Genomic DNA, 72,089 nt, shown 5'->3' on the forward strand with positions numbered 1-72,089 from the left:
ACGATGAGGAGTAACACTCTTCAGTTCTATGTTTTCCCTAAATCGTTCAATCCCCAAATACGACAAAAAAACATAAAAATACATCATGTACCGGAAGCTCCGAGAGATTGCAGAACGATATGAGTTTAAAAATGTTTCCAATGTCGTCTCCAAGAAGCAGACCCCCGGGAGCCAGGGCCTGGAGAACACTAGCGGGGGCTCCACAAAGGCAGCCAAAACCACCGACAATATATAGGCATCGCATGGCTGTCCATTTATAGCGCAGTATCATTACTGTCAGGTGCCATTATATAGGCAGTGTGACGGCGCACTCAGGTAGGCATATACCGGTATACTGCATATATAGTAGAAAAAACAAAAAAGCCAGCACTAGATGTGCACTTCAGCACTAAAAATTCCAACTGGACTTATTATAAATTTGAGATTTTTGGCAAAAAATTGCAATTTTTCGAGCTACCCCGCCACGGCACGGCAAATCTCTTTGGGGCAGTCCTACGCTAAAATATTCTCAAATTTATAATATGTACAGTTGGAATTTTTAGTGCTGCAGTGCACATTTAGTGCTGGCTTTTTTGTTTTTTGTATATATAGTAGGTTATATATACATTATATATATATATATATATATATATATATATATATATATATATATATATATATATATATATATATATATTAGTAGGATATATACTTAGGCTTTGCGTTTATACATTTCTGTATTTTTGCATGGACAGGACATCTCGGGCAGTCGGAGGTTCCTGTCATTATTGCATTTAATGTCTCGGGTAATATTATAATTCAGCCGTCATATCCGTTGCACATGAAGAGCCGCTATTTCTGGCCATTATGTGCTTTGTATTGTGCATTTTTCTGCTCGGGTCTTTCCTCCGCAGGCGCTGTCTGTAATGTTCAGTTGTCTCTGAGCTGCTGGGTGCAGACGAGCTGCTGAGATGCTTCTTCTCTCCAGCTCCAGGGCTTCTTGTAGTATAGGACATTATTCAGCAGCACTGAGCAGTGCAGATGTGAATCCATTAGGCTAGTTTCACACTTGCGTTGGACGGGATCCATAGCATTGCGTTGTGTAACGGATGCAACGGATGCTACAGATCGTACAAAATAACGCAATCCGCTATAGGTTTTTTTTCCTTGACTTTACACATCGGAGCATGCGCAGTTGTGTAAAGACTGTTGCGTTAACGGAATCCGTCAAATGATGGATTCTAACGGAATCCGCCACCATAGACATCCATTATAAAAACAACGGACGCCAACGGATTCCTGCAAGTTGCGTTTTTTTGACACTCCGCCAAGTGCAGAAAAACGCTACATGCAGCGTTCCATCCGCCCGACGGTCACTCGCGGTCAGCGTCAAAACAACTGATGCGCCACGGGACGGATGCAATGCAAGACCATACGTTGCTATCCGTAGCTAATAGAAGTCTATGAGGAATATAACAGATTCCTGCAACGGTTACCGTAATTTCTCAGGGCTGCGGATAGCAACGGAAGCCGTCCAACGCAAGTGTGAACATAGCCTTATTAGGACGAGATAAAACACTTACTAGAAGCAGCAGCATGGGGGGCGGCATTACACAGAGGTAATGGGCTGTTTGACTGTGAATCTAGGCTAAAGATTAACACTTACTGGAAAGCAGCAACAACAGCATGGAGAAAATGATGCAGCACGGCTGTGATTCCAGCAAAGGATAAACACTTACTAGAAGCAGCAGCAGCACCTCTACCACTTCTTCCCTTCTCCATAAGCTTTCATAGGCAGCAGCGATCTGATCCTGCAGTCAGCCGGAGTCTACCTTCATCTGAGTGGAATGGTTTAGCGCTAATGATGAATTCTGGAGGCAGGAGAGGAAAAGAAGTGGTTAATAAGTGGAGAAAAAAGTAGCTTTCTCCCACATACATACATACACACATCACACACATACATTGCTCAGTGCTCAAAGCCCCCAATACAAGATTGTGTTGGCAATAACTGCATCATATGATGCAGCAGCCCCTATAGACCATCGGATCGTCAGGATATATAGGTGACCACCTGCTTCATATCATCCAATCAGATTGAATATTCAGACTCATCCTCCATCATAATCGTCCTCAGAACCACAGACTCTGAACCACAGATTTCAATGGAATCCCGAGACCCTCGTCAGCCCCAGAGAAGCCCCCGCACATCAGCGCCATTATTTGTCCGCTTTGTGTTTCTCCCACGTCCTGCCCCTTGTTTTCACTACATCATCAATCACTCCCAGTGCTCTCAGTTTCCTCTATTATTTAGTATATTAGGGGGTCTCTTGCCCGGCGCTCGGCACTGGGACTTCTGAGGACCGCGCTCCCTATGGACGATCTCAGTTACTGCAGATTCTGGTGCTTTTCCCGTGTGGGATCTGGGGCTCATATTCTGCCGACATCTGGGGTTAACCCTCTCAGCCCCACATTTTATTTCTGCCGTATTTTATTAGTATGAGTGAAGGCAGTCGGGACGTTTCGGATCCTTGACATGAAGGAGGTTCTTCCAGGACGGGCTCCATCTTCACCCCATAGAACAAGTCTGAGACATCACAAAGCTTCGGTCCGGTCTCTGGTGTGACTCGTCCGGGTCACGGACCGGCTTCTTGTCAGTTTATAGATGAGACACATAAATTGAGACTTCCACCCATGAAACTGATTCCCTAGACAATATATTACTAACCTACCCCTCATCCTGGTCCTGTCACTGGGAGATTTGCACAAAACTCACTTATTATCATGGCGGCATCAGACGCTGTTCACATTGCAGATCCTGACACTCCACACTGATTCCTCAGGTGCATCTGTGCTACACAGGCAGGCTCGGGCGTCAACCAGCTGTGGGCTCATTCATGATCAGGCTAGCAGGAGTTATCCTCTGCTAACCTGCTGGTTACCTCTGGGATCACATGTTCTTGGAAACCTATCACATTGGCTCCCTTCCTGTTTAAGATGGTGGAATCTGTCCTCCTATGCCGTTTATAGTTTATTGCTGTGTTGATCTGTGTGCTATTATTGTGTCCCAGGCCTGCTGCTGATTGTATTGCTTTTGTGAACGAAGTTGCAGTGAAGTTCTCTCGTTGTCCTATTGTTTCCTCCCTGCTCTTATTTTCCTCCATATCTCTTATTGTCTTTCAAGGCTGCTTTACATGTTACAATTAATCGCGCGATCGCACCTGCCCCCATCGTTTGTGCGGCACGGGCAATTTGTTGCCCGTGTTGCACAATGCTGGAACCCCCCCTCACATGTACTTACCGTCCAAACGACCTCGCTGTGGGCGGCGAACATCCACTTCCTGAAGGAAAAGGGACGTTCGGCGTTACAGCGACGTCCCACAGCGGCCAGCCAATAGAAGAGGAGGGGCGGAGCTGAGCGGGACGTAACATCCCACCCACCTCCTTCCTTCCGCATTGCCTGCGGGACACAGGTAAGCTGTGTTCATCGTTCCCGGGGTGTCACACGGAGTGATGTTTGCTGCCGCAGGAACGATGAACAACAGGACGTGCGATTTTTAGAAAATGAGCGACATGTCAACGATGAACGAGAAGGTGAGTATTTCTGCTCGTTCATAGCTGTCACACGCTACGATATCTCTAACGAGGCCGGATGTGCGTCACTTATGACGTGACCCCGCTGACATCTTGTTAGATATATCGTAGTGTGTAAAGGCCGCTTTATACCTCTGTGTGTGTGGCAAGAGATAGAGTTTTGGTTTCTGCTTTTCTATTTCTGTTGGCTTTATCACTAATAAAGCAGGGCTCAGACATCCTCACATTCAGAGGTAACACTGATATCCGGGGTAGCTCGGGTCCCCTAATCTGAGGGTCAGTCTAGGAGCCCCTGTCCCCTGCTCTCCTGATCATCATGACCGGTTCCTTGCCTTTCATATTATTCTCAAAAGTCTTCTCCAACTCCACGGTTCACAGGTTCACACTCTCCTGTCCCTCTTACTGTAAGGCCGGGGCCACACGGGGCACTAGTGCGATGCTCGCATGAGACTCGGCTCGCGCTGGCAGCACAGCAGAGCCGAGTGTCATGCTAGTATCCCTGCGACTGAGGTCCGACTGTGCGAGCGGACCTCCGCTGCGGGGGGGGGGGTTTCTCTCCCTCTCTCCTCCGTAGCCGGCTATTGCCATTGTCTCTCTGCACTCGCGGTAAACCGGTGTACTGCGAGTGCAGTGCGATCTTTCTCTCGCCCCATTCACTTGAATGGGTGCTAGAGAAAGTCTCACATTCCCCCCGCAGCATGCTGCCATTGTTTTCTCGGTCCAATTAGGGCTTAGAAAATAATGGCTCATGTGCGCGGTCACACAGGCGAATATTGGTCCAAGGGGAATGTGATGTTTTATCGCACTGATTTTCTCGCCGTGTGGCTTAGGCCTAACACTATAACCGGGATGTATCGATCTCTTCTAGGAGTTCATTGCTCTAAAGAAGAGAAACAAAGTAACAATCTAGCAGATGTTATATCTGGAGGAGCGGTCACCGGTCACAAGTGCACGGATTTTACTCTAGTTTCATGACCACTGCTCTGATGAATATAGATATATTTTGTATCCATCATACAGTTCCAGATATCAGGGCCTTTTTATTTAGTGCTGATTTTTACGGTCTTTACCAAGAGGGTGTGACTCCTAATTACCCTTACCATTATATTCATTACTAGAAGGTGGCCGGATTCTACGCATCGGGTATTCTACAATTTACGTATTGTGTAGTTCATGTATGATTTTTGTTATATATATATATATATAGATGTTGTTGTGTGTAGTTACCAAGTGTTTGTGTAGGGGCTGTACATGTTCTGGGTGTTGTCTGGGTGTGACGGGGGGTGAGAGCGGTGTTGTATGTGTGTTGCGTTGTGTGTGGAGCGCTGTGTGTCTGTAGCGTTGTGTGTGTCTGTAGCGTTGTGTGTGTGTTGCGCGGTTTGTGTGTGTGTGTGTGTTTTGGGGGGAGGTATGTTTTGTGCAATGTGTGTGTGTTGCGTGGTATGTGCGTATATTTATGTATGCCGCGGTGTTTGTGTGTTGGGTGTTGTGTGTGTGCAGCGTTGTCTGTGTGTGTGGGTGTCTGTGTAGGGCGGTGTTTGTGATTCCCAGTGTGTGTGTGGTGTGTTGTGTGTGTGTGTGTTGGGGGGAGGTGTGCACCTTCCATCGTGCTCCATCCGCCATGCTGCGCACTCCCAAACGTGCTCCATCCGCCATGCTGCGCACTCCCAAACGTGCTCCATCCGCCATGCTGCGCACTCCCAAACGTGGTCCATCCGCCATGCTGCGCACTCCCAAACGTGCTCCATCCGCCATGCTGCGCACTCCCAAACGTGCTCCATCCGCCATGCTGCGCACTCCCAAACGTGCTCCACCCACCATGCTGCGCACTCCCAAACGTGCTCCATCCGCCATGCTGCGCACTCCCAAACGTGGTCCATCCGCCATGCTGCGCAGTCCCAAACGTGCTCCATCCGCCATGCTGCGCACTCCCAAAGGTGCTCCATCCCCCATGCTGCGCACTCCCCATCGTGCTCCATCCCCCATGCTGCACCAGCATCAGCCTCTCTCCTCCCAGCATCAGCCTCTCTCCTCCCAGCATCAGCCTCTCTCCTCCCAGCATCAGCCTCTCTGTCCCCAGCATCAGCCTCTCTCCTCCCAGCCTCCCCCCTCCCAGCCTCCCTCCTCCCAGCCTCAGCCTCTCTCCTCCCAGCCTCCCCCTCCCAGCCTCCCCCAGCATCAGCCTCCCCCAGCATCAGCCTCTCTCCTTCCAGCCTCCCCCAGCATCAGCCTCCCCCAGCATCAGCCTCCCCCAGCATCAGCCTCTCTCCTCCCAGCCTCCCTCCTCCCAGCCTTCCCCAGGATCAGCCTCTCTCCTCCCAGCCTCCCTCTTCCTAGCCTCCCCCAGCATCAGCCTCTCTCCTTCCAGCCTCCTCCAGCATCAGCCTCCGCCTTCCAGCCTCCCCCAGCATCAGCCTCCGCCTCCCCCAGCATCAGCCTCTCTCCTCCCAGCCTCCCCCAGCATCAGCCTCTCTCCTCCCAGCCTCCTCCAGCATCAGCCTCCCCCTCCCAGCCTCCCCCTCCCAGCCTCCCCCAGCATCAGCCTCTCTCCTTCCAGCCTCCCCCAGCATCAGCCTCCCCCAGCATCAGCCTCTCTCATCCCAGACACCCCCAGCATCAGCCTCCCCCAGCATCAGCCTCTCTCCTCCCAGCCTCCCCCAGCATCAGCCTACACCCTCCCAGCCTCCCCCAACATCAGCCTCCCCCAGCATCAGCCTCTCTCCTTCCAGCCTCCCCCAGCATCAGCCTCCCCCAGCATCAGCCTCCCCCAGCATCAGCCTCTCTCCTCCCAGCCTCCCCCAACATCAGCCTTCCCCAGGATCAGCCTCTCTCCTCCCAGCCTCCTCCAGCACGCCATGCTCCTCTGCCGACACTCATAGATCCGATCGCATACACTCACACACCCACCCGATCGCATACGCTCACACCCACCCGATCGCATACGCTCACACCCACCCGATCGTATACGCTCACACCCACCCGATCGCATACGCTCACACCCACCCGATCGCATACGCTCACACCCACCCGATCGCATACGCTCACACCCACCCGATCGCATACGCTCACACCCACCCGATCGCATACGCTCACACCCACCCGATCGCATACGCTCACACACACCCGATCGCATACGCTCACACACACCCGATCGCATACGCTCACACACACCCGATCGCATACGCTCACACACACCCGATCGCATACGCTCACACCCACCCGATCGCATACGCTCACACCCACCCGATCGCATACGCTCACACCCACCCGATCGCATACGCTCACACCCACCCGATCGCATACACTCACACCCGATCGCATACACTCACACACACACGATCGCATACACTCACACACACACGATCGCATACACTCACACACACACACATTGACGATATTGCACATACGCGCTCACTCACAACATCCGTAGATACCACATGCTTCTGGCCATGTGATCCTCCGGCAGGTCCTGGAAGCTCACAGCACAGTATCGCGGCCGAGAAGCAAGCGATATCTCCGGATGCTGTGAGTGTGTGGATGCGATCTGGTGTGTGTGTGTGAGGTGTGTGTGTGAGGTGTGTGTGATCTGATGTGTGTGTGTCTGTTGTTATGTGTGTATGTTCCGTGTGTGCGTGTGTGTATGTTCCGCCGCTGCAGGACCTTGATGCGCTGGTAACTATGCTACCATGGTTACCAGCGCATCCCGTCCCCCACTCGCACGGGAGCCTACACCAGCATACGGCGGCAAACCCCAGCAATGCGAGGGTTTGTGTCGGCTGGGTTGGCGGCGTATGCTAGTGTGGGCTCCCGGGGGTACAGTACTCAACTGGGAGTCGTGTCTCCGTGTCAGTTCGGGGAATGCGTGCGGGGGGCGGAGCCAGAGCGAGCGTGCATTGCGTGAGGGGGGCGGAGCCTGTGCGAGCGGCCGGCCAATCCGTGTGGGGGGGGAGCCAGGGCAAGCGACCAATCCGTGCGGGGGGGCGGGGCCATGGCGAGGCCAGCGGCCAATCCACTTTGTGTCACCGTAAGGACACAATTTTGGAGCAAGACAGACAGACAGAATAAGGCAATTATATATATATAGATTATCACTGACTGACATTGCTGACACTGATTACAGACATCACGATCTCCAGCAGCGGCCGTCACCACCTGGATTCCTGAATGTTTGGTTATAAGAAATGCCGGCGCTCAGATCCACCGCTCCGGATGTAACGGAAGCTACAAAATCAACCTCCCGACCCGAAACTGCGGACACCTGAACCAGCAAAGTATTAACATCAGTGGAAACCGTCACCATGTCCGCACAATCCTGCGCGTTAGTATGGAGGATACGCATTCCGAGGAGAGATGGATTTTCCATCCCAGTCTGGTGCGTGTCCTCCCAGGTGAGGCATGTGATGGAGAGGATATATATACTCTATATATACACACGTCAGGAATGTGACACCTGCCGCTGCTTCCTGACCGCTGGAAATTACACATTTCTGATATCCCAAAGGAAAACGTCTGCTCCTCCTGATAAAATCTCACTAAAAGAAGAGAAAAATGGCATGTTCTAAAACTTTCCCCATCAAAGAACAGAAATCAGCATTTATTCTTCTTATCAATACAGATTTACAATTGAGGGGAAGAGTGCTACATAAAACCTCTCTGACCTCCACCATATGTGACTGTAGGCGCTGTGATCTTTACTTTGTAGCCACATTCTGTTTTCGGTAAACAGTAGAATGATGCTGTTTACCATAAAGCTCTATCTTGGTCTCATCTGTCCACAAGACACTTTCCCAGAAGGATTTTGGTTACTCACGTACAGTTTGGCTTTTTTCTGTCTGTGTGTCAGCAGTGGGGTCCTCCGGGGTCTCCTCCATAGCGTTTATTTCTGGACGGATAGTTTGCGCTGACACTGATGCCCCTTGATCTGCATCTTGGATTACTCTGGACCTTAATTGGGACTTATCCATCATCTGGACTATCCTGCATTACAACCTATTAGCAGTTTTCCTCTGCCATCTACGTCCAGGGCGATTAACTACAGTGCCATGGGCTGCTACATCAGATGATCTTAGCTCTGCTACATCAGAAGAGCCCAGTTGTGCTGTGGCAGATGAGCTAAGCTCTGCTACATCAGGTGAGCTTAGCTCTGCTACATCAGAAGAGCCCAGCTGTGCTGCATCAGATGAGCTAAGCTCTACTACATAAGATGAGCTCAACTCTGCTACATCAGAAGAACCAAGCTCTGCTACATCAGATGGGTTCAGATCTCCTACATCAGAAGAGCTCAGCTGTGCTGCATCAGATGAGCTAAGCTCTACTACATAAGATGAGCTCAACTCTGCTACATCAGAAGAACCAAGCTCTGCTACATCAGATGGGTTCAGATCTCCTACATCAGAAGAGCTCAGCTCTGCTACATCACAAGAGCTCAGCTCTGCTACATCAGAAGAGCTCAGCTATGCTACATCAGGTGAGCTCAGCTCTCCTACATAAGATGAGCTCAGCTATGCTACATCAGAAGAACCAAGCTCTGCTACATCAGATGGGTTCAGCTCTGCTACATCAGAAGAGCTCAGCTCTCCTACATCAGAAGAGCTCAGCTCTGCTACATCAGAAGAGCTCAGCTCTGCTACATCAGAAGAGCTCAGCTCTGCTACATCAGAAGAGCTCAGCTCTGCTACATCAGAAGAGCTCAGCTCTGCTACATCAGAAGAGCTCAGCTCGGTGTCACATTAGCGCGGCCGCCCGTGTTTGCGTTTTCTTAGTGTTTGTTTTCTGTCGGCCGCTTTCTCTAATTGCATTTCTCCACTTTGTGAATCTGGATCATTTTTCTCTGCTCTGTTCACAGCTGCACAAGTGACATTAATCAGCGGCGGGCGACGAGCGATTCATCTTCCTAATTCTGTTGTGTCCATTCAAAGCAAATTGTGGTGAATAATAAACACCTGGATTGTGGGGGGCAGCGACCGCCATCATCTGGGAGACCCCGCACTCAGGCGTATATTCCCCATATTATACACCAATACTTGTATGATTTGCTCCGTGCACTATCACAGATAATAATAATAAATCTTTTTGTATAGCGCCACTTGGTCCAGTTATATAACTGCTACATCTGCTGCTGTCTCTTAAAGGGACAGTAATTGTGCCCATCTTATCAAAGAAATCTGCTTCTTTCTTAATTTATGAGCCTCTTCTCTCCCCACATCATGGACATCCCATCATTCACTCTGAATTGCTATATAATATCCTGCTCAAACCAAGATGGACTTCCAGTTCCCCAAGGATCAGAATATGGCTGCTTATTGGCGTTTATAGTGGACAGCAGGAGGGGGCGATGGGGCAGAGGAGACGATGGGGCAGGGGGGACGATGGGGCAGAGGGGGCGATGGGGCAGAGGGGGCGATGGGGCAGGGGGGACGATGGGGCAGAGGAGACGATGGGGCAGGGGGGACGATGGGGCAGGGGGGACGATGGGGCAGGGGGGACGATGGACCAGAGAGGACGATGGGGCAGGGGGGACGATGGAGGGGGGATGATGGACCAGAGGGGACGATGGGGCAGAGGGGACGATGGAGCAGGAGGGGACGATGGGGCAGGAGGGGACGATGGGGCAGAGGGGACGATGGACCAGAGGGGACGATGGACCAGAGGGGACGATGGGGCAGAGGGGACGATGGGGCAGGGGGGACGAGGGAGCAGGGGGGACGATGGACCAGAGGGGACGATGGACCAGAGGGGACGATGGGGCAGAGGAGACTATGGACCAGAGGGGACGATGGAGCAGAGGGGACGATGGGGCAGAGGAGACTATGGACCAGAGGGGACGATGGAGCAGAGGGGACGATTGACCAGGGGGGACGATGGGGCAGGGGGGACGATGGGGCAGAGGGGACGAGGCGCAGACTAATCCGCGGCTGCTTCTAGTGTTTTATCTCATTGAAGTGCAGGATTCACAGCTGCACTGCTCAGTTCTGCTGTGTAATGTCCTCCATGCGGCTGCTGAATATGCGCTAGAGGGAGGAAAGCCGGGATCCCGCATGTCTGTGTGTCCAGTATACAGGAGACATCATAGGCCTAAATGCACCAGCTCAGAGACAACTGAACAATAAGTGCAGAGCCTGGTGAGAACGCAGGACACAAGGCATATAATGGCCGGAAATGGTGTATTCCTCATTTACACACAACCGCTTATGCTGAAAAGTCGCCTGAAATGTCAACTGCGCAACAAGGTTTATTACGTCTTCAAACGTTTGGTGGAAAATACATGAGGATCAATGACTGAGAGCAGAGGCGCTAAACCTAATGCCTAAACTCTGCAGCTCCAGCGCACGGCCCAGTGACTACAGGGTTAAACCCCATCACTGTCAGTGATGTGTAAGGACACAATGTATCTAATCCTGAGAGCAGGACATGGGGGGATGAGAGGACCCCGAGGAGCCAGCGCTGATGTCATCTGGAAATGTATCTAATCCTGGGGGGAGGGGACATGAGAGGACCCCGAGGAACCTGCACTGATATGGATAGGATTAGATATAGCTCAGCCTGACAGTATCACACAGGATAGGATGAGATACACGGCTCAGCAGACAGTATCACACAGGAGAGGATTAGATACACGGCTCAGCAGACAGTATCACACAGGAGAGGACTAGATACATGGCTCAGCAGACAGTATCACACAGGAGAGGACTAGATACACGGCTCAGCAGACAGTATCACACAGGAGAGGATTAGATACACAGCTCAGCAGACAGTATCACACAGGAGAGGACTAGATACACGGCTCAGCAGACAGTATCACACAGGAGAGGACTAGATACACGGCTCAGCAGACAGTATCACACAGGAGAGGATTAGATACACGGCTCAGCAGACAGTATCACACAGGAGAGGATTAGATACATGGCTCAGCAGACAGTATCACACAGGATAGGACTAGATACAAGGCTCAGCAGACAGTATCACACAGGAGAGGATTAGATACATGGCTCAGCAGACAGTGTCACACAGGAGAGGATTAGATACAAGGCTCAGCAGACAGTATCACACAGGAGAGGACTAGATACATGGCTCAGCAGACAGTATCACACAGGAGAGGACTAGATACATGGCTCAGCAGACAGTATCACACAGGAGAGGATTAGATACACAGCTCAGCAGACAGTATCACACAGGATAGGACTAGATACACGGCTCAGCAGACAGTATCACACAGGATAGGATTAGATACACGGCTCAGCAGACAGTATCACACAGAAGAGGACTAGATACATGGCTCAGCAGACAGTATCGCACAGGATAGGATTAGATACACAGCATCACACAGGAGAGGATTAGATACACAGCTAAGCAGACAGTATCACACAGGACAGGACTAGATACATGGCTCAGCAGACAGTATCACACAGGAGAGGATTAGATACACGGCTCAGCAGACAGTATCACACAGGAGAGGACTAGATACATGGCTCAGCAGACAGTATCACACAGGAGAGGATTAGATACACGGCTGAGCAGACAGTATCACACAGGAGAGGATTAGATACACAGCATCACACAGGAGAGGATTAGATACACAGCTAAGCAGACAGTATCACACAGGACAGGACTAGATACATGGCTCAGCAGACAGTATCACACAGGAGAGGATTAGATACACGGCTCAGCAGACAGTATCACACAGGAGAGGACTAGATACATGGCTCAGCAGACAGTATCACACAGGAGAGGACTAGATACACGGCTGAGCAGACAGTATCACACAGGAGAGGATTAGATACACAGCTCAGCAGACAGTATCACACAGGAGAGGACTAGATACACGGCTCAGCAGACAGTATCACACAGGAGAGGACTAGATACACGGCTGAGCAGACAGTATCACACAGGAGAGGATTAGATACACAGCTCAGCAGACAGTATCACACAGGAGAGGACTAGATACACGGCTCAGCAGACAGTATCACACAGGAGAGGACTAGATACACGGCTCAGCAGACAGTATCACACAGGAGAGGATTAGATACACGGCTCAGCAGACAGTATCACACAGGAGAGGATTAGATACATGGCTCAGCAGACAGTATCACACAGGAGAGGATTAGATACATGGCTCAGCAGACAGTATCACACAGGATAGGACTAGATACAAGGCTCAGCAGACAGTATCACACAGGAGAGGATTAGATACATGGCTCAGCAGACAGTGTCACACAGGAGAGGATTAGATACAAGGCTCAGCAGACAGTATCACACAGGAGAGGACTAGATACATGGCTCAGCAGACAGTATCACACAGGAGAGGACTAGATACATGGCTCAGCAGACAGTATCACACAGGAGAGGATTAGATACACAGCTCAGCAGACAGTATCACACAGGATAGGACTAGATACACGGCTCAGCAGACAGTATCACACAGGATAGGATTAGATACACGGCTCAGCAGACAGTATCACACAGAAGAGGACTAGATACATGGCTCAGCAGACAGTATCGCACAGGATAGGATTAGATACACAGCTCAGCAGACAGTCTCACACAGGAGAGGATTAGATACACGGCTCAGCAGGCAGTATCACACAGGAGAGGATTAGATACACGGCTCAGCAGACAGTATCACACAGGAGGATTAGATACACGGCTCAGCAGACAGTATCACACAGGAGAGGATTAGATACACAGCTCAGCAGAGTATCACACAGGACAGGATTAGATACTCAGCTCAGCAGACTGTATCACACAGGACAGGATTAGATACACCACTCAGCAGAGAGTATCACACAGGATAGGATTAGATACACGGCTCAGCAGACAGTATCACACAGGACAGGATTAGATACACAGCTCAGCAGACAGTATCACACAGGACAGGATTAAATACACAGCTCAGCAGACAGTATCACACAGGATAGGCTTAGATACACAGCTCAGCAGACAGTATCACACAGGAGAGGATTAGATACATGGCTCAGCAGACAGTATCACACAGGATAGGCTTAGATACACAGCTGTGTGATATCCGCCAGTGAGTGCAGATACTATTTGCACCGTGTATGTATTCTCGCTTTGTGGAGACCTCACATTGTACATTGCTGTAGATTGTGCCTCTGATAGGAGCAGAATATGCGTATATTGAGGGGCCGGCGCGGAGGACCCTCATGTCATGCAGACTCCTCAGCACTGGGCTCAGCTGATAAGTGAAGGAATGTGTAGACTTGATCGGATATACAAGTTATCGTCCCCCGGATCTGTGCAGTCGGCAGAAGAGGCCGCCACCGCCCGCCACCTGTATATACCACCATCAGGTATCTCCGGGATGGAGGCTTCACCAGGAGGTCTGCGGAGGCCAAAAATCATCTGAGAACAGGGATACAGCGTATCTACACTCACAGGATACTACATAAAGTGTCCAAAACCATGGAAATCCCTGAATGAGCGAGGACCTGACGATCCCCGGGGACCCCCCAGATGAGGATCCAGTGACGTCACCGTCTGCACCTCATCAATAGATTTGTCTTTTCCAGTTTCATTAGTTCTTTGTGACTTCATTAAAGCAGAAAAGGAAACAAGTTCTAAATCTGGAATCCACATTTCCTGAGTCTCGCGGGTCCAGGAGGAAGAATTTCTACGATTCCGCCATCTGTGAGAATAAAGACCCCGGACCCCACAACTTCTATAGGGTCCGACGACCCCCAGACTCTGAGGAAGAGAGTGAATCCTGAAGGCCTAAAACATGCGGCGAGGAAAATCGGACGAGTGCAATGCAATAAAAAAAAAATCGCACCCCACTAGGACCAATGTTACTACACGGGGCTGTTCCGATCTGCGATGTTTTCTCATCCCTAATCGGACCAAGAACACAATTGCAGCATGCTGGGGCTGTCAATGATTCTCCGATCACTCACACTCATACAAGTCTATGGGTGCAAGTGCAACACTGGACTGCACTCAGATGACATCCCAGTGCAGTGCAATAATCACATCAGCTGATAATGGAAGAGATGGGGAGATTAATCCCTCCCTCTCCTCCACAGCTGTGATCTGATCACAGGATCATTACAGGATCAGTAATGTATGTACACAGTGACTGCACCAGCAGAATAGTGAGTGCAGCTCTGGAGTATAATACAGGAGGTAACTCAGGATCAGTAATGTGATGTATGTACACAGTGGCTGCAGCAGCAGAATAGTGAGTGCAGCTCTGGAGTATAATACAGGGGGTAACTCAGGATCAGTAATGTAATGTATGTACACAGTGACTGCACCAGCAGAATAGTGAGTGCAGCTCTGGAGTATAATACAGGAGGTAACTCAGGATCAGTAATGTGATGTATGTACACAGTGACTGCACCAGCAGAATAGTGAGTGCCACTCTGGAGTATAATACAGGATATAACTCAGGATCAGTAATGTATGTACACAGTGACTGCACCAGCAGAATAATGAGCGCAGCTCTGGAGTATAATACAGGAGGTGACTCAGGATCAGTAATGTAATGTATGTACACAGTGACTGCAGCAGCAGAATAGTGAGCGCAGCTCTAGGGTATAATACAGGAGGTAACTCAGGATCAGCAATGTATGTACACAGTGACTGCACAAGCAGAATAGTGAGTGCAGCTCTGGAGTATAATACAGGAGGTAACTCAGGATCAGTAATGTATGTAGACAGTGACTGCACCAGCAGAATAGTGAGTGCAGCTCTGAAGTATAATACAGGAGGTAACTCAGGATCAGCAATGTATGTACACAGTGACTGCACAAGCAGAATAGTGAGTGCAGCTCTGGAGTATAATACAGGAGGTAACTCAGGATCAGTAATGTATGTACACAGTGACTGCACCAGCAGAATAGTGAGTGCAGCTCTGAAGTATAATACAGGAGGTAACTCAGGATCAGTAATGTATGTACACAGTGACTGCACCAGCAGAATAGTGAGTGCAGCTCTGGAGTATAATACAGGAGGTAACTCAGGATCAGTACAGGATAAATAGTTTGATAATAAAAGAATAATGTGTTTACCTTTTGATGTAGTTCTTTAAGAAATGACTCTACCTTTGTTTGGGCTGATTTATTGGGGTTATATTCTGGATACTTGCATTGTATGTCCCTGTGTTGTTTTGTTGGTCCCTTGTTGTCCTCATCACTGAGTTAGAATTGGACGTTTCTCGGTAGTTTCCGTCATATCACAATTTCACATCATTCTGCTGAGATCTTTGCAGTCAGAAGGAGCTTTCTTTACAATAAACAGGCCTCACATAATTACTGTATAGACAGACACACGGCAGATTTACAAATAATTTTGGAAGTTTTCTAAATAACTTTTAGTTTCTCACATTAATTTTTACTAAAAACACCTGTAGGTAATTTAGAAGATTTTGCACAATCAGTGGCAGATGCTCAGTAATAGCCGTTCCTGTCACATATGACAGGTTATTGGACAAAGATTTCATCCACAAAATAAATATCCATCACAAATGCAAGTTAATTGCAGCAATCTCTGCTCATAAATCATTGACATTAAATTTATATTTTTTCTTCACAATCAAACTTAGAGAAAACAATATATCATAGGAAACCATAAAATGGACAATTAGCCCGACTGGCCTGAATGTGGATTTATTGACAATTCAAAGATGCCATAGAAAAATAAACATTTTATTATCATCTAAAACAAGTAATGTGGTCATATTAAATTGGCACCGCAATGGGTACGGCACCAATGCCACTTTAAGCTATAATCATCCCATCTTAGTTCTCGCTTCTATTGGTGACTACAATTCTATAACTGTCTCCACCCATTGGAAGAAAGCCATGAGAACACAAAGACACAAATCTTCTGCAGTAATTGTGTACAACTGTCATGGTTCGCCTCCCTGTCCACATGGCTAGGGGGCGGAGCCTTCTCTCGAGCCTCACTTCCAGACCCTGGATGCCTTAAAAGCTGGCATTTCCAGTGAACCAGTGCCGGCTATAAGCTTAGCACTGCTTTGCCTGTGATTGCTGGTCCTGTGAGTGATATCCTGATCTGTCTGTTCCTGTGCCCCCGTGCCCTTGTCTGTGTTCTGTCCCCTGGTTGTCCCTCCTGTCCTCTGTCCCCTCTCCTATTCCCCACTCGGTTGCTTCCTCCGGTACTGACCTTGGCCTGACTTTGACTCTGCTTTTGCTCGTCCCTCCGGTCGTGCTTCTGCCCGTATGGTGTTTGACCCAGCCTGTCTGACTATTCCTTGCATGCTCTGCAGCTCTGCTTCTCAGCTGTGCTTTGAGGTAATGCATGAGAACGCCGTGAATTCACTTCCTGGTTCTCATTGCTCTGTGTAGTGTATTATGCTACAGAGCTCTGGCTCCCCCTGGTGGCAGCATTACAGTATAGCCGGCCTCTATAGGCTTTATCTCCCATAGGGGAAAAAAAAAAAAAAGAAGACATTTATTTCTTGCTAGTGGGATCCAACTTTACAGCATAAAAAACTGTAATGGATCCACTCAGCACCTTGTGCGAGCAAGTAGCCAACCTTACGCAGCTGGTGCAGGATTTGGCTGCAGAGCATCGCACCCTGGTAGCTTCACACAATATGCTGCAGAGTGAGGTCTCCGCTTCTGCGAGGGCCACCTCAGTGGCAGCTACCTCACAAATCGTAGGACAGCATAGTCCCACGGATGTCCAACTGACCTCCCCCGAACCCACGGTGATGCTCCCCGATAAATTCTCTGGGGAGAAAAACCTATTTCGGACATTTAGGGAGAGTTGCAGGCTCCTTTTCACTCTCCGGCCTCGGTCCTCGGGGAATGAGACCCAGCAGGTGGGGATCATCATGTCGTTACTTAGAGGGGGTCCCCAGACCTGGGCGTTTTCCCTACCCCCTTCGGCCCCGAGACGGCATTCGGTTGACCTCTTCTTTGACTCCCTCGGGGTGATATATGACGAACCAGACCGTGTACGGGTGGCTGAGGACAGGATCATGTGTCTCACTCAGGGAAATCACACTGCTGAGCTATATTGTTCTGAGTTTCGGCAGTGGTCCACTGAGGTACGGTGGAATGATTCTGCACTTAGGTGCCAATTCCGGAGAGGCCTTTCGGACTCACTGAAAGACGCTTTGGCTCTGCACCCTCCTCCCAGCACCTTGGATGATGCGATGACGGAGGCAGTTCGTATGGACCGCAGATTACGGGAAAGAAGGGGCACCATGCGTGAGATTCCGCCCCCTCTACCTAGAGCACCTTCTTTGCCGGCTATGGAACAGGTGGAAGTTGGAGCCATCAGTCCGGATGAGAAGGAGAGGAGAAGACGCTGGGATCTCAAGCTGTGCTTCTATTGTGGACACCATGGACACTGGAGGAAAGACTGCCCGGCTTGCCCCTCCGCTAAACAGTCGTCGGGAAACTTCTAAGTCTGGGTAACGGTCGAGGAGGTTGCCCAGACTATCAGGTACCTTTCCTCTCCTCCAATAAGATACTTCTGAATGTCGACCTCCGGGTCAAGGAGTCGGTCTGGTCTGCTACTGCCTTTGTTGACTGTGGGTCCGCTATGAACTTCATTGACTCTGAGTTGGCCCAAAGATTAGAGTTAGGGACAGTGAGGTTAGACGGACCCATTCAACTCCTGGCAATTGATAAAACACTGCTGCCTCTAAACCTCATTCGGTTTGCTACTGAAAAATTTACTCTTGTGATCGGGTCTCTGCATTCTGAAACTATTTCTTGTTTTGTAATGGCCAATCTCCCTGCTGGATTAGTGTTTGGGTATCCATGGTTGATGTTACATAATCCCGTTATTGATTGGGAGTGTCGTACCATAGTCAGATGGAGTCCTGCTTGTCATAAAAGGTGTTTACAATCTGTACCTGTGTTCTCCGTAAGTCCTGAGGGTCTTCCGGAATACCTGAGGGACTACGGAGACGTATTCTCGGAAACAGAGGCCGAGGTTTTGCCGCCTCATCGCCCATATGACTGTGCCATCGATTTACTTCCCAATACCAAATTGCCCAAGGCCCGTTTATATCACCTCTCGGGTCCAGAAAGGGCTGCTATGAAATCATACATATCTGATAGTATACGTAAAGGGCATATCCGTCCTTCTTCTTCCCCTGTGGCCGCTGGGTTCTTTTTTGTAAAGAAGAACGGAGGATTAAGGCCATGTCTCGATTTCCGAGAATTAAACAAAATTACTGTGAAAAACACGTATCCGCTTCCACTCATCCCTGATCTCTACAACCAACTCTCTGAAGCCCGGTGGTTTACCAAACTAGATCTCAGGGGGGCCTATAATCTTATCCGTATTAGAGAAGGGGATGAGTGGAAAACAGCCTTTCTGACGTCAGAGGGGTTATTCGAGAATTTGGTGATGCCTTTTGGTCTAACAAATGCCCCAGCGGTGTTTCAAAATTTCATCAACGATATCTTCTCTGATTTTCTTGGTCGTTTTGTGGTCATCTATCTCAATGACATTTTGATTTATTCTGCCGATAGAGATACGCATATTATGCATGTTCGCTCAGTATTACAGAGATTACGTGATAACCATCTGTTTGCCAAGCTTGAAAAATGTGTTTTCTCTGTTCAGGAAATAGCCTTTCTTGGGTTACTCCTTTCTCGTGATGGGTTTAAAATGGACCCAGGAAAGGTGCAGGCTATCGTGGATTGGGTGCAACCCAGGGATATCAAGGCGCTACAACGCTTTTTAGGTTTCGCAAATTATTATCGACGGTTCATTAAGGGGTTTTCTCAAATTGCCAAGCCATTGACTGACCTTACACTGAAAGGGGCGGATCTGCAGAACTGGTCGCAAATGGCTGTCCAGGCCTTTCTTGAGCTAAAGGACCGGTTCATGTCCGCCCCGGTCCTGGTACAGCCTGACCTCGAGGCGCCGTTTATTGTGGAGGTGGATGCCTCAGTGGTGGGGGTGGGAGCTGTTCTCTCTCAGGGCCCTGCTACTCTGACTAATCTGCGACCATGTGCGTTCTTCTCCAAGAAATTCACTCCGGCTGAGAGGAACTATGATGTGGGTAACCCTGAATTATTGGCGGTAAAGTTGGCATTTTTTGGAGGGTGCTGTTCACCGTATTACTGTCATCACCGATCATAAAAACCTCGCGTATATTGAGTCTGCCAAGAGATTGACGCCTCGACAAGCGAGGTGGGCTCTTTTTTTTCTAGATTCCATTTTTGTATTGCTTTTCGGCCGGGGTTTAAAAAAGTGAGGGCAGATGCACTGTCCCGTAGTTTGGACCCGGTGTCACCTCCAGAGCCTCCTTCCTCCATTCTTCCGCGAGGGGTGGTGGTCGCTGCCTTGTCATCCGAGTTGGAGGCTGAGGTCAGGGAGGCCCAGTCCTCAGCGCCATCTTCCGCTCCAGACACTAAACTGTTTGTCCTTTGCACCTCTGGTTACGAGTACTTCAAGAGTTCCATGAGTCCGTACTTAGTGGCCATCCTGGAGTTACAGCCACTCGCAGGGCTGTTTCTCGACTGTTTTGGTGGCCGTCTCTTCACTCAGATGTTGCTCGGTTTGTGTCTGCCTGTGCTACATGTGCCCGTGCTAAGGTATGTCGTAACCGGCCGGCCGGGGAACTGGTTCCATTACCTGTTCCTGAAAGACCATGGACCCACTTGTCCATGGATTTCATTACGGACCTCCCTGTCTCAAATGGTATGACTGTGATCTGGGTGGTGGTGGATCATTATAGTAAACAGGCCCATTTTGGTCCCCTCTCCGGTCTACCTAATGCTGCGGCCCTTGCTAACTACTTTATTGACCAGGTGGTTCGGTTACATGGGTTGCCCCTGAATATTGTGTCTGACAGGGGGGTACAATTCATTTCTCGGTTTTGGAGGGCCTTGTGCAGGAGGTTGGGAATTGAGTTGTCCTTCTCGTCCGCCTATCATCCCGAGTCCAATGGGCAGACGGAAAGGACGAATCAGACCCTTGAGCAAATCCTGCGGTGCTTGGTTTCTGCTCAGCAGGAGGATTGGTGTATATTTTTGCCCCTTGCGGAGTTTGCATTCAATAGCAGAGTCCATCAGTCTACAGGAACTTCTACCTTCTTCTGTAATTACGGGTTTCACCCTCACTTCGGGACCTTCTCTAGAGTGGATTCAGGGTGTCCAGGGGCCGAGTCCGTCGTTCAGCATCTGGGGAAGGTGTGGAAGGAGGTACAACGGTGCATCGAGACGGCTCAACAGTCCCAGAAACGCCAAGCGGACAAACGCCGTTCTCTGGGACCCCCCTTTCGGGTGGGGGACAAAGTGTGGCTGTCCACTCGGAATATTAGGCTTAGGGTTCCATCTGCTAAGTTGGGTCCTAAGTTTATAGGTCCTTATGAGATCATCGAAGTGATCAACCCGGTGGCCTTTCGGTTGCAACTGCCCCAGACCTTGCGTATTCCCAATGTGTTTCATACCTCCTTGCTTAAGCCATTTGTTCCTTCGGTGGTGGATTCTCAGACCCCTCCGGCTCCGATACTGGTGGACGGTGAGGAGGAGTATGAAATTCAGCGTATTATCAACTCTCGTTGGGTTCGTCGTTCCCTCCAGTATCTGATCCATTGGAAGGGTTACGGTCCGGAGGACAGGTCATGGGTGCCGGCTCGATCTGTTCGGGCCGATCGGTTAATTGCGGCTTTCCACCGGAAGTATCCTGGGAAGCCTGGGGGTCCGGTGGCCCCCCTTGAGGAGGAGGTACTGTCATGGTTCGCCTCCCTGTCCACATGGCTAGGGGGCGGAGCCTTCTCTCGAGCCTCACTTCCAGACCCTGGATGCCTTAAAAGCTGGCATTTCCAGTGAACCAGCGCCAGCTATAAGCTTAGCACTGCTTTGCCTGTGATTGCTGGTCCTGTGAGTGATATCCTGATCTTTCTGTTCCTGTGCCCCCGTGCCCTTGTCTGTGTTCCATCCCCTGGTCGTCCCTCCTGTCCTATTTCCCCACTCGGTTGCTTCCTACGGTACTGACCTTGGCCTGACTTTGACTCCGCTTTTGCTCGTCCCTCCGGTCGTGCTTCTGCCCGTACGGTGTTTGACCCAGCCTGTGTGACTATTCCTTGCATGCTCTGCAGCTCTGCTTCTCAGCTGTGCTTTGAGGTAATGCATGAGAACGCTGTGAATTCACTTCCTGGTTCTCATTGCTCTGTGTAGTGTATTATGCTACAGAGCTCTGGCTCCCCCTGGTGGCAGCATTACAACAACTCTATTCATGTTTGCTAGATTTGTTAAGGGTATAGAGCATGGGTGTAAGCAGAATCCATATTCACGAGTCTGTTTAATCACCATCAGATAATAGTAGCCAAATGTTAGAGAACTTACCAGATAGTGTAACTATAACACTGAACTCGATTTCTTATGATCAAACCCAGGACACAAATGCTATTAAACCTTAACAATATACATCCTTAACCCTCTCAAGGAATATATTGACTCTCCCTGTTGGATCACTAGCTCACAGGTTGATGGCAGTCGTACTATGGAGGAAATAGATATGCTGTGCTGAAGGAATGGCCTCATACTGGCTTCATTCTGGCCTCGGTCTGGCCTTGTTCTGGCCTCTTTCTGGCCTCATTCTATCCTTGTTGTGGCCTCATTCTGGCTTCGATCTGACTTCGTTCTGGCCTCTTTCTGGCCTTGTTCTGGCTTTGTTCTGGCTTTAGTCTGGCCTCATTCTGGCTTCGGTCTGGCCTTGTTCTGGCCTCGTTCTGTCCTTGTTCTGGCCTCGTTCTGACCTCTTTCTGGCCTTGTTCTGTCCTTGTTCTGGCTTCAGTGTGGCCTCGTTCTGGCCTCATTCTGGTTTTGTTCTGGCCTCATTCTGGTTTCGTTCTGGCCTCATTCTGGCCTCGTTCTGTCCTTATTCTGGCCTCATTCTGGCTTTGGTCTGGCCTTGTTGTGGTTTTGTTCTGGCCTCATTCTGGCTTTGGTCTGGCCTCGTTCTGTCCTTGTTGTGGCCTTGTTCTGGCCTCATTCTGGCTTTGGTCTGACCTCGTTCTGGCCTCTTTCTGGCCTCGTTCTATCCTTGTTGTGGTCTCGTTCTGGATTTGGTCTGGCCTCATTCTGTCCTTGTTCTGGCTTTGGTCTGACCTCATTTTGTCCTTGTTCTGGCTTTGGTCTGACCTCATTCTTGCCTTGCTCTGTCCTTGCTCTGGCTTTGGTCTGGCCTCATTCTGTCATTGTTCTGCCCTCGGTCTAACCTCATTCTGGCCTCATTCTGTCCTTGCTCTGGCTTTGGTCCGGCCTCATTCTGTCCTTGTTATGGCTTCATTCTGGCTTTGGTCTGACCTCATTCTGGCCTCATTCTGTCCTTGTTCTGGCTTTGGTCTGACCTCATTTTGTCCTTGTTCTGGCTTCGGTCTGGCCTCATTCTGTCCTTGTTCTGGCTTTGGTCTGACCTCATTTTGTCCTTATTCTGGCTTTGGTCTGACCTCATTTTGTCCTTGTTCTGGCTTCGGTCTGACCTCATTCTTGCCTTGCTCTGTCCTTGCTCTGGCTTTGGTCTGGCCTCATTCTGTCATTTTCTGCCCTCGGTCTAACCTCATTCTGGCCTCATTCTGTCCTTGCTCTGGCTTTGGTCCGGCCTCATTCTGTCCTTGTTATGGCTTCATTCTGGCTTTGGTCTGACCTCATTCTGGCCTCATTCTGTCCTTGTTCTGGCTTTGGTCTGACCTCATTTTGTCCTTGATCTGGCTTCGGTCTGGCCTCATTCTGTCCTTGTTCTGGCTTTGGTCTGACCTCATTTTGTCCTTGTTCTGGCTTTGGTCTGACCTCATTTTGTCCTTGTTCTGGCTTCGGTCTGACCTCATTCTTGCCTTGCTCTGTCCTTGCTCTGGCTTTGGTCTGACCTCATTCTGGCTTTGGTCTGACCTTGTTCTGACCTCATTCTGTTCTTGTTCTGGCATCGGTCTGGCCTCGTTCTGGCCTCCTTCTGGCTGGCTTTGGTCTGACCATATTCTGGCGTCATTCTGACATGGTTCTGGCTTCAGTCTGGCGTCATTCTGGCTTCGGTCTGACCTCATTCTGGCATCTTTCTGGCCTCATTCTGTCCTTGTTCTGGCTTCACTCTGGCCTCGTTCTGTCCTTGTTTTGGCCTCATTCTTGCTTTGGTCTGACCTCGTTCTGGCCTCGTTATGACCTGGTTCTGGCTTCGGTCTGGCCTCATTCTGTTGTTGTTCTGGCCTCATTCTGGTCTCATTCTGGCTTCAGCCTGATCTCATTCTGTCCTTGTTCTGGCCTCATTCTGGCTTCGGTCTGGCCTCATTCCTTCCTTGTTCTGGCCTCATTCTAGCTTCGGACTGACCTCATTCTGGCCTCGCCCTGTCTGTGCTCTGGCTTCGATCTGGCCTCGTTTTGTCCTTCCTCTGGTTTCGGTCTGACCTCATTCTGGCCTTGTTCTGGCCTTGCTCTGGCCTTGCTCTGGCCTTACTCTGGCCTTACTCTGACCTCATTCTGACCTCATTCTGGCTGCATTCTGGCCTTGTTCTGGCCTTGCTCTGGCCTTACTCTGGCCTTACTCTGGCCTTACTCTGGCCTTACTCTGGCTTCGGTCTGGCCTAATTCTGGCCTTGTTCGGGCTGCATTCTGGCCTCATTCCTGCATTGTTTCTGCTCTCATAGAAATGCATTGGGAGCTTGTGATGAAGCTTCTGACATCCGGCCAGTAAAACTTACAGTCACAATTTGGCACTGTGGGACTGGAGCAGTGTTGAAAAAGGATGAAGCTAGCAGCAGGTGAGTATAATATGGGAGGACAGGGGACTTTGTTTTTCAGCGCTGGAGTGGCGCTATAAATGTAAGTGCTGGAGTGGTGCTTTAATAAAACTCCTCTCCATTCGCATGAAAGGGGCAATTGTTACTTCTATAACTTACTTTTTGTCACCTACGTTAACAGCCCCTGTTGCGGTCCACTTGCGGTGCCCGGCTTCCTCAGCTAGGACGCTCACTTGCAAGCTCTTTTTTTAGAGAGTTGACAAGCACTGCTTTGAAGCGGACTGCCTGCTGTCATATAGCAGCCTGGGAGCGCTCACACGAGCGACGTGACAATACCATCGGTCCAAACCATCAACCATTCTGACGCAAAACTCTCCCTAGCAATGATGCATGGAGCCAGTAGGTGCTGAACAGACACATGATAGCAGCATTTCAGTCCAAATATAAATGCATTACCTGTACTTACTCCAGGGAATTGAGGGTTAAAGTGGAGCCTGGGGAAATGATTAGCCCCCAAAACCCATCTGCTGATCGGTCCGCTCTGATTGTCCAGTCACCCTGACCACGGCACGGGCCAGAACTACTGTGATTCTTCTGGCTGCGGGCGCTCGCACTGCCCCGTGTCTCAGCGCCGTCACCAAACCAGGGGCAGGTAATTAACAATAGTTATATTCTATGAGCAGATGAGATTTTTTTCCCTTATCTTTTGTATATTTTTCTTATTTTATTTATTTTTCCTTTGAATTCAAAACAAACAAGCAAAAAAAAAAAAACTATTAAACAAACTCGACGCTCGGCCCCGTGCCAAATGTGTGGAATGTTGGCATTTTCGAGAACGCGCACAAATTAGCTCGGGAACATGTTTCACTTAATGTTATTGGTAAAGTAGAGCCGGGCACCACTTTCTGTCTGTTTTGGGTAATTATAAGTGATCCATGATGTTTTCTGGAATGAATTCACAACAGCAGACGGCTTTGATAATGCGAGTCTTAATGAATAACACGTGCGGGGGCCATAGAAAACGTCACCAGTCCTCACGTCGGGACCATTCAACTCCCATTACCGAGGCAAACGAGGTAACAAGGTGCCATTTACGGATTTCAGCTGCAAAACTTTATACAAGGTGCGGTTATTGTAAGGAGAATGGCTGAGCCCGGTATATATTGTAAGGAGAATGGCTGAGCCCGGTATATATTGTAAGGAGAATGGCTGAGCCCGGTATATATTGTAAGGAGAATGGCTGAGCCCGGTATATATTGTAAGGAGAATGGCTGAGCCCGGTATATATTGTAAGGAGAATGGCTGAGCCCGGTATATATTGTAAGGAGAATGGCTGAGCCCGGTGTATATTGTAAGGAGAATGGCTGAGCCCGGTATATATTGTAAGGAGAATGGCTGAGCCCGGTATATATTGTAAGGAGAATGGCTGAGCTCGGTATATATTGTAAGGAGAATGGCTGAGCCCGGTATATATTGTAAGGAGAATGGCTGAGCCCGGTATATATTGTAAGGAGAATGGCTGAGCCCGGTATATATTGTAAGGAGAATGGCTGAGCCCGGTATATATTGTAAGGAGAATGGCTGAGCCCGGTATATATTGTAAGGAGAATGGCTGAGCCCGGTGTATATTGTAAGGAGAATGGCTGAGCCCGGTATATATTGTAAGGAGAATGGCTGAGCCCGGTATATATTGTAAGGAGAATGGCTGAGCCCGGTGTATATTGTAAGGAGAATGGCTGAGCCCGGTGTATATTGTAAGGAGAATGGCTGAGCCCGGTATATATTGTAAGGAGAATGGCTGAGCTCGGTATATATTGTAAGGAGAATGGCTGAGCTCGGTGTATATTGTAAGGAGAATGGCTGAGCCCGGTATATATTGTAAGGAGAATGGCTGGGCTCGGTATATATTGTAAGGAGAATGGCTGGGCTCGGTATATATTGTAAGGAGAATGGCTGAGCCCGGTATATATTGTAAGGAGAATGGCTGAGCTCGGTATATATTGTAAGGAGAATGGCTGAGCTCGGTATATATTGTAAGGAGAATGGCTGAGCCCGGTGTATATTGTAAGGAGAATGGCTGAGCCCGGTGTATATTGTAAGGAGAATGGCTGAGCCCGGTATATATTGTAAGGAGAATGGCTGAGCCCGGTATATATTGTAAGGAGAATGGCTGAGCCCGATGTATATTGTAAGGAGAATGGCTGAGCCCGGTGTATATTGTAAGGAGAATGGCTGAGCCCGGTATATATTGTAAGGAGAATGGCTGAGCCCGGTATATATTGTAAGGAGAATAGCTGAGCCCGGTATATATTGTAAGGAGAATGGCTGAGCCCGGTATATATTGTAAGGAGAATGGCTGAGCCCGGTATATATTGTAAGGAGAATGGCTGAGCCCGGTGTATATTGTAAGGAGAATGGCTGAGCCCGGTATATATTGTAAGGAGAATGGCTGAGCCCGGTATATATTGTAAGGAGAATGGCTGAGCCCGGTGTATATTGTAAGGAGAATGGCTGAGCCCGGTATATATTGTAAGGAGAATGGCTGAGCCCGGTGTATATTGTAAGGAGAATGGCTGAGCCCGGTATATATTGTAAGGAGAATGGCTGAGCCCGGTGTATATTGTAAGGAGAATGGCTGAGCCCGGTATATATTGTAAGGAGAATGGCTGAGCCCGGTATATATTGTAAGGAGAATGGCTGAGCCCGGTATATATTGTAAGGAGAATGGCTGAGCCCGGTATATATTGTAAGGAGAATGGCTGAGCCCGGTGTATATTGTAAGGAGAATGGCTGAGCCCGGTATATATTGTAAGGAGAATGGCTGAGCCCGGTATATATTGTAAGGAGAATAGCTGAGCCCGGTATATATTGTAAGGAGAATGGCTGAGCCCGGTGTATATTGTAAGGAGAATAGCTGAGCCCGGTATATATTGTAAGGAGAATGGCTGAGCCCGGTGTATATTGTAAGGAGAATGGCTGAGCCCGGTATATATTGTAAGGAGAATGGCTGAGCCCGGTATATATTGTAAGGAGAATGGCTGAGCCCGGTGTATATTGTAAGGAGAATGGCTGAGCCCGGTGTATATTGTAAGGAGAATGGCTGAGCCCGGTATATATTGTAAGGAGAATGGCTGAGCCCGGTGTATATTGTAAGGAGAATGGCTGAGCCCGGTGTATATTGTAAGGAGAATGGCTGAGCCCGGTATATATTGTAAGGAGAATGGCTGAGCCTGGTATATATTGTAAGGAGAATGGCTGAGCCCGGTGTATATTATAGTTTCATCGTTTTTTCACTTTGAAGGTGACACAAGTCCATCGAGTGCAATCTGTAACGTAGCATGTAACATATTGGCATGCTCGGGTATAGGATACATATACAAAGCTCAGCAAAAATGAGTACACCCATTATATATATATATATATATATATATATATATATATATATATATATTAGTGCTGAGCAATAATGAGTACACCTTCTATACATACAGTGCTGAGCATAAATGAGTACACCCCGTATATATATATATATATATATATATATATACACATATATACAGTGCTGAGCATAAATGAGTACACCTTCTATATATACAATGCTGCGCAATAATGAGTACACCTTCTATATATACAGTGCTGAGCATAAATGAGTACACCCCTATATATATATACACAGTGCTGAGCATAAGTGAGTACACCCCCTATATACACAGTGCTGAGCATAAGTGAGTACACCCCCTATATATAAAGTGCTGAGCAATAATGAGTACACCTTCTATTTATACAGTGCTGTGCATAAATGAGTACACCCCTATATATATATACAGTGCTGTGCATAAATGAGTACACCCCTATATATATACAGTGCTGAGCATAAATGAGTACACCCCCTATATATACAGTGCTGAGCATAAATGAGTACACCCCCCTCTGAAGAGTCAGATTTTACAATATTTCACTGCACACAAGAACGATCTCCACAATTCGGAGCCTCATAGAGCATTGTATGAATCACTCCGGTCCTCAGTAGACGAGCTCTTCTACAGGACTATGATACAGAACTCACATCTGAGAAGAAGAGCAGGTGACAGAGATTCAGGGGCCGAGCGTCTCCGGATCTGACAACCGAGCCCCTATGGCGAGTTCTGAGGAGACGAGTTGTCAGCGCTCTCCATCCAGGGTCCGGGCTCTAGAGAGATGGAGAAAGATGGAGGTTGTAATGTGTCACTGACTCGTCCATTCTGGCCTAGAGGACGTGGTGCTGCCCGGGCAATGTTAGCACACACAAGAGTGGGGTCAGGATGGGGGGTGGGCTCTAGTGTCAGAGGACTTGAAGGGGGGCTCCCACCAGTCCCTCCACACGATGGCATCGCACTCCAATCTCTGGATCTCAGACGCACGCATTGTTCATGAAAAGCCAAAACACAACCAAGAAAGATTCTTCTCGATGTTTCATTGGTCGGATTCTAACCCCAAATTCTAGTGTTAAAAGGAAGAATTTCACCAAAACTAAGTAGATAGGAAGATTGCAAGGACTGTCCGCCCAGCCAAGCGTGAGAGTATATAAGGATAAGGCTGCACATCAAACTTAGATAATGGTATAATGCCTCAAGCATATGGAAAAATATTGGAATATACAATGAAAAATGCTACTTGCTAACTTGAACATGTGAATAATGAATTGCATACCTGCCATGAATATTAGGAAAAAGGAGATATTTAGCAATCGCATTGATCAATGTAACTGAGCCCCAAAACCTCGTCAAGGTATATCTCTATATTGGGGTCCCTAGCTCTGTGACCCTAACAGGGTCAATTGTTTTTGCCATTTGGGTTTTGCACTGCAAAGCTGAGTTTTTGACCAAAGTTCTGCAACAAAAAGGCTGCAGTTTGAACTGCATAGTGCGGACAAGAAACCCAAATTCCCATAGACTTTGCTTGAAAAGCAGAACACAACCATTTTGGCATTAAACGCTGCAGTTGAAAAAGCAGGTAAAAAAGCAGGTAAAAAGCAACGTGCCTAACAGTGTCCAGATTCTTCTGTCTGACATTTGGGTCATCTGCAGCCCCTGAACAGACTGGTAACCAGTACAATATGGTCAGTGGTAACCAGTACAATATGGTCAGTGGTAACCAGTACAATATGGTCAGTGGTAACCAGTACAATATGGTCAGTGGTAACCAGTACAATACGGTCAGTGGTAACCAGTACAATACGGTCAGTGGTAACCAGTACAATATGGTCAGTGGTAACCAGTACAATATGGTCAGTGGTAACCAGTACAATATGGTCAGTGGTAACCAGTACAATATGGTCAGTGGTAACCAGTACAATATGGTCAGTGGTAACCAGTACAATACGGTCAGTGGTAACCAGTACAATACGGTCAGTGGTAACCAGTACAATATGGTCAGTGGTAACCAGTACAATATGGTCAGTGGTAACCAGTACAATATGGTCAGTGGTAACCAGTACAATACGGTCAGTGGTAACCAGTACAATATGGTCAGTGGTAACCAGTACAATATGGTCAGTGGTAACCAGTACAATATGGTCAGTGGTAACCAGTACAATACGGTCAGTGGTAACCAGTACAATATGGTCAGTGGTAACCAGTACAATACGGTCAGTGGTAACCAGTACAATACGGTCAGTGGTAACCAGTACAATATGGTCAGTGGTAACTAGTACAATATGGTCAGATGTGATGAGCCGCAGTAATAAGAACTGGAGTAGATACAAGCAGAGATGAAACCTTCAGATGTTGCAGAGAATTCCGCAGATTGTGTAAATATTCTCTTTATAATCTATAAACAATCGTCTTGTGATCTCGAGGCTTGTCCTCCAGTAATGGCCGCGCGCAGGTCAGAGGTCAGAAGAAAACCCCAGAATAAGGCGAGGAGCTGAGAGACCAGATCAGAAGAAAATCCCCAGAATAAGGCGAGGAGCTGAGAGACCAGATCAGAAGAAAATCCCCAGAATAAGGCGAGGAGCTGAGAGACCAGATCAGAAGAAAATCCCCAGAATAAGGCGAGGAGCTGAGAGACCAGATCAGAAGAAAATCCCCAGAATAAGGCGAGGAGCTGAGAGACCAGATCAGAAGAAAATCCCCAGAATAAGGCGAGGAGCTGAGAGACCAGATCAGAAGAAAATCCCCAGAATAAGGCGAGGAGCTGAGAGACCAGATCAGAAGAAAATCCCCAGAATAAGGCGAGGAGCTGAGAGACCAGATCAGAAGAAAATCCCCAGAATAAGGCGAGGAGCTGAGAGACCAGATCAGAAGAAAATCCCCAGAATAAGGCGAGGAGCTGAGAGACCAGATCAGAAGAAAATCCCCAGAATAAGGCGAGGAGCTGAGAGACCAGATCAGAAGAAAATCCCCAGAATAAGGCGAGGAGCTGAGAGACCAGATCAGAAGAAAATCCCCAGAATAAGGCGAGGAGCTGAGAGACCAGATCAGAAGAAAATCCCCAGAATAAGGCGAGGAGCTGAGAGACCAGATCAGAAGAAAATCCCCAGAATAAGGCGAGGAGCTGAGAGACCAGATCAGAAGAAAATCCCCAGAATAAGGCGAGGAGCTGAGAGACCAGATCAGAAGAAAATCCCCAGAATAAGGCGAGGAGCTGAGAGACCAGATCAGAAGAAAATCCCCAGAATAAGGCGAGGAGCTGAGAGACCAGATCAGAAGAAAATCCCCAGAATAAGGCGAGGAGCTGAGAGACCAGATCAGATTCTTCTACAATTTGTCTTATTTATGTGAGTAAATGGCACTTGGTCATATTTGAGAGGATGTTACTGTTCTGCCCCCGCTGTATAAAAGCTGCACGTCCAAGCATTGTCCAGACCGCCTCTGTAATGCCTCATGTCCCCAGTGGTGGCGCTGTGGGAGCATTAGACTCCGCCTGTCTCCAGCTCATCCTCCATATTACAGCTCATCCTCCACATTACAGCTCATCCTCCACATTACAGCTCATCCTCCATTTTACAGCTCATCCTCCACATTACAGCTCATCCTCCACATTACAGCTCATCCTCTACATTACAGCTCATCCTCTACATTACAGCTCATCCTCTACATTACAGCTCATCCTCTACATTACAGCTCATCCTCTACATTACAGCTCATCCTCTACATTACAGCTCATCCTCTACATTACAGCTCATCCTCTACATTACAGCTCACCCTCTACATTACAGCTCACCCTCTACATTACAGCTCACCCTCCACATTACAGCTCACCCTCCACATTACAGCTCACCCTCCACATTACAGCTCATCCTCCACATTACAGCTCATCCTCCACATTACAGCTCATCCTCCACATTACAGCTCATCCTCCACATTACAGCTCATCCTCCACTTTACAGCTCACCCTCCACTTTACAGCTCACCCTCCACTTTACAGCTCACCCTCCACTTTACAGCTCACCCTCCACTTTACAGCTCATCCTCTATATTACAGCTCACCCTCCACTTTACAGCTCATCCTCCACTTTACAGCTCATCCTCTACATTACAGCTCATCCTCTACATTACAGCTCATCCTCTACATTACAGCTCATCCTCTACATTACAGCTCACCCTCCACATTACAGCTCACCCTCCACATTACAGCTCATCCTCCACATTACAGCTCATCCTCCACATTACAGCTCATCCTCCACATTACAGCTCATCCTCCACATTACAGCTCATCCTCCACATTACAGCTCATCCTCCATTTTACAGCTCATCCTCCACATTACAGCTCATCCTCCACATTACAGCTCATCCTCCACATTACAGCTCATCCTCCACTTTACAGCTCACCCTCCACTTTACAGCTCACCCTCCACTTTACAGCTCACCCTCCACTTTACAGCTCATCCTCCACTTTACAGCTCATCCTCCACTTTACAGCTCATCCTCCACTTTACAGCTCACCCTCCACTTTACAGCTCATCCTCCACTTTACAGCTCACCCTCCACTTTACAGCTCACCCTCCACTTTACAGCTCACCCTCCACTTTACAGCTCACCCTCCACTTTACAGCTCACCCTCCACTTTACAGCTCACCCTCCACTTTACAGCTCATCCTCCACTTTACAGCTCATCCTCCACTTTACAGCTCATCCTCTATATTACAGCTCATCCTCTATATTACAGCTCATCCTCCATATTACACTTGATTGCTGACATCTCAGCTGCAGATTGTGATCCTCTCATTTTTAAATCCTTTGTAAAAAAAAAAAGGCAAAAATCAAGCAAACGAAAAAGAGACCTTCATAAAATGAAGATAAAAAAATAAACTTTCATATTTTTATATTGGAAAAAAAAGTTCCTTCTGCTAATGCCACATGTCAGCACTATGAGTGTTGTGATGTGCAGCGCTGCGTCTGTATAGTGCCACCTATAGGTGAATATCCTGGGGTCCATGACGTCCCCTATAGGTGGCGCTGGAGAGTTTCCTTTCATCCTTTTTCCCAGGAGTCTGTAGCTGCCCCCCCCCCTCCCGGTCCGGTGAATCCGCTCCGTCCATGGAGGCGCCGCTGACCCCTCTGATCTCGGAGGCGATGGGCTGGACAATGGCGGAATCTGAGCTTTTTCCTTTGGGAAAGCCGGGGATTGTCTTCCTTCATCATTGTCAGGTCGGCTTGATGGGATTAAATCCGTTCCTTAATCCGTCGCTGACCTTTTATCGGGCGGTTCTCAGGGCGGCTGTAACGTCTGGAGGATCCCCGCCCAGAACAGCAGTGGAATGTGGAAAATGTATCTGATGGAGAAGTCACTTTACTAATCACAATTCTGTCGCCGCTAATTAAAGGGTCTTTGCCGTGTTCTCCAGGCGGGCGGCTCCGGCGAATATGGGACCGGTCCGCACAGAGTCTAATCTGCCGGACACCTCTGCCGGGCACCCGGATCCACAGGGCCCATCTTCTGTTTGCCGGGCTCCAGGGACTCACCTGCTGCTGATGTCTCTTGGTGCATTTACATAGCAGCGATGGGCGCAGGACCGGGGTTAGGGTGAGGCACACCGGGAAGCTGCCCAGGGCCCCACTCTAATATGGGCCCTCAGTGTCCACAGCAGGAGATACACTGATATAACAGCATTATCACTGCAGCTTCCAATGTGGAGATGATTCTGGTCCATTGGTGACATCACAATCATGTGACCGTGATGTCACCACTGGAAGTGCTTGACCAGGAGAAGGAAAGGTGATGTGTGTGTGTATATATATATATATATATATATATATATATTAGCTGTACTACCCAGCTTCGCCCAGGTTAATAACTGTCAACAAAATAGAATGTATTAACATTCCCGGGATAGTAACTGTCTCTCAGTTTCTCTCCCAGTCTCTGTCTGTCTTCCCCTCTGTATATATCTCTCTGTCTCTCTATTTCTTTGTCTGTCTGTCTCTTTCCCTCTCTGTCTCTGACTGTCTCTGTCTCTTTCTCCGTCTGTCTCAATCTCTTTCCCTCTTTCTCTTTCCCTGTGTCTGTCTCTTTGTCTGTCTCTTTACCTGTCTTTATCTGTCTCTTACCCTGTCTGTCTGTTTCCCTGTGTATGTCTCTCTCTTTGTATGTGTCTGTCTCTTTACCTGTCTGTGTCTGTCTCTTAACCTGTCTCTCTCTTTTCCTCTCTTTCCCTGTCTGTCTCTTTCCCTGTCAGTCTGTCTCATTGCCTGTGTCTGTCTCTTTGTGTCTGTCTCTTACCCTGTCTGTGTCTGTTTCTTACTCTTTCCCTGTGTGTGTTTGTCTCTTTCCCTGGCTGCATTGTGACACGCCAACATTCCATTTTAGGGCGTGGCTGCGCATTCTTCTGAAGTTTTGGCTGCACTGTGGCTCCCAGCTCCATTCGCTTTATGGAGGCAGGTGGTTAAAATTTCCCCTCAAAACACAGCCTATGACGCTCTCGGGGTCCAGAAGTGTGACTGTGCAAAATTGTGTGGCTGTAGCTGCGACGGTGCAGATGCCAATCCCGGACACACACACACACAGACACACACACACCTTTATATATTAGATATATATGTACCGTGTTTTTCCAAAAATAAGACACTGTCTTATATTATTTTTTCCCCCAAAAAAAGCGCTAGGGCTTATTCTTGGAGGAGGTCTTATTCTTGGAGAAACATGGTTGGGGGTAAGTTTACACCCCCAAAACAGCAGACCCCCCACTTCCCAGGAGACTCATACTCACCAGACCAGGACGTCTGCGTGGTTCCCAGGTCCTCCTGTGATCTCCGGTCGGTGCTGCACGCCATCCCCCACTGCTGCTAGCTGACACACACAGAAGATCCCAGACACACACAGCAGATCACAGATATACACAGCATATCACACACAGATGTTATGATCCGGAACCATGGAAGACCACCACAAATCATTGGCAAAAAAGGTGACAAGAGCATTGGCAACTAATCTGGCCGCCATCCCCTTACTAACCAACACAACTAGAAGTAGCCGAGGGGTGAACTAACATCCTGTGCACCGCGAACCCAGCCGGAGAACTAACTATCCTAAAGGAAGGAAAGATGAATAACTCTCTGCCTCAGAAAATAGACAAGAATAGCAAGCCCCCCACATTCAAAGACTGCGGTGATATAGGAAAAACACAATACACAGGTAGATGACAGGATTAGCAAAAGGTGAGGCCCCCACTGACTAACATAGGAAAGGACAGGAAAGGGACTGATGGTGGCCAGAGAAAAACCCTGCAAAATACCAACTTCCTGATAGTACAAAAAGGCCCTCAGATCGCTCGATCTGAACTCCGTCCTATACCAGGTGCCCTTGTCATACCAATGAACAGAAAACAAGAATTATAACAAATTCAACAAGCCATAAACACATGGACCCAAAGGAGCTATACTCCACACAGAACTGCAGGGAGTTCCTCAATAATCCACTGAGGGGGAAAATCCCTGCAAGCAAATAAACTGAAAATAACCACAACAAATGACAAACCCAGATAAGCAAAAGAACCAGACAATAAATAAAGAGCAAGCACTTATCTGGGGAAGATGTGGTGTAGAGCAGGATCAAGCAGGCTAGAGATACAAAGAACAACTGACATCCGGCAACAGCCTGCAATCAGACCAGGACTTAAATAAGCAGAGAGTTAGGAAAGGAAACACCCACTGCACAACACACCTGGTCCAAGTCCAAACCCTTCCTGGCCACCAGAGGGAGCCTCCCAGCAGCCAAGACATAACTAACATTCACAACACACAGACACACAGCAGATCACAGATATACACAGCAGATCACACACAGACACACAGCAGATCACAGATATACACAGCAGATCACACACAGCAGATCGCAGGCACACACAGACACACAGCAGATCACATATATACACAGCAGATCACACACAGCAGATCGCAGGCACACACAGCCGATCACAGATACGCACACAGCAGATCACACACAGCAGATCGCAGGCACACACAGCCGATCACAGATACACACACAGCAGATCACACACAGCAGATCGCAGGCACACACAGCCAATCACAGATACACACATCCGATCACAGATACACACACAGCAGATCGCAGATATACACAGCAGATCACACACAGCAGATCGCAGATATACACAGCAGATCACACACAGCAGATCGCAGGCACATACAGCCGATCACAGATACACACAGCCGATCACAGATACACACAGCCGATCACAGATACACGCACAGCAGATCGCAGATATACACAGCCGATCACAGATACACAGCCGATCACAGATACACAGTCATCACAGATACACAGCCATCACAGATACACACATCCAATCACAGATACACGCACAGCAGATCGCAGATACACACAGCAGATCACACACATCCGATCGCAGACACACAGCCGATCACAGATACACACAGCCGATCACAGATACATGCACAGCAGATCGCAGATATACACAGCAGATCACACACATCCGATCGCAGACACACAGCCGATCACAGATACACACAGCCGATCACAGATACACACAGCCGATCACAGATACACGCACAGCAGATCGCAGATATACACAGCCGATCACAGATACACAGCCGATCACAGATACACAGTCATCACAGATACACAGCCATCACAGATACACACAGCCGATCGCAGGCACACACAGCCGATCACAGATACACACAGCCGATCGCAGGCACGCACAGCCATCACAGATACACACAGCCGATCGCAGGCACGCACAGCCATCACAGATACACACAGCCGATCACAGATATACACAGCCGATCACAGGCACACACAGCCGATCACACACACAGCAGATCACACACACAGCAGATCGCAGATATACACAGCCGATCACAGATACACGCACAGCAGATCGCAGATATACACAGCAGATCACACACATCCGATCGCAGACACACAGCCGATCACAGATACACACAGCCGATCACAGATACACGCACAGCAGATCGCAGATATACACAGCAGATCACACACATCCGATCGCAGACACACAGCCGATCACAGATACACACAGCCGATCACAGATACACACAGCCGATCACAGATACACGCACAGCAGATCGCAGATATACACAGCCGATCACAGATACACAGCCGATCACAGATACACAGTCATCACAGATACACAGCCATCACAGATACACACAGCCGATCGCAGGCACACACAGCCGATCACAGATACACACAGCCGATCGCAGGCACGCACAGCCATCACAGATACACACAGCCGATCACAGATATACACAGCCGATCACAGGCACACACAGCCGATCACACACACAGCAGATCACACACACAGCAGATCGCAGATATACACAGCCGATCACAGATACACGCACAGCAGATCGCAGATATACACAGCAGATCACACACATCCGATCGCAGACACACACAGCCGATCACAGATACACGCACAGCAGATTGCAGATATACACAGCCGATCACAGATACACACAGCCGATCACAGATACACACAGACGATCACAGGCACACACAGCCGCTCGCAGGCACGCACAGCCATCACAGATACACACATCCGATCACAGATACACACAGACGATCACAGGCACACACAGACGATCACAGATACACACAGACGATCACAGGCACACACAGACGATCACAGATACACACAGACGATCACAGGCACACACAGACGATCACAGATACACACAGACGATCACAGGCACACACAGACGATCACAGATACACACAGACGATCACAGGCACACACATCCGAACGCAGACACACACACATCACATCACATCACATCCAGCACTTCCGGCAGCAGAGAATGAGAGCAAGTCACTGTCCGGCCGCAGGTCCTGTTCCTCGCGCTCCCCCGCACTGCCTCTCAGGATTTTCCCGGCGAGAAGAGATCGGTGTCACTGGATGAGGTGAGTGTGTATGTGATCCGATTGTGTGTGTGTGTATGTGTGATTTGTTGTTTGCGTGTGAGCCGATGTTTGTGTGTGCGATCCGATGTTTGTGTGTGAGATCTGATTGTGTGTGTGAGATCTGGTGTGTGTGTGTGTGTGTGTGTGTGTGTGCGGGTGTGTGAGAGAGCTGATGAGTGCGGGTGTGTGATCACTGCAGGTCCTGCTGCTCAGTGTCGGGTGAGTGTAAGGCTATGTGCGCACGTTGCGTAATTCATGCAGTTACGCTGCGCTTTGTAGCGCAGCGTAACTGCATGCGTCCTGCGTCCCCTGCACAGTCTATGGAGATTGTGCAGGGGCCGTGCGCATGTGGCGTATTAGAGTGTAGCGATTCGGCTGCTGCCCGAAGCGCGCGTTCTAAGAAGTGACATGTCACTTCTTTCCTGCGCTTTGCCGGCAGCTCCTGCTCTGTCTATGGCAGGAGCTGCAGGCAGAGCGCATGGAATCGGCTTTTTTTTTTTTTTCTACGGACATTTCTGCAGCGATTTGAAGCGCACGTGTGCTCTTCAGATCGCTGCAGAAATTTCTGCAGGGCTAGTACGCAACGTGCGCACATAGCCTAATTGCCGGGTGCCGTTGTGTTTCATGAAGTGTCCTGCAGTATCTGTATCTTTTTTAGCTGCACGGACACTTCATTACTGATCCGGGACTAGGGCTTATTTTCGGGGGAGGGCTTATATTTAAGCCTTTCTCCGAAAATGCTGAAAATCCCTGCTAGGGCTTATTTTTGGGGGAGGTCTTATTTTTGGAAAAACATTGTGTGTGTGTGTGTGTGTGTGTGTGTGTGTGTGTGTGTGTGTGTGTGTCTCTAAAATGTATGGGCTCCTGGTGGTATATATTAACCCCTTTATGACATTTGCTGTACATGTCAGGCATGAGGCTCATAACCTAATGTAATCTTCTTGACAGATGATACGAGCAGCAGTGTCGTTACATTGTGTGAATTGTCCTGGTCCCTTCCTCAATGATCTCCAATAAATATCAGATGACAGATTATGGGTTATTGTCTGGACGGGAGGACAGAGGTGAGTGCGGGCGGGGAGGGGGTCCGTGATGGAAGAGACCCCTGAAATCTGCACTTTCCCTCATTCTATTGCTGCTTTAGATGTAATGTCAGGTTCATCAGTTGTTTAGGTGAAGTCGATAAAGAAAACAGCCAATTCCCTAGAAGCCGGTGATTCCACTGACGCCTCATCTGGTGCCTCATGTTGTTCCTAAATCTGGTGCCTCATCTATTGAGTCATGTGGCTTCTCATCTGAGCCTCATCTGGACTCCCCATTTGGACGCCTCATCAGGTGCCTCATCTGACACATTATCTGGCTCCTCATCTGACGTCTCATCTTGCGCCTCATCAGGTGCCTCATCTGGCGTTTCATTTGGCACATTATCTGGCTCCTCATCTGGTGCCTCATCTGACACATCATCTGGTGGCTCATCTGACACATCATCTGGTGCCTCATCTGACACATCATCTGGTGCCTCATCTGACACATTATCTGGTGCCTCATCTGACACATCATCTGGTGCCTCATCTGACACATCATCTGGTGGCTCATCTGACACATCATCTGGTGCCTCATCTGGCACATTATCTGGCGCCTCATCTGGCACATTATCTGGCGCCTCATCTGACACATCATCTGGTGCCTCATCTGACACATTATCTGGTGCCTCATCTGACACATTATCTGGTGCCTCATCTGGCACATTATCTGGCGCCTCATCTGACACATCATCTGGTGGCTCATCTGACACATTATCTGGTGCCTCATCTGACACATTATCTGGTGCCTCATCTGACACATCATCTGGTGGCTCATCTGACACATTATCTGGTGCCTCATCTGACACATCATCTGGTGGCTCATCTGACACATCATCTGGTGCCTCATCTGGCACATTATCTGGTGCCTCATCTGACACATTATCTGGTGCCTCATCTGGACTCCCCATTTGGACGCCTCATCAGGTGCCTCATCTGACACATTATCTGGCTCCTCATCTGACGTCTCATCTTGCGCCTCATCAGGTGCCTCATCTGGCGTTTCATTTGGCACATTATCTGGCTCCTCATCTGGTGCCTCATCTGACACATCATCTGGTGGCTCATCTGACACATCATCTGGTGCCTCATCTGACACATCATCTGGTGCCTCATCTGACACATTATCTGGTGCCTCATCTGACACATCATCTGGTGCCTCATCTGACACATCATCTGGTGGCTCATCTGACACATCATCTGGTGCCTCATCTGGCACATTATCTGGCGCCTCATCTGGCACATTATCTGGCGCCTCATCTGACACATCATCTGGTGCCTCATCTGACACATTATCTGGTGCCTCATCTGACACATTATCTGGTGCCTCATCTGGCACATTATCTGGCGCCTCATCTGACACATCATCTGGTGGCTCATCTGACACATTATCTGGTGCCTCATCTGACACATTATCTGGTGCCTCATCTGACACATCATCTGGTGGCTCATCTGACACATTATCTGGTGCCTCATCTGACACATCATCTGGTGGCTCATCTGACACATCATCTGGTGCCTCATCTGGCACATTATCTGGTGCCTCATCTGACACATTATCTGGTGCCTCATCTGACACATCATCTGGTGCCTCATCTGACACATTATCTGGCTCCTCATCTGACACATCATCTGGTGCCTCATCTGACACATCATCTGGTGCCTCATCTGACACATCATCTGGTGCCTCATCTGGCACATCATCTGGTGCCTCATCTGACACATCATCTGGTGCCTCATCTGACACATCATCTGGTGCCTCATCTGACACATCATCTGGTGCCTCATCTGACACATTATCTGGTGCCTCATCTGACACATTATCTGGTGCCTCATCTGGCACATTATCTGGTGCCTCATCTGACACATTATCTGGTGCCTCATCTGACATATTATCTGGTGCCTCATCTGGCACATTATCTGGTGCCTCATCTGGCACATTATCTGGTGCCTCATCTGACACATTATCTGGTGCCTCATCTGGCACATTATCTGGTGCCTCATCTGACACATTATCTGGTGCCTCATCTGACATATTATCTGGTGCCTCATCTGGCACATTATCTGGTGCCTCATCTGACATATTATCTGGTGCCTCATCTGACACATTATCTGGTGCCTCATCTGACACATTATCTGGTGCCTCATCTGACACATCATCTGGTGCCTCATCTGACACATCATCTGGTGCCTCATCTGACACATTATCTGGTGCCTCATCTGGTGCCTCATCTGGTGCCTCATCTGACACATTATCTGGTGCCTCATCTGACACATTATCTGGTGCCTCATCTGGTGCCTCATCTGGTGCCTCATCTGACACATTATCTGGTGCCTCATCTGGTGCCTCAACTGGTGCCTCATCTGACACATCATCTGGTGCCTCATCTGGTGCCTCATCTGACACATTATCTGGTGCCTCATCTGACACATTATCTGGCGCCTCATCTGACACATCTGGTGCCTCATCTGGTGCCTCATCTGACACATTATCTGGTGCCTCATCTGGTGCCTCATCTGACACATTATCTGGTGCCTCATCTGACACATTATCTGGTGCCTCATCTGGTGCCTCATCTGACACCTCATCTGACACATTATCTGGTGCCTCATCTGACACATCATCTGGTGCCTCATCTGGTGCCTCATCTGGTGCCTCATCTGGTGCCTCATCTGGTGCCTCATCTGGTGCCTCATCTGGCGCCTCATCTGGCGCCTCATCTGGTGTCTCATCTGGTGCCTCATCTGGCGCCTCATCTGGCGCCTCATCTGGTGCCTCATCTGGCGCCTCATCTGGCGCCTCATCTGGTGTCTCATCTGGTGCCTCATCTGGCGCCTCATCTGACACATTATCTGGCGCCTCATCTGACACATTATCTGGCGCCTCATCTGGTGCCTCATCTGGCGCCTCATCTGGTGTCTCATCTGGTGCCTCATCTGGCGCCTCATCTGGTGCCTCATCTGGTGCCTCATCTGGCGCCTCATCTGGCGCCTCATCTGGTGTCTCATCTGGTGCCTCATCTGGCGCCTCATCTGACACATTATCTGGCGCCTCATCTGACACATTATCTGGTGCCTCATCTGACACATTATCTGGTGCCTCATCTGACACATTATCTGGTGTCTCATCTGGTGCCTCATCTGGCGCCTCATCTGGCACATTATCTGGCGCCTCATCTGGTGCCTCATCTGACACATTATCTGGTGTCTCATCTGGTGCCTCATCTGGCGCCTCATCTGACACATTATCTGGTGCCTCATCTGACACATTATCTGGCGCCTCATCTGACACATTATCTGGTGTCTCATCTGGTGCCTCATCTGGCGCCTCATCTGACACATTATCTGGTGCCTCATCTGACACATTATCTGGTGTCTCATCTGACACATTATCTGGTGCCTCATCTGACACATTATCTGGCGCCTCATCTGACACATTATCTGGTGCCTCATCTGACACATTATCTGGTGTCTCATCTGACACATTATCTGGTGTCTCATCTGACACATTATCTGGTGTCTCATCTAACACATTATCTGGTGCCTCATCTGACACATCTGGCGCCTCATCTGACACATTATCTGGCGCCTCATCTGACACATCATCTGGTGTCTCATCTGACACATTATCTGGTGTCTCATCTAACACATTATCTGGTGCCTCATCTGACACATTATCTGGTGCCTCATCTGACACATTATCTGGCGCCTCATCTGACACATTATCTGGTGTCTCATCTGACACATTATCTGGTGTCTCATCTGACACATTATCTGGTGTCTCATCTGACACATTATCTGGTGCCTCATCTGACACATTATCTGGTGTCTCATCTGACACATTATCTGGTGTCTCATCTGACACATTATCTGGCGCCTCATCTGACACATTATCTGGTGTCTCATCTGACACATCATCTGGCGTCTCATCTGACACATTATCTGGTGCCTCATCTGACACATTATCTGGCGCCTCATCTGACACATTATCTGGTGCCTCATCTGACACATTATCTGGTGTCTCATCTGACACATTATCTGGTGCCTCATCTGACACATTATCTGGCGCCTCATCTGACACATTATCTGGTGTCTCATCTGACACATTATCTGGCGCCTCATCTGACACATTATCTGGCGCCTCATCTGACACATTATCTGGCTCCTCATCTGACACATTAACTGGCGCCTCATCTGACACATTATCTGGTGCCTCATCTGACACATTATCTGGTGCCTCATCTGACACATTATCTGGTGCCTCATCTGGCACATTATCTGGTGCCTCATCTGACACATCATCTGGTGCCTCATCTGACACATCATCTGGTGCCTCATCTGACACATCATCTGGTGCCTCATCTGACACATTATCTGGCGCCTCATCTGACACATTATCTGGTGCCTCATCTGACACATCATCTGGTGCCTCATCTGACACATCATCTGGTGCCTCATCTGACACATTATCTGGCGCCTCATCTGACACATTATCTGGTGCCTCATCTGACACATTATCTGGCGCCTCATCTGACACATTATCTGGTGCCTCATCTGACACATTATCTGGCGCCTCATCTGACACATTATCTGGTGCCTCATCTGACACATCATCTGGCGCCTCATCTGGCACATTATCTGGTGCCTCATCTGACACATTATCTGGCGCCTCATCTGACACATTATCTGGCGCCTCATCTGACACATTATCTGGTGCCTCATCTGACACATTATCTGGTGCCTCATCTGACACATTATCTGGCGCCTCATCTGACACATTATCTGGCGCCTCATCTGACACATTATCTGGCGTCTCATCTGACACATTATCTGGTGCCTCATCTGACACATTATCTGGTGCCTCATCTGACACATTATCTGGCGCCTCATCTGACACATTATCTGGCGCCTCATCTGACACATTATCTGGTGCCTCATCTGGTGCCTCATCTGGTGTCTCATCTGGTGCCTCATCTGGCGCCTCATCTGACACATTATCTGGTGCCTCATCTGGTGCCTCATCTGGTGTCTCATCTGGTGCCTCATCTGACACATTATCTGGTGCCTCATCTGGTGCCTCATCTGGTGCCTCATCTGGTGCCTCATCTGGTGCCTCATCTGGTGCCTCATCTGGCGCCTCATCTGACACATTATCTGGTGCCTCATCTGGTGTCTCATCTGGCGTCTCATCTGACACATTATCTGGTGCCTCATCTGACACATTATCTGGTGCCTCATCTGACACATTATCTGGCGCCTCATCTGACACATTATCTGGTGCCTCATCTGGTGTCTCATCTGGCGTCTCATCTGACACATTATCTGGTGCCTCATCTGACACATTATCTGGTGCCTCATCTGACACATTATCTGGTGCCTCATCTGGTGCCTCATCTGGTGCCTCATCTGGCACATCATCTGGTGCCTCATCTGACACATTATCTGGCGCCTCATCTGACACATCATCTGGTGCCTCATCTGACACATTATCTGGTGCCTCATCTGACACATTATCTGGTGCCTCATCTGACACATTATCTGGTGCCTCATCTGACACATTATCTGGTGCCTCATCTGACACATTATCTGGTGCCTCATCTGACACATTATCTGGTGCCTCATCTGACACATTATCTGGCGCCTCATCTGACACATTATCTGGCGCCTCATCTGACACATTATCTGGTGCCTCATCTGACACATTATCTGGTGCCTCATCTGACACATTATCTGGTGCCTCATCTGGTGCCTCATCTGGTGCCTCATCTGACACATTATCTGGTGCCTCATCTGGTGCCTCATTATGTTCCTCTTAGTAATGAATTCATACGGTTTTGCCTATTCATAGAGCCGACATAACTCGGATCCATAGAGTCAGCCTTCGGATCCTTTGGCACGATGTAGCAGATTTGTGATGCTCTTGACAATATACTGTGTAGTCACGCACATCAGTCTGTACAGCGGCCAATATCTGCAGCAGCGGCTGGGGCGGAGTACAAATCCGGAGAAATATTTGGCTCACTTGGCTTTGTACATTGGGGTGTGACATTTGCCTGCAGACGGCCGGTCACAGCTGATATTCTCAGCTTGTTATTATTTTGATCGATATCCGGGATATTGACCCCCTAATCCCTCTACATTGCCCGGGGAGACGGGGAGCGCGGCCACCGACCTATGTCCCTGGCACATCGGGGTTGGGTCCAGTCTGGATAAAGTCCTGGAGTCGGGACTGATACATTGTAGCAAACCTTCTGACAGAGGGAGACGTCTGCTTCTCACAAAGTTTAGACTGGATGTAACTGATACAAACGTATTCATCTGAACCTGTCTTCATCCTCCAGATATAAACATTGTTTCTATTCACTGACAGCAAGGAGGGAAATAAAATGTGACATCTGAAGAGCAAGGAAGGAAAAGCTGCGGAACCTTCCGTTATTCACCGATTGCTCCGTGTATGAGGCCGGAGGAGTCTCATGATGTGGCCGATGCTCCTAATCTCTGTGGATTATATATTTTGTGATTATTAATACGAGCGGAGTTGTCGGGTCTCCATTGTGCAATGTGAGCTGCATCACAGCTGGGCTTCCGTCACAGTGGAGGCTGCAGGATAATTTCAGGGTACAAGTTGCTTTTCTTCTGGGGCCGGTGCCAGGTATTTGTTTGACATGGGATGATGCCAGCTGTAAAGTATATAGGAGTGGTGCCAGCGTGGGTGGCGCGTGGACCCCGCATAGCCCCCCGGACCTGGGTTTGTGGTGAAGGCAACAATTGGAGGTTCGGACGGATAGAAACGCGAGGGGATTATTTTAGAAAGATATTGAATAAGTGCAAGGATTGTGGTGAGGGTCACATTAATCCTGCGCCTTGCTCCACTTATTGTGTTATTCCAATCTAAAATAGGAGCAATTATAAGTAGCCAAAACTATGGGACCCCCAATCACCGGACCACAAGGCTCCAGGACCGGGGGCTCCAACCAGATAACGTCCAACATTCTCCAAAAATAGCCAAGAAATTACAAAGTTTATAGACGTATCATCTGGGGGTGTCCTTATTTTACATTTTTATAAGAAAACACTGAGTGGTCAGCGTGAAACGGGCGACTATTCTGCATAAAAAGTCATTAGCAAAAGTGGCCGGAGGGTCCAGAATGACCCCCTGAAGGACCAGACTCGTGCAGAGCGGGACCCCTCAATCCTCGCTGGTTCTCCTCGGAGTGATGGAGGGAGATCTTATATTATTACGAGATCTCGTGCACCCAGCGCTGCTCCATCATTTATGAACTGGTCACATGATCAAACTGGTCACCATTCAGTAAGCGCTTCGTAAGGTGCATTACTGGATTAGTGCAAATAACGAAATCTGGTGATAATATGTGATCTCCCGCCATCACGGTGAGGAGGGGCGCTGAGCACCCATTATACAGTGATAACGCGAAATTACATTAAAGCAGAAGTGACACAAATGTCGAGATATTAAAAGGAACAGAAACAAAAACGTTACGGAATTCAGTGAATAAAGAAACATGAAGCTTTAATAGATTCTCATTTTCCCCATAGAAGTCGATGGTGCTGGATCGGCCCCAGGTGAAGCACATTTTATTTGCTGCTGAGTTGGGTGATTCTTATCTAACAATGAATATATTTGGGGTTATCGATGTTCACAAGAGCGGAAGAAAAAACAACAAAAAAAGAGGATTTAAATCCTCCAAAAGCTAAGCAAATACTCACAGATGAATGGTAGATATAAACTGCCCAGGCCAAAAAGACCAATGCACTGCCAGGATGTGGCAAATCCTCCAATACCTGGGGGCATCACAGGGGCAAAGGAGCTTGATGGTAGTAACATTGCACACTTGTGGCTTGCACAGGGCGCTGTTCACACACGCAGGTCCACAGTATCTGGTATGCAGCCTATTAGTTACGCCCATCCCAATACATGCCAGCAGGCTGCGCCAGTCCTATATATATATATACATATATATATATATATATATATATATATATATATATATATGTATATGTGCTCCATGCAGGGACAGTGACTATAATACGCAGGGCCTAACACCTGTGATGTCTCCATGTAATGGGGGTCTTGCTGCATCCTGGGAGTGCATTCGTTTTTTTGGCCTGGGCAGTGCACATCTTCTGCCATTAGTCTGTGAGTATTTGCTTAACTTTTGGAGGATTTAAATCCTATTTTTTGTGTTTTTTATATATATACATATATGATATATTAGTGTAGGGACCCACAAAAATGAGGATCCGTGGCGTGGATTGTGGCTTCCGTACTATGGCCATATTATCTACCAATACCTCATGTATTTATTTATTCTTTTGCACAGAACATTGTATACAGGATGCAGCCTCTTTATGTTAGGCCTTGCATACTATAGTCACTGTCCCTGCATGGAGCGCATATATAGGACTGGCGCAGCCCGCTGGCATCTATTGGGATGGGCGTAACTAATAGGCTGCTTACCAGATACTGTGAACCTGCGTGTGTGAACAGTGCCCTGTGCAAGCCACAAGTGTGCAATTTTACCATCTTCCTTTGCACCTGTGATGTCTCCATGTATTGGGGGTCTTGCTGCATCCTGGCAGTGCATTAGTCTTTTTGGCCTGGGCAGTTTCCATCTTCTGCCATTAGTCTGTGAGCAAGAGTGGAAGAAGTTTCTTCATTCCATGGGACTGGACGGAGGAGACCGAACAAAACCTCAGTCAGCAGCCGAAGATCCAATGGATCCAATATTTTCAGGGTCTAAAAAAGATCCCATGTGGCACCAATAGAAGAAATACTAGAAGTAAACGAATCGACCAGACGTGAGACAACCAGCGGTAACTTCATGTGAGGACACCAGGTTCACGCTAAGGACAATGCCTCGAGTGGTGGAGCCGAGCGTCCCATCTGTGGGGTCACGACGCGTAACGGAGACTCACAAATCACAGACAGCTCTGAAGTCCGTATGGTTTGTGTTCGGAAATCCAGACTCCCAAATCCAAACGCTCTTCCCCCGCAGATACAATGTATCATATAATGTCCGATATAAATAATATGATGTATAATTAGCGGGTGCTGAGGTCACGGCTCATATTTGCTGAGTTCTCATGGGCAATTTGTCAAAATTAGAGGGGGCTCCCACATATATAGTATGCTCCATCTCCCATAACTGTGGAGTGTGGAGAGGACGCAGGGGCCAAATGCTTTATTTGTAAATATTGTATCAAGTGAGTTCCTCCCAAATCCTCGATAGCAGTCAAGCTTCTAATCTAAAGGGATTCTGCGCAGGACAGACGCAGACTGAAGACACCCCCCGAAGACGCCAATCGTCATGAAGCTCCTTATTATTGTACATTTTGTTAGTTGATGTGCCTTCTAATTGATAGCAGTGGCCCCCTATAACCTAATGGGCCCCTGAGCGGCTGCAGAATCTACGCTGATAGTTTTTCCGACTTGGATCCTACGGTCTGTAGACCTGTGACACAACCAGACACCAACACTCTCCAGGTGACACAACCAGACACCAACGCTCTCCAGGTGACACAACCAGACACCAACACAACCATACACCAGTGTTCTCCAGGTGACAAAACCAGACACTAGCGCTCTCCAGGTGACACAACCAGACACTAGCACACTCCAGGTGACACAACCAGACACCAACGTTCCCCAGGTGACACAACCAGACACCAACGTTCCCCAGGTGACACAACCAGACACCAGTGCTCTCCTGGTGACACAACCAGACACCAACGCTCTCCAGGTGACACAACCAGACACCAACGTTCCCCAGGTGACACAACCAGACACCAACGTTCCCCAGGTAACACAACCAGACACCAACGTTCCCCAGGTGACACAACCAGACACCAACGCTCTCCAGGTGACACAACCAGACACCAACGTTCCCCAGGTGACACAAACAGACACCAACGCTCTCCAGGTGACACAAACAGACACCAACGCTCTCCAGGTGACACAACCAGACACCAGTGCTCTCCTGGTGACACAACCAGACACCAACGCTCTCCAGGTGACACAACCAAACACCAACGCTCTCCAGGTGACACAACCAGACACCAATGATCCCCAGGTGACACAACCAGACACTAACGCTCTCCAGGTGACACAACCAAACACCAGCGCTCTACAGGTGACACAACCAGACACCAACGTTCTCCAGGTGACACAACCAGACACCAACGCTCTCCAGGTGACACAACCAGACACCAACGCTCTCCAGGTGACACAACCAGACATCAACGCTCTCCAGTTGACACAACCAGACACCAACGCTCTCCAGGTGACACAACCAGACACCAACGTTCCCCAGGTAACACAACCAGACACCAACGCTCTCCAGGTGACACAACCAGACACCAACGTTCCCCAGGTGACACAACCAGACACCAACGCTCTCCAGGTGACACAACCAGACACCAACGTTCCCCAGGTGACACAAACAGACACCAACGCTCTCCAGGTAACACAACCAGACATCAACGTTCCCCAGGTGACACAACCAGACACCAACGCTCTCCAGGTGACACAACCAGACACCAACGTTCCCCAGGTGACACAACCAGACACCAACGCTCTCCAGGTGACACAACCAGACACCAACGCTCTCCAGGTGACACAACCAAACACCAACGCTCTCCAGGTGACATAACCAGACACCAATGATCCCCAGGTGACACAACCAGACACTAACGCTCTCCAGGTGACACAACCAAACACCAGCGCTCTACAGGTGACACAACCAGACACCAACGCTCTCCAGGTGACACAACCAGACACCAACGCTCTCCAGGTGACACAACCAGACACTAACGCTCTCCAGGTGACAAACACCTGAGGATGTGACAACAGCAATTCACAGGGTTTGCGGCTGAGAACAGCAGTGCTGAGCTCAGCACAGGCTCCATTTCTTTTCCATCCCCTTTCCCATAAACTCATCATCTATTCTAAAAAGCCGCTAAAATATGTCAAGAGTGTCAACTCACTGAGGGATCAGGTATCCTCCATACTGCTGCTTTCTGGTAAGTGTTTTCTCAAACCACAGTGCTGGATTCACATCTACACTGCTCAGTGCTGCTGTGTAATGTCCTCCATGCTGCTGCTTTCTAGTAAGTGTTTTATCAAGCCACAGTGCTGGATTCACATCTACACTGCTCAGTGCTGCTGTGTAATGTCCTCCATATTGCTGCTTTCTAGTAAGTGTTTATCCCACCCCAGTACTGGATTCACCTCTACACTGCTCAGTGCTGCTGTGTAATGTTCTCCATATTGCTGCTTTCTAGTAAGTGTTTATCCCACCCCAGAGCTGGATTCACCTCTACACTGCTCAGTGCTGCTGTGTAATGTCATCCATGCTGCTGCTTTCTGGTAAGTGTTTATCCCACCCCAGTGCTGGATTCACCTCTACACTGCTCAGTGCTGCTGTGTAATGTCCTCCATGCTGCTGCTTTCTGGTAAGTGTTTATCCCACCCCAGAGCTGGATTCACCTCTACACTGCTCAGTGCTGCTGTGTAATGTCCTCCATGCTGCTTCAGCTGGTCCAGAACATGTCCTACATACAGACAGGAGAGCAGGAATCCCTCATATCTGTGTGTGCATGGTATATAGACATTATAGCAGCGTGTCTTCTCCCACCAGCTCAGAGACACCATACATTATAGCCTACAGAGGGGCAAATTGGCAAATGTGGCATACAAGTCATATAATGGCCAGACATAGTGATGTTCCTCGTGTACAGACACATTCTGAGTGTTACCTGAAATGACAGCGGGGCTTTATCACATCGGTGACTGTAGCGGATAAATCAGATTGGTCTCCGCAGGTTCAGTAATGACTTATAGCAGACACAATGTGCACTGTGATGATGATGATGATGGCAGTCGGTGGCTTTATGATGCTTCTCCCCCATAGTGGAGCCATCCGATCATCACAGCTTCTCTGTGGACCCCCCATCAATCCCACATGTACTAAACCCTATAAACATCCATATTTTTTTACGAGCATCACCCAAGTTAATAGTTTTGTTTTCCTCCATAATGTAAACGTCCCACGTTGCGCGGATTTCCGAGAAGTGTTTACGTCTCTCTCCTTTATGCATCATGGGAGAAGCCTTAGGAATTCAGCGCATATTTCAGCTCCTCGGAGACGTCCTTATTTTTTCTCTTCCTGTGGATGTTGCAGTTAAACAGAACAAACCGCGACAAATACTTGTTTGTTGTTTGCTGGAGTCACCAGGACGCGCGGGGACATCATCACCGACAGGAGCCGCAGGTTTCCTCCCCTCACATGTCACCTACTTATTGTCCACGGAGCGAAGGCTACAAATAGCTGCAAAGTGTTTTATTCATATTATTACAATTAATTATTACTATTTATCATTTATGAATGCGCCCGGCGAGTAAGAACCGCTGCCGCTCTGCTGGATGTACTGGGCGCGGATACTGGGGGACATTATCTGGTGCTGGATATTACATTATTCTCTGCCGCTGGGTTCAGCTCTTCCTTTTCTCCCCTTTTTATCAATGAACCTGAATTCAGCCCTCATTATAGGTTTTAATTAGAGGGCTATACCAGGGGATAGAGAGTAATGCCCCATAGAGGACATGGGGACGCTCGCAGGCGACATTTCCAGAACTGATAAAAGGAGGAATGATGGTAGATGTCCAAGTCATGGAATGTACAAGACTAATACTCATCAGGATGGGAGGCGATCCACATTCCAGAACCAGCATAGGTGGCGTCCAGTGCCTGAGGCCCACAAATAATGGCTGCATGTGTATTCCAATCTGTATAACATGTATTGTCAGCTGTAATGAGATTCAATTTTCTCTGTTGTTCACTACATACATACATTTACCCACACTCCCTTACTGGGGCTGGTCACCTGAGCTGAAAACGTGGCTTGTGTGTGTGTCCCTAGGAGGAGAAAGGGGAGGAGCTTAGGTATGAGATAAAGTCAGTGAGGGTCAGTGTGTGAGAGGAGGTGACATGGAGACGTCCTGCCCTTTAGGTGACTGGTGAATCCTCTGGAAGGGCAGCTGCACATTGGCAGGTATCAGTCCCTAGGCCACCAGGACTTTCAGGGTATCAGTCCCTAGGCCACCAGGACTTTCAGGGTATCAGTCCCTAGGCCACCAGGACTTTCAGGGTATCAGTCCCTAGGCCACCAGGACTTTCAAGGTCAGTCATAAGCTGAGAGACTGCTTAGAGCCTTTCTATAAGGAGCAGTGAATTTCCCAGGAGCTCAGTGAGGTGATTGAGTCTGGAAACGTCTGGAAGACACAGTGAGTTTTCCTCAGAATTGGAGTCTCTGCTCACTGGATGGGATTAAAGATACAGAGTTTTCTTGTCTTGTAAATCCCAGGATCCCAGACGCCTTCTCCAGGTCGGGAAGTAGCGGCCGGAGGACACATGAGCAGCACACAGCAGAGGAGCCAAACTCTCATTGGGGCAGGTCAGGCCGCTAGTATATGCTGTAAGGAATGTTCCGGACTGTTCTGCAGAGCGTCAGTAACAGGTGACAGCTCCTGTCCTGTCTGTGGCGGATTATTCTCTGCTGCACCGTCCCTACCTCACCATCCCCAGGAACCAGCCCTGGCGGGGGGAGGGGAAAAACCTCCGGCACTGCGCATCACCACCTAACTCCTGGGGTCTACAGCAGTGCCGGCCGTACCACAGCTGAAGATCCCAACTGGCGGCACAAACTATTTATTTATTTTATTATTTTTCTCTCCCCCTTTTTAATATTATTTTTAACCCCCATCAGAAAAGCCATTGCTCGCGCACGGTACGGCCACATCGCCACTCAGACCGCTTGACCCTCCACTGTGACATCCGAGGTCTACCGGGGGCGGCACACATGGCTCAAATCCAAAGTATCAAACAATGGCGCACCTTCACAATGTACAAGATCCAGTGACCTGTGCCGCTCCGGCAGACGCCATCGGTCACTTGCTGAGAATGATTTACATAGTTCTGTCCCTTTAAGATGTGGCGGAGTCGTCTCGCACCTTTGTGGGGAGCCTGAGGCACCAGAAGTGGCACGAGGAGCGGAAATGCCAAATCCCGCTGCCCACATTCATAGAATTGCTTGACCTGGGCGGATTGTTGAGATATTGGACGTTAGCGCTGTACAGCAATGTATAGCAATCTGTGTAATCTTCAGTGATCCTGTACATTAGAGGCAGCAATCTGTGTCTGTTACTGCAAAACTACAACTCCCAGCATGCCCGGGTGCCGTCTGGCTGTCAGGGCAGGTTAGGGGTTGTTGTTGTAAAGCCGTAGACTGAAGCCCAGGGCTGTAGCGGTAAAGCCACATAACCGAGGAAATACGCCTCCGCCATCGTGGTGCAAACCATAGGCACTACATGCAAAGTCCCAAACTCCCTCCTCCATCCATGTCCCAGGCCTTCAAAACCGCTATATATATATATATATATATATATATATATATATATATGTGGCGCCCTGGACAAGCCAGGGGCCACAGAGAACAACACCCACACACCCCACACTCCCGGTCAGGCACACCGAAGTCAGACACAAACCCTTGTTGCCTTCCTCTAGGGGCTGATGTTCACACCAGGGGGGTGGGCCAGGCGGTTGGCCCCGCCCACCGAGGAGTTCACAGTCCTGGAGGCGGGAAAAGCAGACAGATTAGTTTTGGAGGTGAAAGTGGAAGGAAGGAAAGGGGTAGTGGAGCAACTAACTGACAGCATCCGGGTGTGTGGCCCGGGTGGTACAGCAAGGTTGGCAGACGGTGGTGACCGTCTGCAGGAGTAGCCTATCAGAGTTTACCGTAAAGACCGTGGACGGGCGGTGGCCCGGCGGTACCGAACCGGTACACAAAGAGACGTCAGCACCATCTGGCAGGGGCTTACGGACCCCGGCAAGGCTAGGAGTCGCCGTGAATTTGCCAAATCCGTCAGCGAAGGGAACCTCCTGGGTTTCCCAGCAGCCAAGTCCCGACAGGAGGCAACAGTCCAACCGTGAGAGGGAAACACAGCCACCTCCAAGGCTACAGTTCCCAGGGCCAGCGCCTGCGGGCAAAAGGGGCTCCTCCGGCCCACATCCAAGCTGGGGAGCGGGTTACCGGTGGGAACCCATTGGAACCGTTTACAGTACATAGGTGCAGGGAAAGGCAGTCACCACCAACCTGCCGGGAGAAACAACACCGCAGCCGCCTGTGGGACCCGTCCATCCAGCCGTGTGTTTTACCGAGAACTGTGTCCTCATCATTGGCTGAGTACCACCGTGCCGTGCGGCACAGCGCTGCCCCTGCGACCCTGCACCTCACCAGGCCCTGTAACCCGCCTGCCATCTACTTCTACCCCATCACCGGGCCCCGGGACAACCAACCCCCTACCCACGGAGGGGAGAACTAACAACAAAGCTGCTCCCTGTCACCGCTCCCGGGATCCCCGTCCAGAGCAGCGGTGGTGTCACCAACTTCACCACAACCGTGGGTGGCGTCACGGACAATCACCAAATCCCCCACCATCCAAACAATCTCCCTTTTCACTCACGGGCGAGGAACGCTGCTCGAGTCCCGGGGATCCGGCCCACCGCTCGAGCCACCACCGAGCAGCGGCAGCCGCAGCAGCAGCGGCCGGACCCGAGCAGTGGGAGAGCGCAGCGTCCCCTCCTCCGCCCGCGACAACTTGGTGTCACGAACAAGATCCTACCGTTCTACCAATTGGTGGAAGTGCGCCTTGTGTGACCGCCGGAGGTGTCCGGCCGAAAAATTTGTGAAGCCGCCATCTTGGGCGCGAAGAATTCCCGCTCGAGCGTCTCCTCGAGTAGTGGAGGCGCGAAGGCCAAAAGCCCGCTCCTGTAGAGGAGGAGCCGGAAAGAGACTAAGGGGGATGCGGATGGAGAGATGGTGGCGTCCTCGAATTGGAGCGCGAGAGTGCCCGCTACCGGAGCGTCCAAGCTCTGGGGGAACCGAGGAGGAGTAGCCTTTGAAGACTGCAGCCCGGGTGAGCTCCCCGCCGGGACCGCTGCATGGCTAGAGCGGGAGCTGGGCCGGTTCTGCTTGAAGGTGAGGGCGCAGAGCCTGCAGCAGCTGCTGGACTGGAAGGCGGAGATGTGCAGGATGGTTGCCGTAGTGGGGGCCCGTGAGCAAGGGGCCGCTGCGGCCGTGCAGCGTCACGACCAGTCCACCCAAACCCCAGAACCAGCCCTGATTGCATGGGAGCCGGGGGCCGGTACCGCAGCCGGAGGCCCAGAGAGAATGTCGGTGATGGAGGAGGGGGTTCTGACCACGCTGCCCCCGCCAACGTTCTTAACGGCCGTCAGTGGTTCTGGGCTGAACTGCTTGTGGAAGGAGAACCCGATGTACCGACAATTCCCCGAGGGGGCCGACCCCCTGCGGTGGTAGCTGCTCCAGAGTCAGCGGAGCTCCGCTGCAAGTTGTTCCCCATTGGGACCACCACTGTGCCGTTTAAAGTTTTGAAAATGAATGAAAAGAATGATTAACCGAGAAGATTCATCTGATTTGCTGCTTGATTAGAACCGGTCGTTGCCGGCAACTGGTCCCCATTGGGACCCCCTTTTTCAAATTGTGCGTAGAAACTGCTACGGACAAGCCCGAGAACTAGCAGGGCAACCACAAACTTGTGGCATGTAAATAAAAATGTTTTATGGCTTTCACCATTGCCGCCTCCGGAGAGGCAGATTGGAGGAAGGGCCGGCAGTGGAGCAGGCTGGGGCCCAGCCACCACCGGAACCGGTGGCGATCCTCTGGGGGTTTCAGGGGTTCCTCATGGACGTGGGTCCCCTGAAAAGGACAGAACCCGCTCGGGCAACTTGTGCTGGACTGGGGTCAAGGGGTGCTGCCTGTTTGCTTAGAGGCAGCATCAGGGCCAGGTTGCTTGGGTGGGAGAGAGCGGAAGCCGTTACCGTTTGCAACGTTAAGTAAGAATACGTCCCGATGTGGGAAGATGTTATTTTAATTGTAATGTGTTACCGTTTTTCTATCTTTTCAGTTGTGAAAATAAAACCGGTGATGGACGGGCAGCCCGCGGACGGTCTGCATTTTACTAAGGGGGAATGTGGCGCCCTGGACAAGCCAGGGGCCACAGAGAACAACACCCACACACCCCACACTCCCGGTCAGGCACACCGAAGTCAGACACAAACCCTTGTTGCCTTCCTCCAGGGGCTGATGTCCACACCAGGGGGTGGGCCAGGCGGTTGGCCCCGCCCACCGAGGAGTTCACAGTCCTGGAGGCGGGAAAAGCAGACAGATTAGTTTTGGAGGTGAAAGTGGAAGGAAGGAAAGGGGTAGTGGAGCAACTAACTGACAGCGTCCGGGTGTGTGGCCCGGGCGGTACAGTAAGGTTGGCAGACGGTGGTGACCGTCTGCAGGAGTAGCCTATCGGAGTTTACTGTAAGGACCGTGGACGGGCGGTGGCCCGACGTTACCGGACCGGTACGCAAAGAGACGTCAGCACCATCTGGCAGGGGCTTACGGACCCCGGCAAGGCTAGGAGTCGCCGTGAATTTGCCAAATCCGTCAGCGAAGGGAACCTCCTGGGTTTCCCAGCAGCCAAGTCCCGACAGAAGGCAACAGTCCAACCGTGAGAGGGAAACACAGCCACCGCCAAGGCTACCGTTCCCAGGGCCAGAGCCTACGGGCAAAAGGGGCTCCTCCGGCCCACATCCAAGCCGGGGAGCGGGTTACCGGTGGGAACCCATTGGAACCGTTTACAGTACATAGGTGCAGGGAAAGGCAGTCACCACCAACCTGCCGGGAGAAACAACACCGCAGCCATCTGTGGGACCCGTCCATCCAGCCGTGTGTTTTACCGAGAACTGTGTCCTCATCATTGGCTGAGTACCACCGTGCCGTGTGGCACAGTGCTGCCCCCGCAACCCTGCACCTCGCCAGGCCCCGTAACCCGCCTGCCATCCATCCTTACCTACCCCATCACCGGGCCCCGGAACAACCAACCCCCTACCCACGGAGGGGAGAACTAACACCAAAGCTGCTCCCTGTCACCGCTCCCGGGATCCCCGTCCAGAGCAGCGGTGGTGTCACCAATATCACCACAACCGTGGGTGGCGTCACGGACAATAACCAAATCCCCACAATCAAATCCCCTTTTCACTCACGGGCGAGGAACGCAGCTCGAGTCCCCGGGATCCGGCCCACCGCTCGAGCCACCACCGAGCAGCAGCAGCAGCCGGACCCGAGCAGTGGGAGAGCGCAGCGTCCCCTCCTCCGCCCGCGACATATATATATATATATACATATATATATATATATATATATATAGGCTCCATAAGCCTCGATCAGTATAGGAAGCTCTCACCTCCTGATCAAAACCTGCCATAAACACCCAACCCTAACTCAGGCCTTCTAGTCAAACCTCCAGATCATAGTATTGTGCCGGAACATCCTACCGGGGATGCCAAGGTGACATTTCATGCAATGGATCGCGGTAGACAGCTCCTCCATATGTTGTGGCCATACACCCTCACTAAGGATGGAAATGGTGCAGATTGAAGCCTATGGCCACAATGTTGCACATGAGAGCTGTGTCCGGAGCGTCTGTGCCCGTTGCCTGTGCCCACTGGCTGTTATCTGAGCATTTGTGCCCGCTGGTTGTGATCTGAGCGTTTTTGTCCACTGCCTGTGCCTGCTGTCTGTATCAATATAAGGTAAAGTCTGGCTCACTTGTCAAAAAATAGGTGCCTCCGAGGAAATATCACAATACAGTAAAAAACAAATAACTCGGGCACACAAAAAGTTAAGAGTCTGAGGCAGAGTAGTACTTGAATTTCAGTCAGATAGGAATTCACATGGGGACCGGCCACCACACAGGATTTTATCCATTTAAGGAGTCCGACTGATTTCCCCCACAACATTAAATGTTGATGCCTTAATACCTAGCCTTATTTAGCAGGATAAAGACTATACCATTTGGCTTTTCCACACCTTTAGGGTGTTGTTCACACACCGTGCCTCAATACATAATTTTTCTACCGTCCGTGTCTTACAGTGGACTCCACTTCTCTAACGTGACCTTTACATCTTTTGTTTGCTATCAGTTATACCATTGATGTCAACAGAGGTATCCTTTTCTTTTATACGGAGATTTCGTATATTGTATACACACCGTTTTCCCTACAATCATATAGACTTTCTCTGACGAAGGCCTGTATGTTAAGGCCGAAACGTTGGATGTTTTATTTTTGGATCCTTTGCATCAATAAACAAGCAAACTGAAATTCAAGTACTACTCTGCCTCAGACTCTTAACTTTTTGTGTGCCCGAGTTATTTGTTTTTTACTGTGCCTGCTGTCTGTGACCTGAGCTGTGCCCGTTGCCTGCTGGCTGTACCCACTGTGACTTGAGCTGTGCCTGCTGCCTGTGCCCGCTGCCTGTGCTCGCTGTCTGTGACCTGAGCTGTGCCCATTGCCTGTGCCTGCTGGCTGTGCCCACTGTGACTTGAACTGTACCTGCTGCCTGTGCCCGCTAGCTGTGCCCGCTGCCTGTACCCGCTGTCTGTGCCTGCTGCCTGTGCCCGCTGTCTGTGCCTGTTAGCTGTGCCCGCTGTCTGTGCCTGCTGCCTGTGCCTGCTGTCTGTGCCCGCTGTCTGTGCCTGCTGCCTGTGCCCGCTAGCTGTGCCCGCTGCCTGTACCCAGAGCTGTGCCCGCTGCCTGTACCCAGAGCTGTGCCCGCTGCCTGTGCCTGCTGCCTGTACCCAGAGCTGTGCCCGCTACCTGTGCCTGCTGCCTGTACCCAGAGCTGTGCCCACTGCCTGTGCCTGCTACCTGTGCCCGCTATCTGTGCCTGCTGCCTGTGCCCGCTGTCTGTGCCTGTTAGCTGTGCCCACTGTCTGTGCCTGCTGCCTGTGCCCGCTGTCTGTGCCCACTGTCTGTGCCTGCTGCCTGTGCCCGCTGTCTGTGCCCGCTATCTGTGCCTGCTGTCTGTGCCCGATAGCTGTGCCCGCTATCTGTGCCTGCTGCCTGTGCCCGCTGTCTGTGCCTGTTAGCTGTGCCCACTGTCTGTGCCTGCTGCCTGTGCCCGCTGTCTGTGCCCACTGTCTGTGCCTGCTGCCTGTGCCTGCTGCCTGTGCCCGCTATCTGTGCCTGCTGTCTGTGCCCGATAGCTGTGCCCGCTGTCTGTGCCTGTTAGCTGTGCCCGCTGTCTGTGCCTGCTGCCTGTGCCCGCTGTCTGTGCCCGCTGTCTGTGCCTGCTGCCTGTGCCCGCTGTCTGTGCCTGTTAGCTGTGCCCGCTGTCTGTGCCTGCTGCCTGTGCCCGCTGTCTGTGCCCGCTGTCTGTGCCTGCTGCCTGTGCCCGCTGTCTGTGCCCGATAGCTGTGCCCGCTGCCTGTGCCGGATTATTCTTATGTGAAAACTGTGATGAAGTGAAATGAAGCTACAGACAAGTGAAGAATGATCACAAGACACGGCAATGAGTGATTTACAGCCGTCCCCAATGTCCAGATTCCATCGCCTCCACCCCCATGGCTGTCACATTGTCACGCAGCAGGTGATTTACTGGAACACCTGCGATCTGCGCAGCGCGGAGCCCCCAGTCCGGATTTGCTGTGTAGCTCTGCAGTGAGGCCTGACGCTCCAGCACAGTTGTGGTAAATCTCCATTTCTTTGGGGATTCCTGTAACTTGCAGTGATCCTCGCTTCCGGGTCTTTCTGTAGCTGACGCTCGTGTCTCACAACCCTCATACTGTCACTGACAGCGGAAGGAACCGCTGCCTCCATCACATATAACATCCATCCTGCAGCTACAAGTCCATATATAATAATAGCAAATGTGGACTCCCCAGAATCACCGCGTCTGCTTTATCTGATGACTCCTCAATATGGAAATTACGACACCAAGGAGGAGAAGTCGTATAATTCTGTAAATCCCAGGACAGAGGCGTTATTGATGAAAATTGGGAAAAATTAAAACATTAACACAACCTCTGGAATTCTCCAGGCCGGAGTCTGCGCCTCGTGCAGAAATCCTGGCACCTCTGGCCTCGGCTGCGATCACTGAGGTTATTGATGGTCGTCTGAGGAACGTTCTGCCACTAAGTGCACAAATCATCAGAATCCACTGCCGGCAACTCCTGTATAATCACCAACAAATGATGTCCCTGATGTGCTCAATGGAGACAAGTCTGGAGATGCCTGAGCCACAGAAGACAAGTCTGGAGATGCTGCAGCCACAGAAGACAAGTCTGGAGATGCTGCAGCCACAGAAGACAAGTCTGGAGATGCTGCAGCCACAGAAGACAAGTCTGGAAATGCTGCAGCCACAGAAGACAAGTCCGGAGATGCTGCAGCCAGGGAAGACAAGTCCGGAGATGCTGCAGCCACAGAAGACAAGTCCAGAGATGCTGCAGCCAGGGAAGACAAGTCCGGAGATGCTGCAGCCAGGGAAGAGAAGTCTGGAGATGCTGCAGCCACAGAAGACAAGTCCGGAGATGCTGCAGCCACAGAAGACAAGTCTGGAGATGCTGCAGCCACAGAAGACAAGTCCAGAGATGCTGCAGCCACAGAAGACAAGTCAGGAGATGCTGCAGCCACAGAAGACAAGTCCGGAGATGCTGCAGCCATGAGAGATGAGTCCAGAGACACTGCAGCTGCGGGAGACAAGTCTGGAGATGCTGCAGCCATGGGAGATAAGTCAGTAGATGCTTTAGCTCTGAGAGAGCAGTCCAGAGATACTGGAGCCAGGGAAGACAAGTCTAGAGAAACTATGCAAAAAAAAACACAAATTCAAGATGAAGGGAAATATTTAGCAAAATCATGTCTATTTATCAATTATTCCCTCTCTATGTGATGGCTGTAATAATATAGAATAAACTCCATGAGTATAAATATTCAAAAATGCGTGCAGAGAAACACACACACAAGGAGTGCTATATTCAAAACATACAAATAGTTTATCGGTTACAAAAAATATATTTTTACAAACAAGGACTCGTTTAAAATATCATCATGTTACAAAATGATTATTAGGGGACTCCTAAAGAGGGGGGAATAAGTGGGTGTCCAGTACCAAATATAAAGATGGTATGTGATATAAGGCGCTTTCTATGTGTAGGTATAGTGCTCACAATATAAGTGTTCACATGTGACTAAATACAACCTAAGTCGGGGACCACAAAATAATGTTCTATGAGCAGCTCATTGGGAGAAGTGCGTTCAATAATAGCAGGTTAAAAACCGCATATATCAAGCTCACCCATAGAGAAAGACAGCCAAAGTCCTGGTAACTGGGCACAGTGGTGGTGTTCCAACCCGTCCTGCACGCGCGTATCGCGTAGGCAGCTTCTTCAGCAGAGTGGGATAGGTATATTATTCTCCCCTCTTTAGGGAAAGTCTAGAGAAACTGTAGCTAGGGAAGAAAAGTCCGGAGACGCTGCAGATACGGGAGAGAAGTTCAGAGATTCTGTAGCCAGAAGAGACACATCCGGAGATACTGCAGCCAGAGGAGACAAGTCCAGAGACACTGTAGCCAGTGGAGACAAGTCCAGAGACACTGCAGCCAGAGGAGACAAGTCCGGAGATACTGTAGCCAGAAGAGACACATCCGGAGATACTGCAGCCAGAGGAGACAAGTCCAGAGACACTGTAGCCAGTGGAGACAAGTCCAGAGACACTGCAGCCAGAGGAGACAAGTCCGGAGATACTGTAGCCAGAGGAGACAAGTCCAGAGACACTGTAGCCAGTGGAGACAAGTCCAGAGACACTGTAGCCAGAGGAGACAAGTCCGGAGATACTGTAGCCAGAGGAGACAAGTCCGGAGATACTGTAGCCAGTGGAGACAAGTCCAGAGACACTATAGCCAGTGGAGACAAGTCCGAAGACACTGTAGCCAGAGGAGACAAGTCCGGAGACACTGTAGCCAGAAGAGACACATCCGGAGATACTGCAGCCAGAGGAGACAAGTCCAGAGACACTGTAGCCAGTGGAGACAAGTCCAGAGACACTGCAGCCAGAGGAGACAAGTCCGGAGATACTGCAGCCAGAGGAGACAAGTCCAGAGACACTGTAGCCAGAGGAGACAAGTCCGGAGACACTGTAGCCAGAAGAGACACATCCGGAGATACTGCAGCCAGAGGAGACAAGTCCAGAGACACTGTAGCCAGTGGAGACAAGTCCAGAGACACTGCAGCCAGAGGAGACAAGTCCGGAGATACTGCAGCCAGAGGAGACAAGTCCAGAGACACTGTAGCCAGTGGAGACAAGTCCAGAGACACTGCAGCCAGAGGAGACAAGTCCGGAGATACTGTAGCCAGAAGAGACACATCCGGAGATACTGCAGCCAGAGGAGACAAGTCCAGAGACACTGTAGCCAGTGGAGACAAGTCCAGAGACACTGTAGCCAGAGGAGACAAGTCCGGAGATACTGTAGCCAGAGGAGACAAGTCCAGAGACACTGTAGCCAGTGGAGACAAGTCCAGAGATACTATAGCCAGTGGAGACAAGTCCGAAGACACTGCAGCCAGAGGAGACAAGTCCGGAGACACTGCAGCCAGAGGAGACAAGTCCAGAGACACTGTAGCCAGTGGAGACAAGTCCGGAGATACTGTAGCCAGAAGAGACACATCCGGAGATACTGCAGCCAGAGGAGACAAGTCCAGAGACACTGTAGCCAGAAGAGACACATCCGGAGATACTGCAGCCAGAGGAGACAAGTCCGGAGATACTGTAGCCAGAAGAGACACATCCGGAGATACTGCAGCCAGAGGAGACAAGTCCGGAGATACTGTAGCCAGAAGAGACACATCCGGAGATACTGCAGCCAGTGGAGACAAGTCCAGAGACACTGTAGCCAGTGGAGACAAGTCCAGAGACACTGTAGCCAGGAGAGACAAGTCTGAAGATGCTGAAGCCAGGGGAGACAAGTCAGACATCTGGCTACCGGTGTCCACTGACCTCATCCACCACTCTTAAAAGGACATCATGTGTTGGACAAAACAATAGCCAGAGATTGGTCTGAAGATTATGTAGTCAATGCCATGAAGAGGCCTTCACGAGAGAACGTCACACTTGTCCTACTTTTTGGATTATTGTATATGTGTGCATGGGGTGAATATATTTATTGCAGGTCTTCTAGACCTAAACGTGTTCCCATGGCTGCAGTGTCTCCGGACATGTCTCCCATGGCATGTCTCTGAAATTGTCTCTCTTGGCTGTATCATCTCCGGACTTGTTTCTCATGGCTGCATCATCTCTTCGCTTTCATGGGCTGCAACATCTCCAGACTTGTCTCCCATTGCTACAGCAACTCCCGATTTAGCTTCCATGGCTGCAGCATCTCCATATTTGTCTACTGTGGCTGCAGTGTCCCCAGATTTGACTCCCATGGCTGCAGCGTCTCTGGACTTGTCTCCATTGAGCACATCTGGAACGTCATTGCTTGGTGATTACACAGGAGCTGTGCACAAGGGGGGCAAATGCCAGATAAGTGATCAGTGCATTATACTAGCACAGGATAGTTCGACCCTGGTACAGATTTTACATTTTCCACCGTAGAATCAAATCTCACCTCTGGGCGGTGGAAGGACCTAGAACTGGGAGATTGTTCATTCATGATTAGTTCTATTTCACATCCTCACTATTTTCAAGATCTCTGCTCGCTGTCAGGGAATGCAAACATCGTGTGGTTACACAAAGTTTTCTTACAACTGCACATGGACAATCTGTAAGGTAAGTTCACGAGTATCCCTCATATAAGTCACAATGGTTTGATACATGTTATCTGGGCTTATACACTGTATCAGTCTAGAGTCCGGGCCACGCGGCTCACAGAGGATTGTGCCCTCAGCCCGGGGAAGTATTCGGTTGCTACATTTTACGTTTTCAGTCTTTGGGTGTAAAGAAGAATATTTTGTTCATTGCCGCGAGTCCTGGAATATATGACAAATAACGTTTACAATGATTCCGATTTATCCACATGGATCTGGAAATCCTCTATGACAGCCGGGATGGTGCGGAGGATTGAAGGGGAAAAGATCAAAACCGTCCAGGAATGTTGAGAGCTGCTGAATGTTCATCTGAAGCCTCTTCTGAAGAGACGTCTTGTAATATGTTTTCTTAAGGTGGACATCCCCTTTAAAGCTGGTGCTAAGTATTTCATGGGTCACGTCACAGGTCTCCAGTGATCACTCACTTATATCATCCCTGAATAGGAAGGCAGATGGAGGTCAGGAGGGATCTGGCTGGAGATGACCTGCAGCTCCAGGAGCTGAGACACATTCATGTCCTGCTGCAGATTGTGATGACAGCGCCCCGCGAGCACATGGCGGGAAGCTGCCCGCACGCGGCTCTCCTCCAAGAGGCGCCATCACTGGACGATAGAGGAAGACCAAGAAAAGAAGGAACCGACACGAGACCGTCGCTGACCGTCCAGTGCCGGAGCCTCCCAGTATCGGATACAGAGGAATTACAGACGGACTGGTCATGTCTCAGCCCTCGTGTAATGACCGGCCTGTGCTCCTCACATTGTACGGATGGAGCCGGATCCTGCAGAGAGAACGCAGCTGTCTGCCGCTGGCTACACATTGTATATGGCTGTATATTCCCATACACCAGCCACTAAATACAATCTGTCACTCGGCTTTTGCTCCCCCATCTGAGAGCAGCATGATGTAGGGGCAGAGACCCTGACTCCAGCGATGTGTCACCTACTGGGCTGCTTGTTGCAGTTTTGATAAACTCCCTGTTATATCTGCCGCAGATCTAGCTGTTCTCTAAATGCTGAGCCCTTTATAAACCCATCAACACCACTGATTGGCAGCTTTCCCTATATAGCTCCAACCACACCAATGATTGGAAGCTTTCCCTGGATAACTCCACCCACACCACTGATTGGCAGCTTTCACTACATAACTCCACCCACAACACTGATTGGAAGCTTTCGCTACATAACTCCAACCACACCACTGATTGGAAGCTTTCCCTACATAACTCCACCCACACCACTGATTGGAAGCTTTCCCTACATAACTCCAACCACACCACTGATTGGAAGCTTTCCCTACATAACTCCACCCACACCACTGATTGGAAGCTTTCCCTACATAACTCCACCCACACCACTGATTGGAAGCTTTCGCTACATAACTCCAACCACACCACTGATTGGAAGCTTTCCCTACATAACTCCACCCACACCACTGATTGGAAGCTTTCCCTACATAACTCCACCCACACCACTGATTGGAAGCTTTCCCTACATAACTCCACCCACACCACTGATTGGAAGCTTTCCCTACATAACTCCACCCACACCACTGATTGGAAGCTTTCCCTACATAATTCCACCCTCACCACTGATTGGAAGCTTTCCCTACATAACTCCAACCACACCACTGATTGTAAGCTTTCCCTACATAACTCCACCCACACCACTGATTGGAAGCTTTCCCTACATAACTCCACCCACAACACTGATTGGAAGCTTTCGCTACATAACTCCAACCACACCACTGATTGGAAGCTTTCCCTACATAACTCCACCCACACCACTGATTGGAAGCTTTCCCTACATAACTCCACCCACACCACTGATTGGAAGCTTTCCCTACATAACTCCACCCACACCACTGATTGGAAGCTTTCCCTACATAACTCCACCCACACCACTGATTGGAAGCTTTCCCTACATAACGCCACCCACACCACTGATTGGAAGCTTTCCCTACATAACTCCAACCACACCACTGATTGTAAGCTTTCCCTACATAACTCCACCCTCACCACTGATTGGAAGCTTTCCCTACATAACTCCACCCACACCACTGATTGGAAGCTTTCCCTACATAACTCCAACCACACCACTGATTGGAAGCTTTCCCTACATAACTCCAACCACACCACTGATTGGAAGCTTTCCCTACATAACTCCACCCACACCACTGATTACAAGCTTTCCCTACATAACTCCACCCACACCACTGATTGGAAGCTTTCCCTACATAACTCCACCCACACCACTGATTGGAAGCTTTCCCTACATAACTCCACCCACACCACTGATTACAAGCTTTCCCTACATAACTCCACCCACACCACTGATTGGAAGCTTTCCCTACATAACTCCACCCACACCACTGATTGGAAGCTTACCCTACATAACTCCAACCACACCACTGATTGGAAGCTTTCCCTACATAACTCCAACCACACCACTGATTGGAAGCTTTCCCTACATAACTCCACCCACACCACTGATTACAAGCTTTCCCTACATAACTCCACCCACACCACTGATTGGAAGCTTTCCCTACATAACTCCACCCACACCACTGATTGGAAGCTTTCCCTACATAACTCCACCCACACCACTGATTACAAGCTTTCCCTACATAACTCCACCCACACCACTGATTGGAAGTTTTCCCTACATAACTCCAACCACACCACTGATTGGAAGCTTTCCCTACATAACTCCACCCACACCACTGATTGGAAGCTTTCCCTACATAACTCCACCCACACCACTGATTGGAAGCTTTCCCTACATAACTCCAACCACACCACTGATTGGAAGCTTTCCCTACATAACTCCACCCACACCACTGATTGGAAGCTTTCCCTACATAACTCCACCCACACCACTGATTGGAAGCTTTCCCTACATAACTCCACCCACACCACTGATTAGAAGCTTTCCCTACATAACTCCACCCACACCATTGATTGAAAGCTTTCCTGTTGTGAATGTCAGTTATGCTTTTGCTGCTGTGAGGCTCCCTCTTGTGGCCAGGAATGGTTTGGACACAGACCAGGTGTGCTGGAGCAATGGGCGTTTCCATTGCTAACTCTCTGCCTATTTAACACTAGAACTACTGGACTCGTGACACCTACATAGAAATACATAGTGCAAAGTAGTCAAAATGACTACCTCAGTAATTCTAGTGTTAAACCTTGGTCTGCTGGCAGTCTGAGCCGGTTCTCATTTGTTCTTTAGTTACTAGCCTTCTCATCTTGCTCCAGACCACATCTACCCCAGATAAGTGCTTGGTTCTTTCTTATGTTGTTTTGTTCTTATCTGGGTTTGTCATTTGCTGTGGTTATTGTCAGTTTATTTGCATGCAGGAATCTTCCCTCTCAGTTGCTTAGCTGGGAAGCTCCCTGCAACTATGTTTGGAGTATTGCTCCTATTAGTCCATGTGTTTGTTACTTCTTGAATTTGTAATGGTTCCTGTTTTCTGTTCATTGGTATGACAAGAGCAACTGATATAGGACGGAGTGCAGATCGTGCGATCTGAGGACTTTTTGTACTATCAGGTATTTGGATTTTTGTAGGGTTTTTCTCTGGCCACCATCAGCCCCTTTCCTATCCTTTCCTATTTAGTCACTGGGGCCTCACCTTTGCTAATCCTATCATCCATCTGTGTATTGTGTTTTCCTATATCACCATAGTCTGTGAATGTGGGGGGCTTGCTATACCTTTTGCGGTCTATTTCTGAGGCAGAGTTATTCATCTTTCCTTCCTTTAGGATAGTTAGTTCTCCGGCTGGGTTCGCGGTGCATAGGATATTAGTTCATCCCTCAGCTGCTTCTAGTGTTGATGGTTAGTAAGGGGATGGCGGCCAGATTAGTTGCCAATGCTCTTGTCACCTTTTTTGCCAATGATCTATTGTAATCTTCCATGGTTCCGGATCATAACACTTTCCCTACATAACTCTACCCACACCACTGATTGGAAGCTTTCCCTACATAACTCCAACCACACCACTGATTGGAAGCTTTCCCTACAGAACTCCACCCACACCACTGATTGGAAGATTTCCCTACATAATTCTACCCACACCACTGATTGGAAGCTCTTTCTTTATAACTCTGCCCACACACTGATTGATAGCTTTCCCTGTATAACTCCGCCCACACCACTGATTGGCAGCTTTCTCTGTATAACCCTACCCACACCACTGATTGGCAGCTTTCTCTGTATAACCCCTCCCACACCACCGATTGGCAGCTTTCTGTGTACACTATGTATAGACAGAAAGCTGCCAATCAGTGGTGGGGGCGGGGTTATACAGAGAAAGCTGCCAATCAGTGGTGGGGGTGGGGTTATACAGCGCTTATGATTATGGAGGACGACCTGACAGCAGGTTTACTGCTCCTATATTGAGACTTTATCAAAACTACAGCAAACAGCCCAGTAAATCTACCTTTCCAAGGTAAGAGTTGGTGAGTTTTTGATGCTGCAGTTTCTGCACCTGATGCACATGAGATCATGTGCGGTTTTGTACCTGCATTTTTATTGTGTTTGTGACTCTGCAGTTTTTGTCTCTTTCTGGTGTCATGATTTATGTGAAGTTGCGTGACTTTTGATGCTTCCTGATATCTGGCTCTGACAAAACATTAGTGATATAGCCATGAGCAGATTACATGCGTTTTTTACTTGCGGATTTTTCAATCAAATGCAAGTCCATAGGGAAGATTTGCACTTAAAACTCAGCGTACCTGCAAGAAAAAAGGCGAATTGCGGGTTTCAAACTGCAGCTCGGCTTATACTCTGTAAGAAAAAGCGCAGAGATTTCACCAAACACTCGCGGTGGAAACTTGACCTGGATGTCACGTCCGTCCCGGCCGCAGCTCATCAATATTCCATCAGGCGAGTGTCGTCCGGAACGTGACACAAGTCGCATCGTCCTCGGGTATCGTGCACACTCACCGCAGGACTGTGCCGCTGCGGGAGGAGAGTATCCACTGGATTTATTGTGATTGATAACACTGAGGCTGTACAATAGTGGATAACAGTTAAGAATATAACATCAATACTTAAACTGGGCTAAAACTGATACAATGTCACTTATAAATTGTAAACAACAGAACACAATAATAACAATAATAATGTGACACAATCTGTTACACGTGACTTTGCAGCAGCTCATCAGGGGTCATCTGAGGTCATCTGAGGTCACTATTCTGCAACACGACCACAGAGATCACATAATCCAGGGAAATACAAGTGCCCGGGTCACACTGGGGGCTCAGAGATCGCCCCGAATCCGCAGGCTCCAGCCTCTTATCAATCATCTGATATTGTGACATCGCCCTCCTTACCACGCTCCACAAATAAAAGCTGTAAATGAAAGCCACATGGACACCAGGGTCCTGATCAGGTCGGGTGTCAGGAGATTTCCAGGATAATGTCATATTCTCATGGTCAGAAAAGGATTTCACTGATTTAAGGAACAAGTCTGCATCAGTCATAGAAAGTACATCAATACCCCGAGGAGATCCGTCTGCCCGGCACAACCATAGCTAAGATGGGAAAAGAGAAGTTTCTAATGCTGAAATCATTGAGGTTTCCTGGACTTAGAAAGTCTTAGGAACATTCCAGAAATCTGGAACTGTAAGAAAAGTCCTGGATGTGTCTGATAAGCAACTTTAATACCTGCAGCCGGTGATATTGACCTTAAAGGGGTTGTCGGCTTAGAGATTGCTGAGCCGGCCGGAGGATATGATTTCGATCATTGATTTCACAAGCATGAGCTCACGTTTGTGTCTGCACCGGGTTACTCTAAATAACCCAACATGTAATACACAAAAGTGACACAAAACCAATCAATTAAAAACCGGAGACGATAGATGTGGAGATCCCAAATCTGCTGAAGTTTGGTGTCACTGAACCGTCCTGGAGCCCCCGCTGCCCTCCTATTGTACATTGCACCCTGAGCCGTCCTGGAGCCCCCGCTGCTCTCCTATTGTACATTGCACCCTGAGCCGTCCTGGAGCCCCCGCTGCTCTTCCATTGTACATTGCACTCTGAACCATCCTGGAGCCCCCGCTGCTCTCCCATTGTACATTGCACTCTGAACCATCCTGGAGCCCCCGCTGCTCTCCCATTGTACATTGCACTCTGAACCATCCTGGAGCCCCCGCTGCTCTCCCATTGTACATTGCACCCTGAGCCGTCCAGGAGCCCCCGCTGCTCTCCTATTATACATTGTACCCTGAGCCGTCCTGGAGCCCCCGCAGCTCTCCCATTGTACATTGCACCCTGAGCCGTCCTGGAGCCCCCGCTGCTCTCCCATTGTACATTGCACTCTGAGCCGTCCTGGAGCCCCCGCTGCTCTCCCATTGTACATTGCACCCTGAGCCGTCCTGGAGCCCCCGCTGCTCTCCCATTGTACATTGCACCCTGAGCCGTCCTGGAGCCCCCGCTGCTCTCCCATTGTACATTGCACCCTGAGCCGTCCTGGAGCCCCCGCTGCTCTCCCATTGTACATTGCACCCTGAGCCGTCCTGGAGCCCCCGCTGCTCTCCTATTGTACATTGCCCCCTGAGCCGTCTTGGAGCCCCGCTGCTCTCCCATTGTACATTGTACCCTGAGCCGTCCTGGAGCCCCCGCTGCTCTCCCATTGTATAATGCACCCTGAGCCATCCTGGAGCCCCCGCTGCTCTCCTATTGTACATTGTACCCTGAGCCATCCTGGAACCCCCGTTGCTCTCCCATTGTATATTGTACCCTGAGCCGTCCTAGAGCCCCCGCTGCTCTCCTATTGTACATTGCACCCTGAGCCGTCCTGGAGCCTCTGCTGCTCTCCCATTGTATATTGCACCCTGAGCCATCCTGGAGACCCCACTGCTCTCCTATTTACATTGCACCCTGAGCCGTCCTGGAGCCCCCGCTGCTCTCCTATTTACATTGCACCCTGAGCCATCCTGGAGCCCCCGCTGCCCTCCTATTGTATATTGCACCCTCAGCCATCCTGGAGCCCCCGCTGCTCTCCCATTGTACATTGTACCCTGAGCCGTCCTGGAGCCCCCGCTGCTCTCCCATTGTATATTGCACCCTGAACCATCCTGGAGCCCCCGCTGCTCTCCTATTGTACATTGCACCCTGAACCGTCCTGGAGCCCCCGCTGCTCTCCCATTGTACATTGTACCCTGAACCGTCCTGGAGCCCCCGCTGACCTCCTATTGTACATTGTACCCTGAGCCGTCCTGGAGCCCCCGCTGCTCTCCTATTGTACATTGCACCCTGAGCCGTCCTGGAGCCCCCGCTGCTCTCCTATTGTACATTGTACCCTGAGCCGTCCTGGAGCCCCAGCTGCTCTCCTATTGTACATTGCACCCTCAGCCATCCTGGAGCCCCCCGCTGCTCTCCCATTGTACAGTGCACCCTGAGCCATCCTGGAGCCCCCGCTGCTCTCCTATTATACATTGCACCCTGAGCCGTCCTGGAGCCCCCGCTGCTCTCCTATTGTACATTGCACCCTGAGCCATCCTGGAGCCCCCGCTGCTCTCCTATTATACATTGCACCCTGAGCCGTCCTGGAGCCCCCGCTGCTCTCCCATTGTACATTGCACCCTGAACCGTCCTGGAGCCCCCGCTGCTCTCCCATTGTACATTGCACCCTGAGCCGTCCTGGAGCCTCCGCTGCTCTCCCATTGTACATTGCTCCCTGAGCCGTCCTGGAGCCTCCGCTGCTGTCCCATTGTACATTGCACCCTGAACCGTCCTGGAGCTCCCGCTGCTCTCCTATTGTACATTGCACCCTGGGCCATCCTGGAGCCCCCACTGCTCTCCCATTGTACATTGCCCCCTGAACCGTCCTGGAGCCCCCGCGGCTCTCCTATTGTACATTGCACCCTGGGCCATCCTGGAGCCCCCGCTGCCCTCCTATTGTACATTGCACCCTGAGCCGTCCTGGAGCCCCCGCTGCTCTCCTATTGTACATTGCACGCTGAGCCGTCCTGGAGCCCCCACTGCTCTCCTATTGTACATTGCACCCTGAACCGTCCTGGAGCCCCCGCTGCTCTCCTATTATACATTGCACCCTGAGCCGTCCTGGAGCCCCCGCTGCTCTCCTATTGTACATTGCACGCTGAGCCATCCTGGAGCCCCCGCTGCTCTCCTATTGTACATTGCACCCTGAGCCGTCCTGGAGCCCCCGCTGCTCTCCTATTGTACATTGCACCCTGAACCGTCCTGGAGCCCCCGCTGCTCTCCTATTGTACATTGCACCCTGAACCGTCCTGGAGCCCCCGCTGCTCTCCTATTGTACATTGCAACCTGAGCCATCCTGGAGCCCCCGCTGCTCTCCTATTGTACTATTGTACATTGCACCCTGAGCCGTCCTGGAGCCCCCGCTGCTTTTCTATTGTACATTGCACCCTGAGCCATCCTGGAGCCCCCGCTGCTCTCCCATTGTACATTGCACCCTGAGCCGTCCTGGAGCCCCCGCTGCTCTCCTATTGTACATTGCACCCTGAGCCGTCCTGGAGCCTTTGCTGCTCTCCTATTGTACATTGCACCCTGAGCCGTCCTGGAGCCCCCGCTGCTCTCCCATTGTACATTGCACCCTGAGCCGTCCTGGAGCCCCCGCTGCTCTCCTATTGTACATTGCTCCC

General features: G+C 49.8%; 1 long non-coding RNA gene across 1 annotated transcript; it reads right to left on the reverse strand.

Annotated features, from left to right (window-relative positions):
• Nucleotides 1–1,741: 1,741 nt before the first annotated feature.
• LOC142250242 (uncharacterized) lies at nt 1,742–33,328 on the reverse strand. The gene is made up of 3 exons (XR_012725161.1): nt 33,199–33,328; nt 28,320–28,442; nt 1,742–1,850 (listed from the first exon to the last, which is right to left on the reverse strand). It is a non-coding gene; the product is annotated as an uncharacterized LOC142250242 (long non-coding RNA).
• Between the last annotated feature and the right edge of the window lie 38,761 nt (nt 33,329–72,089).

The sequence above is a fragment of the Anomaloglossus baeobatrachus genome, chromosome 9 (genome assembly GCF_048569485.1).
Source record: "Anomaloglossus baeobatrachus isolate aAnoBae1 chromosome 9, aAnoBae1.hap1, whole genome shotgun sequence".
Taxonomy (NCBI): domain Eukaryota; kingdom Metazoa; phylum Chordata; class Amphibia; order Anura; family Aromobatidae; genus Anomaloglossus; species Anomaloglossus baeobatrachus.